Source organism: Mustelus asterias, chromosome 7, assembly GCF_964213995.1.
Source record: "Mustelus asterias chromosome 7, sMusAst1.hap1.1, whole genome shotgun sequence".
Classification (NCBI taxonomy): Eukaryota; Metazoa; Chordata; class Chondrichthyes; order Carcharhiniformes; family Triakidae; genus Mustelus; species Mustelus asterias.
The window spans coordinates 135,366,133-135,438,221 of record NC_135807.1 but is presented as its reverse complement, the minus strand read 5'-3'; the positions used below and the strand labels follow the sequence as shown (position 1 = coordinate 135,438,221).

At 44.5% G+C, this 72,089-nt stretch overlaps 1 protein-coding gene and 1 non-coding gene across 2 annotated transcripts; both read left to right on the top strand.

The window, feature by feature from the left end:
- Window positions 1-18,648: 18,648 nt before the first annotated feature.
- Window positions 18,649-71,071, top strand: fam91a1 (family with sequence similarity 91 member A1). The gene is made up of 24 exons (XM_078216868.1): window positions 18,649-18,934; window positions 25,927-26,011; window positions 26,998-27,149; window positions 30,300-30,357; window positions 32,141-32,208; window positions 33,528-33,641; window positions 35,284-35,374; window positions 37,195-37,257; window positions 40,664-40,770; window positions 42,547-42,585; window positions 45,123-45,235; window positions 47,724-47,839; window positions 49,571-49,683; window positions 50,943-51,029; window positions 53,187-53,310; window positions 55,107-55,255; window positions 57,572-57,706; window positions 59,791-59,904; window positions 60,667-60,739; window positions 60,914-61,066; window positions 63,177-63,284; window positions 65,377-65,500; window positions 67,020-67,089; window positions 68,425-71,071. Exons 1-24 carry the CDS (start codon window positions 18,863-18,865, stop codon window positions 68,602-68,604), a joined length of 2,508 nt encoding a protein of 835 aa, XP_078072994.1. The 5' UTR covers window positions 18,649-18,862; the 3' UTR covers window positions 68,605-71,071.
- Window positions 62,458-62,656, top strand: LOC144496199 (U2 spliceosomal RNA). Its single transcript, XR_013498386.1, has one exon. It is a non-coding gene; the product is annotated as a U2 spliceosomal RNA (small nuclear RNA).
- Window positions 71,072-72,089: the final 1,018 nt, after the last annotated feature.

Here is a 72,089-nt window from a genome sequence, read left to right as displayed (position 1 = left end):
GGTTTATTTGGTAGCAAATACCATTAGCTTTCGGAGCAATGCTCCTTCGTCAGATGGAGTGGTCTCTGTTCTCAAACAGGGCACAGACACAGAAATCAAATTACAGAATACTGATTAGAATGCAAATCTCTACAGCCAGCCAGGTCTTAAATGTACAGACAATGTAAATGTAAGACCTGGCTGGCTGTAGAGATTTGCATTCTAATCAGTATTCTGTAATTTGATTTCTGTGTCTGTGCCCTGTTTGAGAACAGAGACCACTCCATCTGACGAAGGAGCATTGCTCCGAAAGCTTATGGTATTTGCTACCAAATAAACCTGTTGGACTTTAACCTGGTGTTGTGAGACTTCTTACTGTGCTTACCCCAGTCCAACGCCGGCATCTCCACATCATGACTAATCAAGTGATACCAGGAAGCCTTCTTAGCCTCAAAAGACTTCCTGAGATCAGCCAAACACCCATTGATAAACCCATCGGACAGAAACAATTACCATACCTAAACATTGTTACTGTACTTAAAACATCAAACAGAATGGTCAGAGTCAAATACTGTAAACAAAACATTAACATTTGAATCATACGACGTGTCAAAGTTCGAGTATAACTGTAGCCCATTGCAGCAGGCTTTCAGAGTGCTTTCGGGACAGTGCTGTTTGTATGTCCTGATTGCATCTCCGTCGACGTTAATAAAGCTGTACCGCTGTTGAACTTGACTCTGAGTCCGAAGTGGTCGTGTTCGCCCACTCGCACTAACACCCATCATGGCCTTGAGCCCCACTATCTCTGCCATGCCTTTTGGCTGCAGACCCCTCCAAGATCCCTGCGCTCTTCTAATTCTAGCCTCTTGAGCATTCCTGATTTCCATCGCTCCACTATTGGCAGCTGTGCCTTCAGCTCTTTAGGTGCTAATCTCTGGAATTCCTTCTCTAAACCTGATGTGGAGATGCCGGCGGGGTGGACACGATTAGATGTCTCACAACACCAGGTTAAATTCCAACAGGTTTATTTGGAATCATGAGCTTTCGGAGCACTGCTCCTTCATCACTTGATGTGCTCCACTCACCTGATAAAGGAGCAGCGCTCTGAAAGCTCATGATACCAAATAAACCTGTTGGACTTTAACCTGGTGTTGTGAGACTTCTTACCGTTTTCTAAACCTCAGCTCCTTTCTGCCTCTACCTCCTCATTTAAAGTTTAAAGTTTATTTATTAGTTACAAGTAAGGCTTACATTAACACTGCAATGAAGTTACTGTGAAATTCCCCTAGTCGCCACAGTTTGGCGCCTGTTCGGGTCAGTGTATCTAACCAGCATGTCTTTCAGACTGTGGGAGGAAACCAGAGCACCCGGAGGAAACCCATGCAGACACGGGGAGAATGTGCAAACTCCACACAGACAGTGACCCAAGCCGGGAATCGAACCCGGGTCCCTGGCGCTGTGAAACAGCAGTGCTAACCACCGTGCTATGGTGCCACCCACTCTCCTTAAAACTCTCCTTAAAAACTCTCCTTAAAACCTACCTCTTTGACCAAGTGTTCAGTCACCAGTCATCCCAATATCCCTTTATGTGGCTCAGTGCTAAATTATGCTTGTCAACTCTCCAGGATCATTTTACCATGTGAAAGCTGCAATATAAATGCTGATTTTGTTTCCATTGGCAATGGTATGTTACTGCACTCGTAATTCTGAGACCTGGACTAAAACTCAAAGGAATGTGAGTTCAAATCTCACCACGGCAGGTTGGGAGTTTTAATTCAGTTTAAAAAAATACAAATCCATGAAGTTATCAGGTTGTCATGAAGCACATCTGGATCACTAATGGGATAGAAACCTTCTGTTCTTCATCCTCTCTGACCTCTATGTGACTCCAATCCCACTCCAATGTGGTTGACGTTTAACTGCCGCTCTGAAGAGGTCTAAGCAAGCCACTCATTTGCATCAAAAAATAGTTCACCATCGCTATCCCAAGGGCAACAAGGGATGTTCAATAAATGCCAACTCTTGCCAGCAACGCCTACATCCCAAAAATGAAGAAGAGAGAAATACTGATTTGAAGACTACATCGACTAAGCTATTACTTCATGTAATTAACTTCAGGGAAGGAAGGATTTTAACTCCTGCTGCCGTACAAAACTGAGGTGGTGATAAAGTGGTCAGTTTGCCACCATGTTCCCAACCGGTCACCATCTTTCTTCTGATCTCTCACTGGACAGGAACCTTGTTAATCTATGAAAATCAGGTCCAATGATGCCACTTAGAATCTCAAAGCAATTTAATTGCTGACAGTGCCAGTCAGCAGGCTGTTGCCTCTGAGTTCAATGGTTGTGGCTTCAAATCCCACTTTGGAGACCCACAGCTGGAATTTTATGCCCCGCCATCCTGGGAGCATGGTGGGAGAAGGTGTAGGTTGGGGAGGGTGGGGGGTTGTCGGAAAAGTGGCAGGGATGGTAGGGGTGCCAATTAAGGGCCTCTTCTCACCACCACTGTTAAAATACCAGGGGTGGGCACTTTGGCATGTGGGGAGGCTGGACTGCCAGGGAGACTCTGCTGACCCCTGTGTGGATTCAGTGAGGGGTTGTGGGTGGGGGGGTGGTGTAGGTGGGGAATGTCTCTCCTGATTGCCCATCCTGTGGCCTGCAAATGCTGGAAGACATCGCTGCCTGCCCTTGCAACCAAACCCCTCCCTCCCCCGCTTGGGTCTAGTTGGCCCTGTCAACCCCTGAACCCACTTGCCTTGGGGACAGCTGCAGTCCCAGCGTCAGCCATGTCTCCCAGTGGCGCTACTGGGACAGAAGAGCTGCTGGCCTGCTGATTGGCTGGCAGCTCTTGGGAATGGGGCATCCTGCCTCAGAGGGGTGGAAGCCGTGTCTGCAGGGAATAGTTTCCTGGCCAGTGGACAGGGCTACAGCTCTATGTAAAACCCCAGCCTTGATCACAAAACCTGGACCAACCCTCTCGGTGCAGCACCGAGGGAATGCGGCACTGTCAGAGGTGCCAGCTTTCAAATGAGATGTTAAACCGAGGCCCTTTCTGCTCTCTCAGGTGGACATAATAGTTCCTGGCACACTATTGAAAGAAGGTCAGGGGAGTTTTCTCTAGCCAATATGTAACCCTGAAGATACATTACTAAAACAGATCATCTAATCATTATCACATTGCTTTGTGGGATCTTGCTGTGTGCAAATTTGCTGCTGTACTTCCAACATCACAACAGTGACTACACTTTTTGAAATTAATTTCTGTCAGAGGCTACAGAAGGATATAGATAGGCTGGAAATTTGGGCAAGGAAATGGCAGATGGAGTTCAATCCTGATAAATGCGAAGTGATGCATTTTGGTGGGAATAATGTAGGGAGGAGCTACACGATAAATGGAAGAACCATAAAGGGCGTAGAGACGCAGAGGGACCTGGGTGTGCAAGTCCACAGATCTTTGAAGGTGACGTCACAGGTGGAGAAGGTGGTGAAGAAGGCATATGGCATGCTTGCCTTTATAGGACGGGGCATAGAGTATAAAAGTTGGGGTCTGATGTTGCAGATGTATAGAACGTTGGTTCGGCCGCATTTGGAATACTGCGTCCAGTTCTGGTCGCCACACTACCAGAAGGACGTGGAGGCTTTGGAGAGAGTACAGAGGAGGTTTACCAGGATGTTGCCTGGTATGGAGGGGCTTGGTTATGAGGAGAGATTGGGGAAACTGGGGTTGTTCTCTGTGGAAAGACGGAGGATGAGGGGAGACTTAATAGAGGTGTATAAAATTATGAAAGGCATAGATAGGGTGAACGGTGGGAAGCTTTTCCCCGGGTCGGTGGTGACATTCACGAGGGGTCATAGGTTCAAGGTGAAGGGGGGGAGGTTTAACACAGATATCAGAAGGACATATTTCACACAGAGGGTCGTGGGGGCCTGGAATGTGTTGCCGGGCAAGGTGGTGGAGGCGGACACACTGGGAACGTTTAAGACTTATCTAGACAGCTATATGAACGGAGTGGGAATGGAGGGATACAAAAGAGTGGTCTAGTTTGGACCAGGGAGCGGCGCGGGCTAATTGTTCCTGGTTTCTCGTTTCAAGGCTTCATTCTATGATCATCTTGCTGGTGCCAGTACAGAGCGAGACTGCGGATAGTTGGGAACCTGTCTCGGGGGCTGGGAATTCATATGGTGTTCGTGGAAGTGGAAATGACTAGGGTTGGGAAGCATTTTCTGATCAGGGCCATTGGGATCTCCTGGACTCGTTTCGATCGCCTCAGGGGGTCGGAGAGGAATTTCCCAGATTTTTTTTCCCCCATATTGGCCCTGGGGTTTTTCACTCTGGGTTTTCGCCTCTCCCTGGAGATCACATGGTCTGGAATGGGGGGGTGGGAGTGAGTTAATAGGTTGTAATGAACAAAGCATCGTAGCTGTGAGGGACAGCTCGGTGGATAGGATATTGGTATGTAGATAGGCTGGAAAATTGGGCGGGGATCCTGGATTCAGGATTCAATCCTGGACCGGGGAGCGGCGTGGGCTTGGAGGGCCGAAGGGCCTGTTCCTGTGCTGTATTGTTCTTTGTTCTTTGTTCTTTGTAATTCATGGGATGTGGGCATTATTGGCCAGGCCACAATTTATTGCCTGCCCCTAATTGCCCTTGAGAAGGGCAAGAAGTACTTCATTGCCTATAATGCACTTTGGATGTCCTGAAATCATGAGACATGCTAAATAAATACAAGTTCTTCTTCTCTGTTTCTCATGGGTCTCTGATTTGCATGTGTCTAAGGAGCCTACTTTCTGTGTGTTCTGTAGATTCCTGTGCATTGACATATACAAGGGGGTCAGCTGGAAGGCCGGTTCATGATGCAGCATGACGCCAATAGCGCAGGTTCAATTCCCGTACTGGCTGAGATTATTCATGAAGGCCTCGCCTTCTCAACCTTGCCCCTCGCCTAAGGGGTGGCGACCCTAAGGTTAAATCACCACCACTCAGCTCTCCCTCAAAGGAGAGAGGAGCCCCTGGGACTGTGGAGGTAGTCATTTTTCACGCATGCAAGCTTTCTCATGTTTCTAACTGTCCACCACAGAACCTCCCCAGCTCTCTGTGGCAGAGTAATCCACAGACCAACCAACCACCGAGACAAGAAATTCCTCCTCATTTCCATTTCAAGTGGGTGACCCCTTAATCTGAAACTGTGACCCCTAATTCTAGATCCCCACACAAGGGGAAATATCCTCTCAGGATCAGTCAAACCCCCTCAGAATCTTACATTAGGCGGCACGGTGGCGCAGTGGTTAGTACTACTGCCTCACAGCCTCAGGGACCCGTGTTTGATTCCCGGCTTGGGTCACTGTCTGTGTAGTGTTTGCACATTCTCCCCGTGTCTGCGTGGGTTTCCTCTGGGTGCTCCGGTTTCCTCCCACAGTCTGAAAGACGTGCTGGTTAGGTACATTGACCCGAACAGGCACCGGAGGGTGGCGATTAGGGGAATTTCACAGTAACTTCATGGCAGCATTCATGTAAGCCTTACTTGTGACTAATAAATAAACTTTAATAACAGCATCTCTGCTATTCATCACAATCACTCCCTGTGGTAGTGAGTTCCACATTCCAACCAGTTTAAATATAAAGTTTACTGTATAAACTTATTTAAACACAGTGGATGAAAAAAGTATACTAAGAAATGATAATTCTTTGCACTAACAATGAAGCTACCACTTGTAGAAAGGTGAGTCACATTTGACCTCGCATTACATCTCTTAAATCATAACATTACTTAACAAATCAATATTTTCTTCAATACGTGCACCCATTGTCCACTTGCTCTTGTAGTCAAAGTGCTGCGACTTGAGTTAGTCATTAAAGTTTCACTCGTAGCAATATGAATAATAGATAAGATGAACAAAGATTCTTAGGGACATGCATGAGTGAACAGTACACATTGAAAGGGGCGTTGCCACAATATTGGGGTGTTTCCAGTTAGGTGTGGCTCCAGAAATAACGAAAGAAACCTGTTCCATAAAATGCACACCGACACTACTATGCTGTTAGCCAGGAAGCGGTGGAGTTTGTACCATGTTCTGTGCTCTGGCCGATATTTATCCTTCAATTGACATCATGAAAACAGATAAAAAGACATTGCCGTTTGTGGGACATTGCTATGTACAAATTGTACATTTGTACCTGGCATGGTGGCACAGTGGTTAGCACTGCTGCCTCATAACGCCAGGGACCTGGGTTCAATTCCTGTCTTGAGTCACTGTCTGTGTAGAGTTTGCATGTTCTCCTCGTGTCTGCGTGGGTTTCCTCCGGGTGCTCCACAGTCCGAAAGACGTGCTGGTTAGGCGCATTGGCAATGCTAAATTCTCCCTCAGTGTACCCGAACAGGCGCCGGAGGGTGGCTAAGCAGAGATTTTCACAGTGACTTCACTGCAGTGTTAATGTAAGCCTACTTGTGACACTAATAAATAAGCTTTAAACTTGACTGCAGTATTTCCTACATTCCAACAGTGACGGCATTTTAAAAATACCTAAGCAGCTTTGCAAACATCGAATCCTCACAGTGCAGAAGGAGGCCATTCAGCCCATCGAGCCTGCACCGACAACAATCCCATCCAGGCCTTATTCCCTTAATCCCACATATTTACCCTACTAATCCCTCTGGCGTTAAGGGACAATTTAGCACGGCCAATCAGCCTAACCCGCGCATCTTTTGAGTGTGGGAGGAAACAGGAAACTTTCCAAAGTAGCTCTTTGGGACATCCTGTGCATGTGAAAGGCGCTATATAAATTCAAGTTCTTTCTTTTCAATCAATGATCACACAGAATTGAAGCACTGGTCACAAGGTTAGGTAGCCTCCTCCGATGTCAGCTGAAATCAATATCTTTTGCAGTGGCAATCCAGGTCAGTTCAGTCGCTGCTCCCTTAATCCTACATTCTCTAACACTGAAAACATTCAGCTAACTTTTACATCAGTGGTTGCTGACAAGGCAAACTCTTTAATTGCTTTACAAAGAAACTTAAGGCCCAAATACCAAAAGCAATGAAGGTTTTAACCTGTGACACACACCTAATCAATTACATCAAATGATTGATCGTACAAATGTCACACTACTGTGTCTTAGTTGCTTAAGAGCTCACATTTGTCTCGGAACTTTCACACCCTCAGAAAGTCCCAAAATGCTTTATGGACAATCATGCATCTTTTGATGTGTTATCATTGTTGCAGCATCAGAAACATGTTTGCCAAATTGTGCACAGCGATCTCCCACAGACAGCAATGTGATAAATGGCCAGGTAGTTTGTTCTTAGTGAAGCTGTGCATGGGATGAGTATTGGTCAGGATGCCGGGGGTGAACTGCCCGCCTCTTCTTCAAAATAGTTTCAAAATATAAGATTATAAAATGATTGTTTATAAGATAAGGCACTGTGATGTATTCGATGGGTGTGCTGAGTTTTGAACCTATGTAAACTTGCTTGGAAACTACATAATTAGCACGCAAAGTTTAATGGCCCCAACAGATTACAGGTATACTTTATAATGCACCTAGTGATTGACAGAAATAGATAGTTTGCAACGAAACAATGCATATGCTGGAAATCAAACCAAGAGCAGAAATGGCTGAAAGCACATTGCTTTAGCCTAAATGAATGTCAGAACAGGCTCGAGGGGCTGAATGGCCTTCTTTTGTTTCAGTGTCTGTGGAGAGAAAATATGTTAAACTGACAGATCCGGATCCAACAGAACTGAAACATGGCAAGACATTTTAACAGTGTCAGGAAGACTATTGCCGAGTGGCATTGTCGCTAGACTCTTGATCCAGAAACTCAGCTAACGTTCTGGGGACTCGGGTTCGAATCCCGCCACGGCAGATAGTGGAATGTGAATTCAATAAAAAATACCTGGAATTAAAAATCTACTGATGACCATGAAACCACTGTTGATTGTCAGAAAAACCCATCTCATCCACTAATGCTCTTTAGGGAAGGAAATCTGCCGTCCTCACCTGGTCTGGCCTACATGTGACTCCAGAGCCACAGAAATGTGGTCGACTCGCAACTGCCCTCCAAGGACAACTAGGGATGGGCAATAAATTCTGGCCAGCCAGCGACACCCATGTCCCACGAATGAATTTTAAAAAAGGAAGAGGCGGCATGGTGGCACGGTGGTTAGCACCACTGCCTCACAGCACCAGGGAGCCGGATTCAATTCCCGGCTTGGGTCACTGTCTGTGTGGAGTCTGCACGTTCCCCCCGTGTCTGTGTGGGTTTCCTCCGGGTGCTCCGGTTTCCTCCCACAGTCCAAAAATGTGCGGGTTAGGTTGATTGGCCAATCTAAATTGCCTCTTAATGTCTGGGGGATTAGTAGGATAAAATGTGGGGTTACGGGGATAGGGCCTGGGTAGGATTGTTGTCGGCGCAGGCTCGATGGGCCGAATGGCTTCCTTCTGTACTGTAGGTATTCTTCTATTCTATGGAGAGAGTAGGAGGATAATTTTTATATATTTTGTACATTAAAATAACAGATGAACTCTGATCCAAGAGTGAAATGATGTAGATCATCATACAAGATATTACACAGAGCTTAAAGCACAGAAACAGGCCATTCGGTCCATGTTGGTGTTTATGTTCCAGATGAACCTCTTCCCACCTCTCTTTACCTCACCCTATCTGCATATCCTTCCATTTATTTCTCCCTCCTGTTTATTGAGCCTAAATGTACCAGTGTCATTCACCTCAACTGCTCTTCGCCCTCATTCCACATTCTCACCACTCTCGTGGCAAAGAAGTTTCCCCTAAATTCACTATTGGATTTATTACCGATTTGTTACTGACTACCTTATATTTATAGCACCCGAGTTCTGGTGTTCACCTTAAGTGGGGATATCCACTCCACCTCTACCCTGTTAAACTCTATCATAACCTTAAAGAGTTTGATATGATTGCCCCTCAGCCTTCTGGGGAAAAGAGCTCCAGTCTGCCCAGTCTTTCCCGATGACTATATGCTCTCAGTTGCGCCATGTAAAAGCAGTTCCTGTACGTGACCCTTGCCACCGGAGATAAGCTAGTAAATAATTAAAAACATTACAAAACATTGGCTCTCTGAAATCCTAGCACTCTGTATAGTGTGCAATGGCAATCTTTAGCATGGGACCATTACACTTAAAGACCAGTAAAAGATCATAAAATAATACAGTGGTTTTAGAGTTTAAAACTTGCAAGTCAAAAGGTAATGCAAAGCATTTGTCACTTATAAGGTAACTGAATGTTTTTACACTATCAGGAGAAATTATGCCATAAAGCATCTTGTACCAATACTCAACATGTCAGCTTCAAGCACCCTAACAAACAGATATGATAATATTCACTTGATGCACCCAATTCACAATAAGGGTTTCTACGAATTCATCGATAGTTTGCTGAGTCAATGGACTGAATTTTCTGGCTCATTCTGCTGGCAGAATCCCGCCGATGCTGATCCCCGCCCTCCACCATGGTGGTTTCCACAGCAGGACGGCATGCGAAGAACGTAATAAGCCATAGACATCAGCAGGACCGAAAAATTCCACCACTGGCCAATGGCGATCCGCTTCCGCTGTGGAGAACATGTAGTGGGGAGGAGGAAAATACCGTTCAATGTTCCACCAAATATCAGCACAGTAGAATCATTGAATGGCTACAGCCCAAAGGGAGGCCATTCAGCCCAATATAAGGAGAAACTATTTCTACTGGCAGTGGTGGTGGGTAACCTTTGGACACCAATTTAATATGAATAGCAAAGGAATAAGACGGAAGATGAAGAGAATTTTTTTTATACAGTGAGTAGCATACGAATTAGGAGCAGGAGTGGCATGGGCAGCACGATGGCACAATGATTAGCAGTGCCATCTCACAGCGCCAGGAACCCGGGTTCAATTCCCGGCTTGGGGGGTCACTGTCTGTGTGGAGTTTGCACGTTCTCCGTGTCTGCGTGGTTTTCCTCCCACAGTCCAAAGATGTGCGGGTTAGGTGGATTGGCTATGCTAAATTGCCCCTTAGTGTCAGGGGTACTCGCTAGGTTAAATGCATGGGGTTATGGGGATGGGGCCTGGGTGGCATTGTGGTTGGTGCCGACTCGATGGACCGAATGGCCTCCTTTTGCATTGTCGGAATCTATGATTCGATGAATTGGTCATTTGGGATTTGAACCCATAACCCCAGAGCATTTGCTTGTGGCCTCTGGCATACGGGCCCACTGGCATTGCCACTGTTCCACGGTGTCTCTGGGAGAGCAGTGGGACCTCTGCCGAGGGCTGGACTGCTGGCACCGCAGGGAGAAATTGGAAGCCACCTTTCGTATCTGTTGAGCGGATTCAAGGTTCACTGCATCTGGCCATCAGAGACACACAAATCCAGGATTTCCTCACTCAATAGTAAGGCTGTGAGATGGGCAGACAGCAGCCTTGCCATTGCTGCTGATGAGCTCTTCAACGTAGGGAGAGAGAGAGTTCCGAAGAAGGGTAAAAATGGACATTAATTTCATTTCTCTCTCCACAGATACCGCCAGACCTGCTGAATTTTTTTCCAGCAGTTTCTGTTTTTGTTTCAGACTGATAGCCAAGTTCCACACACATGAGGACGGCCTAAACCGGGATGTTGGATTTATGTCACATTATCAGTAACCCCCACAGCTTTGCTACCAAATAAACCTGTTGGACTTGAACCCGGTGTTGTTAAAACTCTCACTTTGTTTCAGATTTCCAGCAGCTGCAGTATTGTGCTTCTATGAAAAGTAAAGAGGCTTTGACCTGCTGCTGTGAGGCCACCTCTATTGTAATATGGGTACTTTAGATGGGTCAAATATCAGATCTTGAGATTTGTAAATCTAAACATGAGCCGTTTATTATTAGTATTTAACTATTTACAGATCACAGGGTACTGTCAATGCACAGTGCTGCTTAGCTGCAGGTAGGTTGCATGTGGAGTGTTCTATCTCATAGAAACATACATAGAAATTGGAAGCAGGCCATTTACAACACAAAAACAGGACCAACTGGTCTGTGCCTGTGTTTAAGCTCAACGTGAGCCTCCTTAATTCATTGCACACTATCACACATCCTACCATTCCTTCCTCCCTCATGTATTTATTGGGTTTCCCTTTCTAAACACTATTTGCCTCAGCTACACCCGGTGGAAATGAGTTTGGCATTCTAACCACTCCTTGGGTAAACAAATTTCTCCTGGATTCCCGAAGGGATTTCATAGAATCCCTACAGTGCAGACGGAGGCCATTCGGCCCATCCAGCCTGCACCGACAACAATCCCACCCTGGCCCTTTCCCCGTAGCCCCATGTATTTACCCTGCTAATCCCCCTGACATCTCCCTAACACCAAGGTTCAAGTTAGCATGGCAAATCAACCTAACCCGCACATTTTTGGACTGAGGGAAGAAACCGGAGCACCCGGAGGAAACCCACGCAGACACGGGGAGAACGTGCAAACTCCATACAGACAGTTACCCAAGCTGGGAATTGAACCCAGGTTCCTGGCGCTGTGAGGCAGGAGTGCTAACCACTGTGTCACTATTTATCAGAGACTGTCTTATATTCATGGCACAGGTTTTTTTTTAATGTAAATAATAAAAAGTAAACATGTTAATAAATAATAAGGGTAACAATAAGTAAAGGAAAGTTATATACATTTATACTAATGGATCTCTTGAGTGCTGTTTGTGGGTGGTGTTTGCAGTACGGTTGTAGTATTTAATTTCTAATGTTTCAATGATTGGTTAAATAATCCCTGTGGGTTTTAAGTCTATTGGATCAACCTGAAACTGCCAGGGCCAATTCAGAGTTCCCACTCATGTTTAAATAACACCAGCTTACAAGTATGGAATTCCACTGATTATCCGCAGGTTAAAAATGAACTAAAGATCTACGGACACAATTCCTGCTGAGTTTTTTCCGGCTTCCTCTGTTCCTGTTTCAATTTTGGACTTAATGGGTGGGATTTTCTGGAAAAGCCTGCCCAAGGCCAATGGACCTTTGCATGGTCCGTGTCCCGCCGCTACGATTCCCATGGTGGGCAGGAGGGAAAATTCCACCTAATTTATTTTGCCACTCCTGCTCCGTTCTCTGTGGCAAGTCACTCAGCGAACACTTACATTGGGACATAAATGGATGCTAACTCTGATTCAAGGGGCTCAATTTTTTTAAAGTGCATATATTAGTCACAAGTAGGCTTATATTAACACTGTAATGAAGTTACTGTGAAAATCCCCTAGTCACCTGTTCAGGTACACTGAGGGAGAATTTAGCATGGCCAATGCACCTAACAAGCACCTCTTTTGGACTGTGGGAGGAAACCGGAGCACCCAGGGGAAACCCACGCAGACACAGGGAGAACGTGCAAACTCGACACAGACAGCGACCCAAGCTGGGAATCGAACCCGGGTCCCTGGCGTTGTGGGACAGCACTGCTAACCACTGTGCGACCCATTACAGTTGTCAATTAGGCAGTCCGTTTCCCCCCCCACCCCCACCATCCACAAACCCCCTCCCCTCCCCGCTTCGAGCGAATGTAAAATAGAGTGTGATGGTGTAGGAGTCAGCAGTATGATATCACCAGCCCAGTCTTAGGAATGACGGAAGGTGAGCGGGCGTGGAAATGCCATTCTGAAATCATGAAGAAGCTATTACACTTGTTAACAACCCAATCGTCTGCAAGGATGGGCCTAGGTAGGATGTTCTTTTGGAGAGTTGGTGCAGACTCGATGGCCCAAACGGCATTCTTCTGCATGTAGGGAATCAAAGAACATAGAACAGTACAGCACAGTAACAGGCCCTTCAGCCCACATTGATTTGTCAAACACGTTGCCAAATTAAACTAATCCCTTCTGCCTGCCCTTGGTCCATATCCCTCTATTCCTTGCACAATCAGTAAAGATAGGTAACAACACCTCCTCCACGATCATCCTCAACACCAGTGTCCCACAAGGCTGTGTTCTCAGCCCCCTACTATACTCCTTATACATCTGTGTGGCCAAATTCCCCCCCAACTTGATTTTCAAGTTTGCTGATGACACCACCGTAATGGGTCAGATCTCTAACAATGACGAGACAGAGTTCAGGAACGAGATAGAGAATCTGGTGAACTGGTGCGGCAACAATAATCTCTCCCTCAATGTCAACAAAATGAAGGAGATTGCCATCGACTTCAGGAAGCATAGAGGAGAACATGCCCCTGTCTACATCAATGGGGATGAAGTAGAAATGATCGAGAGCTTCAGGTTTTTAGGTATCCAGATCACCAACCACCTATCCTGGTACCCCCATGCTGACACCATAGTTAAGAAAGCCCACCAACGCCTCTACTTTCTCAGAAGACTAAGGAAATTGGGCATGTCAGCTATGACTCTCGCAAACTTTTACAGATGCACCACAGAAAGTATTCTCTCTGGTTGTATCACAGCTTGGTATGGCTCCTGCTCTGCCCAAGACTGCAAGAAACTACAAAAGGTCGTGAATACCCCCCAATCCATCACGCAAACCAGCCTCCCAATCATTGACTCTGTCGACACTTCCTGCTGCATTGGCAAAACAGCCATCATAATTAAGGACCCCACACACCCCAGGCATTTTCCCTTCCACCTTCTTCCGTCGGGAAAAAGATACAAAAGACACGTACCAACCGACTCAAGAACAGCTTCTTCCCTGCTGCCATCAGACTTTTGAATGGACCTACCTCGCATTAAGTTGATCTTTCTCTACAACCCAGCTTTGACTGCAACACTACATTCTGCACCCTCTCCTTTCCTTCTCTATGAATGGTATGCTATATCTGTACAGCGCACAAAAAACAATACTTTTCACTATATACTAATACATGTGACAATAATAAATCAAATCAAATCAAATCTTATTTATGTGCTTATCTAAAAGCCCCTTAAATTAGATTACATGGGGAACCTCTTATTTTGAAATTGTGCCCCTGGTTCTAGATTACCGCACGAAAGGTAATGTGCTCTCAGCATGTACCCCTCGGAATCTTATGTTTCAATAAAATCCCCTCTCATTCCTTTAACTCATAGACCCACAACCTGTTCAACCTTCCCTTGTCACCTCTCAACCCAGGAGCTGACCGAGTGAACTTTCTCTGAACTGCTTCCAAAGTACCTGCCTTCATGAGTGGATTTAACAGATCCTATGGCACTACATGGAAACAGAGCAGGGGGGGTTCTCCCTACTGCCTGGGTCAATGTTAGGCCCTCAACCAAATTAGAAACAGGTTAGCTGGTCACGATCTTTTTGCTGCTTGTGGGAGTTTGCTGTGCGTGAACTAGCTGACACATTTCCTACATTTCAATAGTATTTCATTGACTGTAAGGCCTTTCCGGATGGCCAGTGGCTGTGTGAATCTCTGGAAGTCACCACCACAGAAAGTAGTTGAGGCCAAAACATTGTGTGATTTCAAGAAGGAATTAGATGTGGCTCTTGGGGCTAAAGGGATCAAGGGATATGGGGGGAAAGGCAGGATCAGGATATTGAATTTGATGATCAGCCATAATCAGAATGAATGGCAGAGCAGGCTTGAAGGGCCAAATGGCCTCCTCCTGCTTCTAGTTTCTATCAAAAGCAAGGTCTTTCTTGCATGGCCATTTTTGTCGAGTGGTCTCCATATTCCTAAATAGTTAAATTGTGTGTTCGCGAACATGCTTAATTTGACAGGGAGTGCATCAACAATTTACATGGTTCACCCTTTCTTAGCGAAAAAGAAACAATAATTTCTAGCCTATAATTATTTCACTTATTCATTTTGTAACTTTATTAAGCGTCTCGAATTAAAGGATGACTGAGCAAGAAATTGCAGGAGCAATGTTGAATGTAGCTAATTACATCTTGCAGGGAACTTAAAAATGGCAATAATTGTCAATTTTAATAAGAAATTCAAATGGCAGGGTTCTGGGTCAAGAAACAACAATTTGCATTTATATGGCACCTTCACGTCGGTAAAAGCATTATCAAATAAAATTTGAACCTGAGCCACAACAGGACATTGGAACAGGTGACCAAAAGCATAGGTCAAAGAGATCCATTTTAAGGAACGGATTAAAGAGGAAATGTAGCAATGCAGAGAGGTTTAGAATGAGAATTAAGGAAGCTATGAAATAAGGAGCTGTGGTTATATTTTCCAGCTGTGATCTCTGTTGTTCTCTGAAACTGGTGATCCAGTTACCAGACTGAATGTATTTCAGAGCCTGCTGTGATGGAGTTCTGCTTTGAGAGCTACTATTTCTGCTGTTCAGACTACACCGCAGGTCAGGATAATAAATAACAGATAATCACCATCATCCATATCTCTAAAAAATATTCACCCTCAGACCATTTACAAACCTCCTGATTGTCACTGCAGCACTCCAATAAGGTGTCTGCAGCGGCTCAATATGTAGCACTCTGATCGCTAAGTCAGAAGGTTGTGGGTTCAAATTCCACTCCTGGACTGGAGTGCAAAAAAAAATCAAAGCTGACACTCCCACACAGTACTGAGGGAGTGCTGAATTGTGGGAGGTGCTGTTCCTCTGATGAGATTTTTAAAATTCATTTGTGGGACATGGGTGTCGTTGGCTGGCCAGCATTTATTGCCCATCCCTAGTTGCCTGAGGACAGTTGAGAGTCAACCACATTGCTGCGTCTCTGGAGTCACATGGAGGCCAGACTGGGTAACGATGGCAGATTTCCTTCCCTAAAGGACATTAGGGAATCAGATGAGTTTTTCCAACAATCAACAATGGTTTCATGGCCATCAGTAGATTCTTAATTCCAGATATTTTTATTGAATTCAAACTCCACCATCTGCCGTGGCGGGACTCGAACCCGGGTCCCCAGCATATTAGCTGAATTTCTAGATTAATAGTCTAGTGATAATCTCAGCCATTGCCTCCTTTTGATATTAAATGTATATTAAAATATATTCAAACAAAGCCCTGTCTGCCTTCTCAAGTAGATGTAAAAGAACATATGGCTACTATTTCAAATTAAAAGACTGATTTTTAACAACATTGCCAAAACAGGGTCTGCTGGTTATTGTGTAAATTGGTGTCTATCGGAGCTTGCTGTGTCACTATCATTAATCACTACAAACTCCAATCCCTTTGATGCCTATGATTCACAAAAGGCCTTAAGCATACTGGCAGATAATGCATGCTCCTTTTCCAGGGTCACTTGGGCATGATCAATGTGGAAGGAATCAGTTAGACAGCCAGAGGCAACCACCCCACTGATCACGTACAACCTGGATATTTGTATGGCCACCTGGTCCAGGTCCAGGAGAAAACCCAGGCTTGTGGAGGGTCTCCAATGTCCACCCCGACACCACACTGGATAGCCGGAAACTGGGGTGCTGTTAGAATTTAAATAGCAGCCCCTTCAATGATTTCGAGTGACATGGAAGTTATTAAACCAGCCAAAGTTCTTATTGGAAGGTGCTGTTCCATGCATAGTGCTCCAATTTAGATCCAAATATTGCAGAGGAGATTTACCAGAATGGTAACAAAAATGAGGAGCTTCAGTTGGGATAGAATTGTAGGATGACACAATGCAGAAGGTGACCATTCAGTCTATATCACCTCCTTTGAATATTCCACTCCCTTTCTTGTTACCCTTAGTCCTGCAAATTTCTCCTTTTCACAAATCTATTCAGTTCTCTTTTTCATGTTCCTGCTGTATCTGCTTGTCACCCTTTCAGACAGCATAGCCGGAGTTTTACCGCCTTGCCCACCACAATTCCGGCTCACAGAACAGAAATCTCTGTTGGCCTCGGCTGGGATTTTACAATCTCACCTGGGCGAGGTTGTAAAATCCCGCAACATATTCCGGCTCACTGCAGCACCTGTTCGGGTACACTGAGGGAGAATTTAGCATGGCCAATGCACCCAACCAGCATGTCTTTCAAACTGTGGGAGGAAACTGGAGCACCCGAAGGAAACACACAGGGAGAACGTGCAGACTATGCACATTCAGTGACCCGAAACCGGGAATCGAACCCGGGTCCCTGGCGCTGTGAGGCAGCAATGCTAACCACTGTGCCACCGTGCCGAATCTCACACCACCAGCATAAATGTCCATAATCAAGTTTAATGTAACCGAGCGAGACTGTCTGAAACAGTTTACATATCTATATCAATACATGTGTCATGGAAATCATTAACTGGTGCAACTGTGTGTTGGTACCGACTGTTCACCACTGATAGCAGAATTGACTTATTATGGAGATTGCAACATTAGTTCACGGTTGTCAAACAGTCCTGGTATCTGTGCCCATTGATGGAAGTCAATAAGTTGGTTTTACCTCAGTTACACATTTACTAATGCCGGTACGTTTGTGGTTTCAGAATGCAAAAAAACAGTGCAAATATAGCAAGTAAGCAAAATATAAAAAGGAAGGTAGTCTTATTCTCTTCCCTTTAATGCTGGAAGTGCTAAAGAAAACAAAAACATGCATTTGAATAGCACTTTTCCCAGCACCCCAAAGCTTTTTACAGTCAATGAAATACCTTCACAATGCAGACATTGTTGTATAATGATTAATGGTAATAAAATTATTATTTAAGTTTACTAAATTCCTTTTTCTACAGAATCGCTAGAGTGCAGAATGAGGCCATTTGGCCCATCGAGTCTGCATGGACTCTCCAGAAGAGCATCCAACCCAATAACCTGTTTCCATACTACCAGGTGTTGTGATGGTAAGACTAATTGGATCATTATTTTAAAGGGTCAAAACTGATACAATAGGCCGAATGACCCACAGAATACAATCACAAAACAGATGCAGCACAGGAGGCCATTTGGTCTATCATGCCAGTGCTACCTCTCTGCAAGAGCAATTGCATACAGTCCCAGTTCCTTGCCCTTTTCCATAACCCTTCAAATGATTTTATCCTCAGCTGTTGATCCAATTCTCTTTTGAAAGCCATGATTGGCTCTACACCCAATTGAATGTCAGCCTTCTGATGTTAAGGCTTGCATTTCTATAGCACCTTACACATGCCCCAAAGGACCTTTGAAGTGTTATCATCACGTGGAGGAGTGATGACAGCCAATTTTACAGACAGTAAGCACCCACAAACTCTGTCTCGTGCAGTCCACATTCACTTCCCCAATCAGCACCACCAAAGGAGCTGCCCCTTTAAAAGTTATGCGCTTGCGCGACTTGCGGAGAAACGCATGCGCAGAAAGCAAGCAACGGGATCAGCTGGCGGGCATGCGCACATCCTCTCGTCACGGACGGAAGGGGAGTTTGAGTGCAAATCCCCAGGTCCAGCGGGCGGTTAGGGTGCATGCGCAAACCCTGTCGCGATCGGGTGTGGCGCATGCGCAGGCATTCCGGTAACCCATTGCGTAAATTAGGCTAACATTAATGCGCATGCGCGAACTTGAAACCCTCCGTCAGGGCAGAGGGTTTAGGGCGCATGCGCAATCAATTTTGCCCCGCAGGGTGTACGCGCATGCGCAGACATTCTGAGTGGCCATCCTGAACTAAGCTAACGTTAATGCGCATGCGCGGATCTGCGTACCCCCATCTTGGCCAGAGTTTAGGGCGCATGCGCCAACCCTGCAGTGGGGCGCCAGACCCAGAGCCAGTTTGGCTTGGGACGCATGCGTTTGATTTCCGTGCGCCCGTTCGGACGCATGCGCAGCATCAGGCACGAGTACGTATGAGGCCCAGGTGCCGGCGGCGCGCACGCACAGGGGCACCGGTGAAGCCGGGGCCGCGGAGATTGGGCTCGGCCCGTGTTGTGAGGGTGCAGCCCGGCAGCACCGGCCTCCTTCCCCCTCTTCACTCACTGCTCCTCAACATGGACTAGCAGCAGCCGATCACACGCACTGACCGCGGGCGCCGGGCCCAGCCCTCACCATGAACATCGACGTGGAGTTTCACATCCGCCAGAACTACCCGTGGGTCAAACTGCCCGGAAATGTCCGCCAGGTGAGCCCGAGGCCCCGGGGAGGGAGTGCGACAACAACACTGCCTCAGGACTCACCGCAATCTGCCGCTGCCAGCTTCAAATTCCTCCCGCGCCTGGTTATTTACAATGCAGTGCTGAGGGAGTGCCGCACTGTCAGAGGGTCAGTACTGAGGGAGTGCCGCACTGTCAGAGGGTCAGTACTGAGGGAGTGCTGCACTGTCAGAGGGTCAGTGCTGAGGGAGTGCTGCACTGTCAGAGGGTCAGTGCTGAGGGAGTGCTGCACTGTCAGAGGGTCAGTGCTGAGGGAGTGCCACACTGTCAGAGGGTCAGTGCTGAGGGAGTGCCGCACTGTCAGAGGGTCAGTACTGAGGGAGTGCGGCACTGTCAGAGGGTCAGTACTGAGGGAGTGCTGCACTGTCAGAGGGTCAGTACTGAGGGAGTGCGGCACTGTCAGAGGGTCAGTACTGAGGGAGTGCTGCACTGTCAGAGGGTCAGTACTGAGGGAGTGCTGCACTGTCAGAGGGTCAGTACTGAGGGAGTGCTGCACTGTCAGAGGGTCAGTACTGAGGGAGTGCTGCACTGTCAGAGGGTCAGTGCTGAGGGAGTGCGGCACTGTCAGAGGGTCAGTACTGAGGGAGTGCCGCACTGTCAGAGGGTCAGTACTGAGGGAGTGCGGCACTGTCAGAGGGTCAGTACTGAGGGAGTGCTGCACTGTCAGAGGGTCAGTACTGAGGGAGTGCGGCACTGTCAGAGGGTCAGTACTGAGGGAGTGCTGCACTGTCAGAGGGTCAGTACTGAGGGAGTGCTGCACTGTCAGAGGGTCAGTACTGAGGGAGTGCTGCACTGTCAGAGGGTCAGTACTGAGGGAGTGCTGCACTGTCAGAGGGTCAGTGCTGAGGGAGTGCGGCACTGTCAGAGGGTCAGTACTGAGGGAGTGCCGCACTGTCAGAGGGTCAGTACTGAGGGAGTGCGGCACTGTCAGAGGGTCAGTACTGAGGGAGTGCCGCACTGTCAGAGGGTCAGTGCTGAGGGAGTGCCGCACTGTCAGAGGGTCAGTACTGAGGGAGTGCCGCACTGTCAGAGGGTCAGTGCTGAGGGAGTGCTGCACTGTCAGTGTGTCAGTGCTGAGGGAGTGCGGCACTGTCAGAGGGTCAGTACTGAGGGAGTGCCGCACTGTCAGAGGGTCAGTGCTGAGGGAGTGCTGCACTGTCAGGGGGTCAGTGCTGAGGGAGTGCTGCACTGTCAGGGGGTCAGTGCTGAGGGAGTGCTGCACTGTCAGGGGGGTCAGTGCTGAGGGAGTGCTGCACTGTCAGGGGGTCAGTGCTGAGGGAGTGCTGCACTGTCAGGGGGTCAGTGCTGAGGGAGTGCTGCACTGTCAGGGGGTCAGTGCTGAGGGAGTGCTGCACTGTCAGGGGGTCAGTGCTGAGGGAGTGCTGCACTGTCAGGGGGTCAGTGCTGAGGGAGTGCTGCACTGTCAGGGGGTCAGTGCTGAGGGAGTGCTGCACTGTCAGGGGGTCAGTGCGGAGGGAGTGCTGCACTGTCAGGGGGTCAGTGCTGAGGGAGTGCTGCACTGTCACAGGGTCAGTGCTGAGGGAGTGCTGCACTGTCAGGGGGTCAGTGCTGAGGGAGTGCTGCACTGTCAGGGGGTCAGTGCTGAGGGAGTGCTGCACTGTCAGGGGGTCAGTGCTGAGGGAGTGCTGCACTGTCACAGGGTCAGTACTGAGGGAGTGCCGCACTGTCAGAGGGTCAGTACTGAGGGAGTGCTGCACTGTCAGGGGGTCAGTACTGAGGGAGTGCCGCACTGTCAGAGGGTCAGTGCTGAGGGAGTGCCGCACTGTCAGAGGGTCAGTGCTGAGGGAGCACCCGCACTGTCAGCGGATCAGTGCTGAGGGAGCGCCGCACTGTCATCGGGTCAGTGCTGAGGGAGTGCCGCACTGTCAGCTTTACATCAGTTTTACTTGCAACTTGGGAGTGCAAGATATACCTGAGTTTAATCTGTGGCTGAATGAATGTGAGAGGAGTGTGAGAGTGTTGCATGCAGTAAACATTGTTGGGCTGCAATTAATGAAACATGGAAATCTGATGCAGCAATGAGAAAAACCTGCTAGATAAGACAGCAACTGAGCTACACAGAGAGCAATTGCTGGCATTTGGAGATGCTGCCTTCTGTTCGTTGCAAAGTTGAGGGGCGATGTTGTAGAATAAATATGGCTCCAGGGATGAGGCTTTTTAGCTGCAAGGTGAGGTTGGAGAACCTGGGGTTCTTCTCAGAACGAGATTTGGTAGAGATGTGCAAGATTGTGACAGGTTTGGATAAGGTAGACAAATCAACGTTGTTCCCATTAGTTGACAGTGCAAGAACGAGGGGACACCTATTTAAGGTTTTAGGCAAGAGACAGTAAGAAGTGTCACAACACCAGGTTAAAGTCCAACAGGTTATTTGGTAGCACGAGCTTTCGGAGCGCTGCACCTTCATCAGGTGAGTGGTGAAGGAGCAGCGTTCCGAAAGCTTGTGCTACCAAATAACCCGTTGGACTTTAACCTGGTGTTGTGACACTTCTCCCAGTCCAATGCTGGCATCTCCACATTTAGGCAAGAGATGCAGGAGGAAGAACATTTTTAACAGTGCGTGGTAATGACCTGGAACTCGCTGCCCATGAGGGTGGAGGAAGCAGAGACAATCGGTGATTTCATGATGAAATTGCTTTGACACTTGAGGGAAATAGATTTGCCGGGCTACGGAAAAGAGCGAGGGAATGGGACTGACTAGATTCCCGGACAAAACCAGCGTGGACTCAATGGGCCAAATGGCTTCCAGTGCCATTATGACTCTGATTCCATGTTTTCAGCTGTGTATCTTTTTGCAGAATAATATTTTGCCACTAGTAATGAGGATGCAATTGATATGTGCAAAATTTTGTCAGTACTTTGTACCAGCTTTGCATTCGGGTCCATCCACAAACATCCCCCTCTCCACCACCGAAGCACCGTGGCAGCAATGTGTACTATCTAAAAGATACGCTGCAGCAACTCGCCAAGGCTCCTTAGACAGCACCTTCCAAACCCACAACCTCTACAATCTAGAAGGACAAGGGAAGCAGATATCTGGGAACACCACCCTCCAAGACACAATCCATCCTGACTTGGAAATATATCACCGTTCCTTCACTGTTGTTGGGTCAAAATCATAGAACTTGCTCCGTAACAGCACAATGGGTCTACCTACACCACATGGACTACAGCGTTTCAAGAAGGCAGCTCATCACCACTCAAGGACAGTTAGGGATGGAGAATAAATACTGGCTGAGCCAATGATACCCACATCTCGTGAATGAAATAAGATTTAGGACTTATGTTGGTACAGTAGTTTAGTGGTTATATTATTGGAATAGTAACCCAGAGGCCTGGACTAAGAGTGTTGGATGCAATTGTAAAGTTTTTTAAAAAAGCAGATAGCCTAGCTATTTGCCGTGACTGCTTAATATGGCCGATGAATGAATATCAGAAAATGCTGGAAATGTTCAGCTGGTCAGACAGCCTCTGTGGAAAGAGAAACAGAATCCCTATATCAGATGGATGACTGTCTGCCTAATTCCGTTAGGCAAGGGTATTGAGGGTTGGGTAGTTGGTGATCGGGCATTAGAGGGGAGTGCAAAAATGATTAATGAGAATGATTCCAAGGGTGAGGAACTCAGTTACGTGGATAGATTGGAGAAGTTGGGACTGTTCCCCTTTAGAAATGAGAAAATTGAGAGGAGATTTTATCAAGCTATTCAAAATCATGAGGAGGCTGGACAGAGTAGATAGGGAGAAACTATATCCACTGGTGGAAGAATTGAGAATGAGATGGCACAGATGTAAGGTAATTGGCAAAAGAAGCAATGAAGACATGAGAATCTTTTTCAAGCAGCGAGTGGTTAAGATCTGGCAGGCACTTCCTGAGTGTGGTGGAGGCAGGCTCAATCAAGGTATTCAAGAGGAAATTGATTCTTATCTAAAAAGGAATAATGTGGAGGCATAGCACTCAGTGCATTGCTCATTCAATAGAACTGGCACAGACATGATGGGCTGAATGGCCTACTGTGCTGTTCAGTGATTAATTGAATATTGGAGGGGCTGAATGTCCCACCCTGTATATCCCTATCTCGGAGATATTCAGCAATACTCGAGCTCTGTACTACCAAGCAAGTATTGGTGTGTGTCTGATATTGAAAAGTTTGTGCACGGCATGCACTTCCTGTCCACAAAACATACTTCCCATTCTCTCTTCTCTTGCTCACACTTTAGTGGCGATATTTACAATGTAAAAAAGAGACCTGTAGCATTTCTAATACATCTTTGGTATGTCAATCATGTTGAAATGGTGTGATATCTGGAAGTCTCTGTACCTCTTGCTCTCCTATAAGACACTCCTTAAAACCTTCCATCATGCTTTTGGACATCTGTCTTACTCTCTTATGTGGCCTCAAGTGTCGAATTTTGTTTGTTAATCTGCAATGGGGCATGTTATCATGCTGAAGTTGCCATCTAAGTGTGTTTTAATGTTTACAGATGGTACCATGTGGATAAAGTAACTGAAATCTGACCCATTTCAAAAGGAATTTCCTCTACCCCCGGTGCTCCCCGTATCTTTCTTCCTGCTAACCAAATGAATAAGTCTCATCTTCACCCAATAAATGGGCACCTTGCCTTCCATGTGCTTTTGCTAATTGTACTTTGCCATCCACAGGCCTGTTTTGGACAGTGGTTGGTATTGGACTTTGGGTTGGCTGGCCCATTCTATTGACTGATTATCTGATGAAGTCACTCACCTTGACCTTCTCAGCTTGCTGATTGCACCCAATAAATTGCAAAATGAAAGCTGTAGCTGCTTGGCCCCTCTACAATCTTCCTTGCCCTGGAATTGACTGGGCCCTTATCCTGCATTAATTCTCCTTCGTTAACTTATTATTCTGTTGCCCTGACCATTACATAGTTATTTGATTCTTGTTTGCTTTATGAATTTACTAATTCAGTGTTGTTCCATTATTCTATTGATTTGATGTGCCTGTCTCTCTCACCAATTCAATGTTTGGTGTGTCCACAGTACCATTATCTGGCTTTGTACTCACTGTTCCAATGATTTATTGAGACATTGCCATGCTCTCTGCTCTGTGGATCTGTTGGCTCACTGCTACCTGCTGCTGTATTAATTTACCTACTTTTTCTCTGGTCTGCCCACTACTTAATTAACTGATTTATTCCAATTACATTTATACATCTCAGTGGTCCATCTCTTTGTTTAATTTATCGATTCATTGACATGGTTAGTGTATTATGAATTTATTGATCCATTGGTGCCAGATCTGCCAGATTGCAGCTTTGGCATTTTCTGCTGCCTACTTTTACTTTGTTCCCCAGTCTCTGCTGCTCTTTGTCACCAGTGTTCGGTAGTCGATATGTTAAGTGAGTACCTGCCCATCGACCTTACGCTGCAGTTTCATCTGTTATTTCATGATGTTGATTGAGGGCTAAATATTGGACAGGGTACTGAGGCGAACGTCCCAACTCTTCTAGAAGTAGTGCACCAGGCTCTTTTGAGTCCACCCGAGAGGGCAGATAGGGCCTCTATTTGCGCTCACAGCTGAAAGGGAACATCTATGACAATGCAGCATTTCCTCTCTATACCGCTGGGCATTCAAGTCTGAATTTTTTTGCTTAAGAGTCCCTGGAGTGGGACTTGAACCCACAACTTTCTGACTCCAAGGGCAAATTAACCTAATGCACTGCTTGTTTTTAGTAAAGGAGACAATTTGGGTGTTAGCAGTTTCCATAGCAAATAAAACTTGTGCAAATGATTAGATCAAGGGGTCTGGGGCGAATGTAGGAGTGTGGTGTTGAGATAGAGGATCAGCCATGATCATGCTGAATGATGGAGCAGGCTTGCAGGGCCGAATGGCCTACTCCTCTTATTTTCTATGAAGTATTACATAAAGCTTTCAACCTTAACCACAATTTTGCATACAAGAATGAAATTGTATTTACATGCAGTAATCAAATGGGGGCAGTATGGTGGCACAGTTGTTAGCATTGCTGCCTCACAGTGCCAGGGATCTGGGTTCGATTCCCGGCTTGGGTGACTGTGTGGAGTTTGCATGTTCTCCCCGTGTCTGTGTGGGTTTCCTCCGGATGCTCCGGTTTCCTCCCACAATCCAAAGATGTGTGGGTTAGGTGGATTGGCCGTGCTAAATTGCCCCTTAGTGTCGGGGGACTAGCTAGGGTAAATACATGGGGTTATGGGGATAGGGCCTGGGTGGGATTATGGTCAGTGCAGACTCAATGGGCCGAATGGCCTCATTCTGTCCTGTAGGGATTCTATGATTCTATGAAATCATGATCATAGTTTTAATTGTGGGGAAAGCCCTTGCTTCAAATGTTTTGAAATTTCAAAATGGAGCCATGTTTTTAATGCATCTTTTTGGTGTTGGGTTCTTTCAGTGCTCCAGCTGACTTGAGTCAGAATGTGGCCAGAAGAAGGGCTCACTAATGAGTAAAGTCACATGGAATAGGTGACAGAAAAAAAGGTGTCAACTGTGCATCACCCTCTTGCCTCTGAGTTTGAACGCTGTGGGTTCGAGCCCCACTCCAGGGGCCTGAATTAGGCTAACATTCTCCGTGCAGCCCTAAGGGATAGCTGCCATGTCTTAGGTGCTATCTTTCAGACAATGTGTTAAACCACAAAGCTAGCTGCCCTTTCAGGTGGATGCAGAAGATCTCGTGGTACTATTTTGCCAAAGAGCAGGAGGAATTATCCCTGGTGTCCCGGCCAGTATTTATTCCTCAGTCAACATCACTGAAAAACAAATTACCTTCTCATTATCTCATTTGTGTTAACTCAAGAAAGCACTCTTTTAATTGTGGTCTATTTTTGTAACTGTACATAGGATGTTGCTTTACTCGAGTCAATATTCTTATTGTGAATCTTTGACATTTAATAAGGAAGGTGATAACCGCCTACTGATGTCTTTTACAGAGTCTGGGAAACTCGCAGCGCGAGTATGAAAAGCAAGTTCTGCTTTACAGCATCCGCAATCAACTGCGGTACAGAAGTAACTTGGGTCAGTGGAAGTATAATGTTTTATCAGTGAAGCCTGATGTACAGTATTTTCAATTGTATTTACTTCATTCATCATGTCCCATCAGGTCATGTGGGGCTAAGTGCTAACTCCTACCCAGTGCCCCCAGTGTGTTGGAGTATGCAACTTGTATTAATGAAAGACACATTTCCCCAACCAGCCACTGGATTGAACATTCACTCCCTCTGTCACTAGCGCACCATGATTGCAGTTTGTACCATCTGTAAGATGCCTCCATCAACAGCCACCCTGAAGAATAAGAGCAGTAGCAGCAGGGCAGCACCATCACCTGCAGGTCCTCCAACAAGCCACACCATTCTAACTTAGAACTATATCATCGTTCTTTCATTAACCGCACTGAGTGTACCTTCACCACAAGAACTGCAGCGGTTCAAGAAAGTAGCTCACCACCACCTTCTCAAGGGCAATTAGAGATGAGTAATACATATTGGCCTTACCAGCAATGCCCATATCAGAGAATGAATACAAAATGATCCATGATCCCTTATTTCCATACCAACCCACATATGCCAGAAGTTAAACTGGAATCTTATCATTTTATGTCTGGGGTTTCTTTTATGAAACCTAAATTGGCTTGTTCCAAACTGTGCCACATTATCCAGTTTGAAAGATGGTCAGGGCCATTCCAGCCTATGCTCCTATGCATCGCTGATTTTAACAGCTCCACCATTGGTGACCGTGCTTTTAGTTGCTTAGCTCCTAAGCACTGGGATTTCCTTCTTAAACCCACGCCTCTCTACCTCCTTCTTTAAGATGCTCCTTAAAACCAAACTCTTTGACTAAGATTTTGGTCACTCGTCTTATGAGGTGGTGTCAGATTCTGACTGCTAATCCCCCTGTGAAATGCCTTTGCTACATTAAGGGTGCAATATAAATGCAAGTTATTGTTGTTGGAATTCTACTACATTACTGACTGTTTTCTCTTTGCATTACCCCCCTCCCCCCAGTGAGATACATCAAGAAAGATGAACGCAAGTATTATGAAGAGCTGTTTAAATATAGCAGAGAGCATCTCATGCTGTATCCATATCATTTATCTGACATTATGGTGAAAGGACTACGGGTTACACCTTTTTCCTATTATATAGGAATTATGGAGGTGAGTTTCAGTATTCAGGGACTTTAAATTGTCAAATAAGTTTTAAAATTGTGCATCTCTTGTGGACAACTTTGAATCCATATAGTGCAGCAGGAGGCCATTCGGGCCATCGATTCTGCACCGACCCTCCAAAAGAACATCCCACCCAGGCCCTCACCCCTGCCCAATCCCCTTAATCGTGCACATTCATCATGACCAATTCACCCAACCTACACATTTTTGGACTGTAGGAGGAAACCGGAGCACCCGGAGGAAACCCACGGATATACGGGGAGAATGTGCAAACTCCACACAGATAGTCACCCAAGGCCGGAATTGAACCCGGGTCCCTGGCGCTGTGAGGCAGCAGTGCTAACCACTGTGTGCTAACCACTGTGTGCCACCTTGAACTTGCTGATGTAAACCTGTATTCATTGGGAATTTGATGACAGCTACCAAAAGTATTTCAGTTGTAGTCAGTATTGTTTCCATTCATTGGAGTCCAGATTACTTACAGCAACACATCAAATCCCATTTGCTTTTTAGATGTTTCTGTTATCAAATCAAACTGGCCCACTGAGGATAACTAGTTCAAGTGCGTTTGGAATTCGCTCCTCTTTAAAGGGAATCCAGTGTTGTTGAATGAAAGCTTCTGGTTCACCCTTGGATTATTAAATGGGAAATATCCCCATACCATCAATTCACCTTCCCTTAACTCAAAAAAAAAATGATAGTAGTTGATTGGAACCCCGTACTCCACCGTAAACATTTGCTGCTTCCACCAACAGCGCACAGTGGCTGTCGTGTCTACCACCTACAGAATGCTTCCTTCAACAACACCTTCTAAATCTGTCACTTCAACCACCATGAAAACCCAGGCCAACCGGCACGTGGGCACACCACCAATTTCTCCTCTGAGGCATGTACCATCCTGACTTGGAAATATGTTTCGGCATTCCTTCACTGTCACTGGGTCCAAGTCCCAGAACTCCTTTCCTAGCAGCACTCATCAGACACGCTGCAGCAATTAAAGGAGGTGGCTCACCGTAATCTTCTCGCGGCAATTCCATGAATGAATTTAACAAAACAATTAGCCGGTTTGCAGGGACCTTTCGATTTGCTGGATCCTGCTTCATGCTATATGTAGCGTTAATTAAAATTTGTTAAATAAAACTGAAAGCAAACGGTAAAATGAGCGCTTGTTGATGAGTGAACCTTGATTATTGTGATATGAAATTTATTAACTGTTCAGTTCAGAAGTACGTTATTGATGGTGAACTGCATTATGATGTCTGGTGGCTGTGAAATGCGTTATATAAATACAAGCTTTTTAAAAAAATTATGAATGTTTTTATGAATCCATTGACTGAAGTTGTTTCTGTTGTGGTCAGAAATTCTGTACTTTTAGTTTCATTTATTGGAGTCCGGATTTTTAACAGTGCTACGCCTAAATGGGATGAATTGGATGGTCCAACCAAAGAGCTAACAAAGGGTGACACAGTGGTTGGCAATGTTGCCTCAGAGACCTGGGTTCAATTACAGCCTTGAGTGTCTGTCTGTGTGGAGTTTGTACGTTCTCCCTGTATCTGCGTGGGTTTCCTCCGGGTGCTCCAGTTTCCTCCCACAGACCAAAGGTGTATAGGTGAGGTGGATTGGCCATGCTAAATTGTCCCTTGGTGCCCAAGTTGTAGGTTAGATGGATTAGCCATGATAAATGTGTGGGTTTATTGGGATAGGGTGGAGGAAAGGGCCTGAGTAAGATATCCTGTCAGAGAGTCAATGCAGACTCGATGGGCCGAATGGCCTCCTTCTGCATCGTAGGGATTCAGTGATTCTATATAGAGGCAACATAGCATAAACAACCTGAAAGTACCATATCACTCTGTAATTCTAACCATGGAACTGGACGGCTATTAGTTTTGTTAATGCAGTACAAGATTTTTCACCATATGGGAAAGAAAATTGTGATGGAGAATTGCCATTGGACACTGATTTCTGATTCAGAGCAGTATTTGTTGAGGTTTCCAACAGACTCCTGCTGCTTTTTTGCCCACCATTAATGTGTGACTTAAGAATCAAAATAACCTTTCACATTTGCCATCTTCAGCAAGTCAACTGAAATGAAGTCTTAAGTCAATCAAGAATGGTTTCCTTTAGGTTACCTGTCTTTATCTAAGTTAAAGTCCAACAGATTTATTTGGAATCACGAGCTTTTGGAGCACTGCTCCTTCATCAGGTGAATGGAGAGGCTCTCCACTCTCCTGATGAAGGAGCAGCGCTCCAAAAGCTCATGATTCCAAATAAACCTGTTGGACTTTAACCTGGTGTTGTGAAACTTCTTACTATACTCATCCCAGTCCAATGCTGGCATCTCCATCATATCTTTCTCTAGACCATTGCACGTTGTGCCACTGCATTGATATCATAGCACCATGAAGCTGCTAATGATTAAACATTACAGCGTTACGTCTAACTTGAACGTTTTCAGGGCTGTGGTACTGGGATTAATTGGTAGCTCTGATAAAGGGCTGGCACAGGTACAATGAGCTGAATGACCACCTATGTTGTATAATCCTATGATTCCACATAGCTTTTATGGCACAGAAATGCGCCATATAGACTGACAGCCCATGCTGAGTGTCCATGCTCCGCATGAGCCTCCCTTCACCCTTCTTTACTTCATCCCACAGCATCATCTCCTAAATTCCATGTTCATTGGCCCCCATTAGTTAATGTTTCTCCAAGTGCTTGATGCCTTTGTCTCATCCTGTACAGAATTGCAGGCAAAGGAACTCTGGAACTAACACGTTTCACTCTTCCTTAGTTCTGGCTGTTGGGGAGATTGACAATAGGAGTCAAAAGCCAGAGCTGCTGAAAGAACAGTCAAGAGTTTTAACTGTTGTGTGACACCAGCTGGAGCACATTCAAACCCTTGCTGCTGCTTTTAAAACTGATGAATGCAAACTGAGAAGTTGCCAGCTGTGTCAGTGCCTGTCGGTGAGCTGCCTAATTGCAGCCTGTGGATGGATTGAAGACCTATGTAGGGATAGCATTACAAGTTCAACAACAGCAATATCTCTGCAATTTTGGACTCCGGTGGAGCTATCATTTATTTTGTATAACCAAGTTTTTTTTTAAATGAAACATTATCTTTTGTTCCCCTTTCTTTAGGATATTATGAACAGTGAAAAAAGTTACGATTCGTTACCTAACTTCACAGCTGCTGATTGTAAGTCTTTTGTACGGTTTTGCTGTCTGAATAAAATTGATCTTTTATGTGAATGCTCTTCAGCCCTATCTCTGAAGAGCACTCGCTGCCTACTGAATTCCCAAGTACCTGTATTTGCAGACCACCTTTATGTAGTAAAACACCTCAGAGTGCTATTATCAAACAAAATTTGACCCCCCCCACCACCTAAAGAGAACATGGAGCAGCTGATTAAAGGATTGGTCATAGACGTAGGATGGGATTGGAGACAATAAACTCAAAAACAATTTCTCCAAGCTGATTGAAGATCTGGAAACGAGGTTTCTGACCTATCATGGATACTGCAGTTGTCAGGGACCTTGGAACAGGTTCCTCACACACCAGTGAGGTCAGGAATCAGATCACATGTCCACCCAGGGCAATGTCATTTTGTGTCTATAGACCTGTTTTCTTCTTTTGAGAGAGAATGTCTCAGAAAAAAATAACTGAAATCAGTGAAAATGAAATGATTTGAGCTTCCAGAACTTTCTTTTTGCCTTCTGAAAAAAGCATTATTTCAAAGAACTGGAAGGAATGGCGTCCCATCAAGAATTGGCTAAGTTGATGTTGATTTCTTTAAGAACTAGCCTGTCGGAAATGCATATTTATTTTGTGAACATTTCCCCAGACCCATTATCCTCTGAGATCTCTGCACCTGCCCTGCTCGGGCCTCCTGCAAATCCCCAATTCTCATGGCTGCATCAGGAGCGACTCTGCCTTCAATTGCCTGGACCCCAAACTCTAGAGTTCCCTCCCTAAGCTTCTCTGATTTTCTCCCCTCCTTTGAAATCTACCTCTTTTGATCAAACCTTTGTCGTGTATCGTAATATCTCCTAATGCAGCTTGGTTTTGACACTCCTGAGAAGTGGTTTGGGACATGTGACTGCATTAAAAAGAAAGTCCTGCGTTTCTATAACACTTTCCATGAGTTCAGGGTGTCCCAAAGTGCTTTACAACCAGTGAAGTACTTTTCGAAGTGCAGTCACTGTTGTAGTTTAGGAAATATGGTAGCCAATTTGCATGTAGCCATGTCCCACAAATCTCGATGTGATAATGACCAGGTAATCGGATTTTAGCATGTTGATAGGAGGATGAATATTGGGTGGAACAGTGGGAATATTTCCCGGCTCCTCTTTGAGTTGGTGCCTTGGGTCCTTTAACATCCACCAGAGGGGGAAGATAGGGCCTCATTTTAATGCCTCATCTTGAAAGACGGCATCTCAGAGTGCAGCACTGTCCCAGTACTGCAATGGCAGTATCAGTCTAGATTTTTGTCTCGAGTTTCTACAAACGGTGTGAAGTCCCTTGTCTTCTGGCTCAGAGGTGACCCTCTGGGCCGCAACTGACACTATAAAAATGCACGTTGTTTGAGTTTTGGAATGTGGTGGAATTTTTGCAACTATTTTAATGATAAAGCGACGGCAACTTGAGTTATCAGAGCTGGCTTAAATGGAAGACAGTAAGAAGTCTCTCAACACCGGGTTAAAGTCCAACAGGTTTATTTGGAATCGCAAGCTTTTGGAGCACTGCCCCCTCATCAGGTGAGTCACCTGATGAAGGAGCAGTGCGCCGAAAGCTGATACCAAATAAACCTGGTGGACTTGAACCTGGTGTTGTGAAACTTCTTACTGTGTCCACCCCCAGTCCAACGCCGGCACCTCCACATCTTAAATAGAAGAGAGTACAGATTACCTGTTGGGGAATAGCTGTAAAATGTTTGTAATGAAGCTTTTCTTGAGTGTGATCTTATTTTTTTTATACAAAGGTCTGAGACTTTTAGGCATTGGAAGGAACCAGTACATTGACCTCATGAACCAATGTAGATCATCAAAAGTGAGTCCCATTGTTTTGTTTTTGTCATTGCAGGAATATGTAGTTGTTCATGAATTGAAGTGTGATTTTTGTATTGGAAAATTGGGCACCTCCACTCAGTATTGTGTATCCTTGGGTATAAGGTGACCAGATACAGAATATAAATAACCTTGTTGTACCTTCACTATATTCCTTAACAAGAATGAGTTGCTGTTTAATATTTACTTTGGGTTGCTGTGGGTAACCCATTTTTAAACAGTCCTGTTTAGATTTAATTTACATGCATGGGTTCCACTATAAACCTAATACCTCCAGGTCCAATATAAACAAATCTGGGAAAATAAATTGTAAATTGTCCCATTTGGAACCACAGCATGCTGTAAAATTATAAAGAAGATTAGAAAGATGGCACAGTGGTTAGCAGTGGTGCCTCATCTCGTCAGAGACCTGGGTTCAATTCCTGGCTTGGGTCACAGTTTGTGCGGAGTCTGCACGTTCACCCCATGTCTGCATGGGTTTCCTCCCACAGTCCGAAAGACGTGCTGGTTAGGTGCATTGGCCAAGCTAAATTCTCCCTCAGTGTACCTGATCAGGCGCCGGGATGTAGCGACATGGGGATTTTCACAGTAACTTCATTGCAGTGTTAATGTAAGCCTGCTTGTGACACTAATAAAAAAAACTTGAAGCATAAGTTCACAATTCATTCAACGAAGTACACATTTTGCATATTGCCATCCAAATGAGATGATGCTGATAATGGAAGTTGTAAATTGGATAGTGTTCCATCACACACTGACATTGTTCACCTTAACAAGGACACAGTATATCAAACGCAACTCTATGTATGATGTAGAATAATAAATGTCTCTTGGGCCCCATTGAGGAGATAATATCTTCTCATAGAAGAATCATAGAAACCCTACAGTGCAGAAAAAGGCCATTTGGCCCATCGAGTCTGCATGGACCACAATCCCACCTAGACCCTACCCCCATATCCGTACATATTTTACCCACTAATTCACGCATCTCAAGACACTCAGGAGCAATTTTAGCATGGCCAATCAGCCTAACCCGCACATCTTTGGACTGTGGGAGGAAACCGGAGCACCTGGAGGAAACCCACGCAGACACGAGGAGAATGTGCAAACTCCACACAGACAGTGACCCAAGCCGGGACTCGAACCCAGGTCCCTGGAACTGTGAAGCAGCAGTGCTAACCACTGTGCTACCGTACCGTGTTTATACTTAATCCCCAAAGTAGTTACTATGTGTGATGTTGGCTTTTCTTAACTGCAGAGAAAACTGTATTCACTAATTGTGCAAAATAATCATTATTCCAGAAATTTTTCAGGCGGAAAACGGCTCGTGATCTGCTACCGGTGAAGCCTGTGGAGATTACTATTGAGCCCTGGTGGGTGGTGCAGTCTGGTTTCATCACAGAGGATGATATCAAGGTAACGTTAAAATGAACAGAACAAAGTAACATTTATTGTGTAATATGAGCTCTAGTGCTCTACCTGTTGTGGTTAATTGAGTCTCATTAAGACCTGAGCACAAAACCCAGACTGACATTCTCGAGCATTGCTGAGGAAAGAGTAAGAGCAGTTTGGTGAGACTGGAATAGGCTGAATCATTTGGTTTGTCAGGGCTGTCCAACTTGACTCTCAAGGAGGAGGTAGAAATGAGCTGAGAGAGTTTGGTTGACTGGAGTTTGGTGACTGGGGTTGGCGTGGGCGCAGACAGAGATTTCCAAGAGAAGATTAGGTCAATAACAGTCTAGGAAATGACGGAATAATGTTGAGTAGTAGTGTCTTGGAGCCGGGATAATCAGAATTACTGGAGAATTGCCATTCAGCAGTGACGAGCTCTTTTCCCTCTATGCGACATAGAACCATAGAATCCCTACAGTGCAGAAGGAGGCCATTTGGCCTGTCACATCTGCACCAACTTTGAAAGAGCGTCTCACGCAGGCCCGGCCCCTCTGCCCTCCCCCAATAACCTCCCATATTTACCATGGTTAATCCTCTTTGTTGGTGGGTTTGTGAACATGCCAGGAATGGACTGAAGAGAATAGAAAGGTGTAGCTTTGGAGGAAGATCGTTTTGGAGTATATGAAGGAGATGAGAGATTGACACTGTTAATCTCAAGGGTTTAAAAATCAAAATCAAAACGGTAGGTGATTGGAGTGAGGGCGGAGGGTCCCGGTGGATCAAGGAAACTGAAGACAGTGGAAAGGCGAAGATCTTTTGGCTTTAAATCTTTTTTAAAAAAAGGCATGGAGGGAAAGAGAGACCCTGTGCATCGCATTGAATGCAGAAATTGTTGAGGTGGAGGTGAAGGACAGATGATGCTGAGTGAGGAACATTCTGGGGTCAGAGGGCACAAGTTCAGAAGGCGTAGTGAAAGTATGACCAGGCATCCAATGGGAAGGTTGGCTGAAAGTGAAGAAGGGGCCGGGAGTTAGGCTGGCGTTCAAAAGCTGTTGAAGATTGTATTGCTGTCTGACAGAAAGGTGAATGTTTTTATGTTAGAAGTGCCCGGTGAGACAGAGGATGATGTGCCATTGAAAACCTGGTCAGGGCTGCTTATCGACAGTCTGCTGGAGAGGGTGGACTTGACCAGTCAGTGAGAATAGTTGCTTGAAAGAACGGCGAATATCACAGAGATATCAGTGATGATGGGTTGATCTATAATGGGAAATCTAAGCTGGAATTTATGTGGAGTGAATTTGAACTGAAGGCGGGTACGAAGGAAAGAGCTGAGGAGATATAAATGGCTCTGGGTACACAACAGGACCCGCAGATACTGTGTGATACTGCCACCACCCCCCCCCCCGAAATTTCAAAGAGTCTTAATAACATTCGGAATAGCTCAGTCCTGATAATGCTAGTTCTGAATTACCTGTCCATAATGCAAGACTGTAGATGGATCCTGTTTCCACATCCGAAAATATGTCCTTATGGTATCCAAGAATGCCGCCACCTGACAACTTAGGACATTAGAACTGATGCCTTTGTAGTGTTGTAAATATTTTTTCTGTTTGAACCTATTGTTCAGCGGAGATCATTTTGAGAACAGCTGACTTCTTGCCCCTAGATTTGTTCAGGACCCGAGAAGAGTTCTATTGATAAAATCATTGATTCGGGACCTCAGCTGGCTGGAATATTGGAGCACAACGTGGTTCTTGGTGAGTATTTAAAAATGACATTACAGTAAAACCTGTCTTGCTTAACCCTGAAACTTAAATGGCCTACTCATCCGCAAGCTGGACAAAACTGGGCCAAATAGATTTCAGTGCAGCCAAGTGTGTTGCCATCCGTTGTGGACTAACTAAAGAGGTGAGTGAGTTAACGTATTCTTTTCCGATGGCAAAAAGCTGGCAACGGTGGTGGTTCAAGGAGATTTAGGTCTCCATGTTCACAGATAATTAAAATGTAATGGTCAGGTATAAAACTGAAATTGGCATTGTTAGAATCATCACCTCGTGGCATCAGGAAATTCCTACAAAGCCCATCCTCCCAGACAGCAGTTCAATGCACCTTGCAGATTGAAACTCACGAGTATCATCCCACCCTTCTCTTCCACTTCTCACTTCAAATTGTTGGTACCACTCCAGCCTTCAGCGCAATGTGTCCTGCAAATGTCCCAAGAAAGAATGCAAGCAGTCAGCTGATGTCATTTCCCTTTCATGCAACTCTCAATTATGTTGAGCGAAATTCAGTGTAAAAGATTGCAATTTACTACAGCAGTTTTCAACAATGTTCTTTGAACCATCCTCACCAAAACTTTCAAAGCTGCTCTGACCCAGTATCTAGGCTGTTAATCACTGCCAGCAAGAATAAGGCTGAGAGCTCTTGCCAGGCAGATACAGCATTTAGCAGTTCAGTTTGCTTTGTCCAATTTGCAGACAGTTGTCAAGAGTTACACTAGGTGGAAGTGGTTGGCGGTTGTAAGTGGATATATTTAAAGGAGACCCGGCACTTTCCAATTCAGATATCTCTGAACAGCCCTCTGAAATAAGCTAGCAAGTGACTCAGTTCAAGGGTATTCAGGGACGGACGACAAATGCTGGCCTTGCCAGTGAGGCCAGCATGCCATGAAAGAATAAAGAAAAGGATGTCACTGCTGCAAGTCAGATGGTCTACGCCGCAAAATCTTTTCCATAACTTTGAACAATTTGCGCAGAACTATGGGGTGTTTTCTGTCATGAACTTACATCCATTATGTACTGGGGTGACTCTCACTGTACACTGGACTCTTGCATTTAGCTTGCATTGCAAGGAAACTGTTCCCCAGCACAAAGCTTGCCTGGTGTCTACCTGAGTTGGATTTTTGTGTTGTTTAACCATGCTGTAGACTAATGGTCTTGTCTACTTGTTGGCTGTGGGAATCCTACGAGAAGTTAACTTGGTGTTTTCAGCTGAATTACAAAGTGTTTCCAGCACAGATACTGGCCATTTGGCTTAACATGATCATACCAGCATTTATGCTCCACACCACCCTCTTCCTATCGTCCTTCATCTAACCCTAACCACATAGCCTTCTATTCCTTCCTCACTCGTGCACTTCTGGCACAGGCACAATGGGCCAAATGGCCTCTTTCTGTGGTGTTAATGTTTTAATTTTCTGTGTTTGGCTTCACGGTGAGCGTGTGCTGATAGAGTAAAGATGTCCCTCCTTTAGCAGGGATTGATATTGGGTTGACCTTTTATCAAAGTCAGAAGGTAACTGATGGAGATGGAACATTGTCACAATGATGCCGGAAAGGGTGCTATTCTGAAATTGGGGTGAAATGAGATTGTTGGGGAAGAGCAGAGAGTGCGCTGCTGTGTGTCGAACCAGGGTATACCTAATTGAAATGCTCAAAGTTGGAGGTCCGTTCAGTTTCTCGGGGATAAAAGTCCTTGCTGTTTTTGTAAATAAATTGTGTGCGTGGTTTTTTCCAAGCTGGTCAATTCATACTTTTTGTTTGTTCTTCGTTGATTTGTTTTGCCTCTTGCATTGCAGGTTTGTATAACAAAGGCTTCATTTACCTTGATGTCCCAATATCAGATGACAGCTGCATAGCAGGTGAGCAGTTTCTTTGAAGTTAGATTTGGCCGTCCTAATATGATTAAATTTACCAACATGTATGATCTGAGTGGATGTATGAATTAATTAGTTTAAGTTTATTTACTAGTATCACAAGTAGGCTTACATTAACACTGCAATTAAGTTACTTTGAAAACCCCCTTGTCGCCAGACTCCGGTGCCTGTTCGGATACACTGATGCGGATGCTGGAATTTGAAACAAAAACAGAAAATGCTGGAAAATCTCAGCAGGTCTGACAGCATCTGTGGGGGGGAGAATAGAGCCAACAGGTCGCCCTGGCTCCGTTCTCCCTCCACAGATGCTGTCCAGACCTGCTGAAATTTTCCAGCATTTTCCGTTTTCAATCCTAGGATTTATTTTCTTTTGGAATCTTCTCAATACCAACTTGAGTTCCTATTTTGACATATTGTTAGGGTGCTGGACCAGAACCCCAAGTTACAGAAGGAAGCCAGACTAGACCCCAAAAATGTTACTATTTTTGGTCTAAATGTGAGGAAAGGATACTTCTTCCAGGAATGATTCCACTGATAAAGTAGGGATCATTTATAGTAAAACAAACTTTATTTAATAACACATTTAAATATAACGCTAACAAATGAAGCAGCTTAACTATTAACAATTGAAACATTGAAAAAAATGAAAAGGCAACAACTCTAATTTGTAACTTGCCACTTTTTCAGATCCAAATAAACAACATTCTTCTTATGGACTCGAATGCCACTTTAACTACAGTTAGCAACCATAAATATATTTGCTATAATGAGTGTCTTGAAACTTTGAGAGAGAGTTCTAGAGCCTGCAAAATCCTTCTAACTTCAACCAGGATGGCACGGTGGCACAGTGGTTAGCGCTGCTGTCTCACATGGCCAGGGACCCGGGTTCGATTCACGGCTTGGGTTACTGTCTGTACATTCTCCCCATGTCTGTGTGGGCTTCCTTCGGGTGCTCCAGTCTCCTCCCACAATCCAGAGATGTGCTCATTAGGTGGATTGGCCATGCTAAATTGCCCCTCAATGTACCTGAACAGGCGCTGAAGTGTGGCGACTAGGGGATTTTCACAGTAGCTTCATTGCAGTGTTAATGTTAGCCCACTTGTGACGCTAATAAATAAACTTTAAAACAGGCTCCAGCTGCAAACTAAACTGTCTTTTGCAAAAGCTTTTTATCTCTTCACAAAAAACACCATCACATGACCCTGTCAATCACTCTAATCAGAAATTCCAGAGGGACTTGAGTAAATAAAAGTCCATTACCTCTACTTAACATAGCCATTTACAAGGTTGAAATGGTAATTATCTTGCTCTTCCAAACTCTGAGCATTCCCTCCAAACATACTGACTGCCTGTAAAATAAAGCTGAATTTCCCCTCAAACGTAATATATATATATATTTATTCATATCAATTGCACTATTATCATAGAATCCCTACATTGCAGAAGGAGGCCATTCAGCCCATCGAGTCTGCACCAACCACAATCCCACCCAGGCTCTAACCCAATAGCCCCATGCAATTGCCCTACTAGTCCCCGTGACACTCACTAGCAATTTAGCATGACCAATCTACCTAACCTGCACATCTTTGGAGTGTGGGAGGAAACTGGAGCACCCGGAGGAAACCCACGCAGACATGGGGCGAATGTGCAAACTGCACACAGACAGTGACCCAAGTCAGGAATCAAACCTGGATCCTTGGTGCTGTGAGGCAGCGGTGCTGACCACTGTGCCACCGTGCCGTCCTCATTACAATATCAGATCACAATATTATTTTTAAAATAAACCCTGTTAAGCATATACATTACTTGTATTCCATAAAAGGGTTTGGTAGCAAGGTCTTTACTTGATCTAAAGTGTCAGCTTGGTTCATTTGCAACAATCTCACCTCGTGAGTCAGAAGGCTGCTGGTTCAGATCTCATTTGTCGTATGTGAACCCGTAATCAGAGCTTGCGCGGCAGTGCAGTACTGAAGTGTTGCAGTGTTTTAGGCTGGGTGGAGGGTGAAGTGTGGGCACCAGGTCCCTCGTTCGATCCAGTGCTAAACAGAGTTCCTGTCTAAATGTTCAAGTGGCACTGTTTAAAGAGGAGCCGAAGATTGCAGTCTAGTGGTTGAGATTTATTCCTCCAATGAGCACCACCAAAAACAGATTGTTGATTGTCTTATTAAAAACAGAAAATGCTGGAAAACATTCTGCAGGTCTGGAAACATCAGTGCGTGAGAGAGAGAAAACAGTTATGTTTCAGGTCGATGGGCTAAGCCTCAATGTTAGAGGTGAATGGTTTTTTACTGCAAGACAGAAAGGAGTTGGTAATGAGACAAGTAAAGAGCCAAAAGATGGGACCAGATGCAGAGCAATCTGTTCACAGAAGAAATGTATCAGAGAAATATAGATTGATACCTTGGAATATTGGCTGTGTTGGTGGGAGATCCCCATTCCTCCTTCATTCCTGGTGGTACTGGCGCACCCACCCAGCCATGCTGCACATGTAGCACCTGCCCGTTCATCTACCCACCCCACCCACCCACTGGAACCTTTCTCATTCTTTCCAGGTGAAATGATGATTTACTTGGTGGTACTTCTTTTATAATAAAGTGCATTTTCTGCTCACAATGTGATCTCCTCCACACAAAAACACAGATGGGGTGATTGCTTTGTTGAGCACCTTCAAGCAGTCTGCAAGCAAGACAGTGGACTTTAATAGTTTAAAGTTCTCAGACTGTGGAGAAATATTTGTACTTGGAATATTGGTGAATGCTTTTCCAGAGGAACTGGTAGCAGCAGAAACTGTTGCATCCTTTATGGGAAGATTAGGTAAATATTTTTGGCATGGAATACTACAGGAGAAAAAGGGTAAAGAATTCATTGCAATAGAAAATTGGTTACTTATTGCACATTCTCCCGTGATGTTGCTGTGGATAGAGAGGGATGATTAAGAAAGCCCCTTCACTTTGAGGGGACACCTGATCCTTTTTGTAATTGCTAATTTCAAATTTAGTATTTCAGCTATCTAAGCTTTGCTGGGAAAAGAAGAGACATGCTATTGAAGCTTTTTGTCTTGCACTCGTCAGGATGGATACAGGAATGCCAAACTTCAAAGGGAGCAACAATTTATACTAAATGAGAAAAGGGTGCTGTCTGGTTCATTCGTTGACTGTGATTGAGGAGCTGCCTTGGAGAATGAACCAGGGAACTATGCACTATAAATTGTTGCTGTCTGAGATTTGATACTCTTGCACCTGTCCTGATGAGTGCAAGACTGAAAGCTTTGACAGCATGTCTCTCTTCTTTTTTCCAGCAAAAACTCAAGTTCTGTACAACCAAGTGACCATTTGAGTTTTGTATAAGTGCTGGAAAATTCATCTTGAAATTTTTTTCCTTTTATGTTTAGTTCCACCATTAGAGGGTTTTGTGATGAACCGGGTCCAAGGTGATTACTTTGAAACGCTTCTCTACAAGATTTTTGTTTCTATCGATGAGCATACCAATGTTGCAGAGGTAGGGGGGACAAACAAAAGATATTTTGTTCTATGTACTTTCTGAACCAATGCAAACAAGCAGTCACTGGAGTTTCTTTTTCAAAAACACGCAGGCAGGTTTCATTCCTGAAAGAATGCTGCACTGTCAGGGTTGTCATCTTTAGTGAGACGTTAAACTGAGGCCTTTTCTGCCCCATCTGATGGACGTACAATATCTCCCACAGTCCTATTCAAAAGAAGAGCAAGGGAGAGTGTGCATGTGTCCTTGAGAATATTTATCCCTTCACGAACATTCTCTCTTCCACCTTCTTCCATTGGGAAAAAGATACAAAAGTCTGAGGTCACGTACCAACTGATTCGAGAACAGCTTCTTCCCTGCTGCCATCAGACTTTCGAATGGACCTATCGTATATTAAGTTAATCTTTCTCTACACCCTAGCGATGACTGTAACACTACATTTTGCACTCTCTCCTTTCCTTCTCTATGAACGGTGTGTTTTGCTTGTGTGGCATGCAAAAAATGATACTTTTCACTGTACGTTAATACATGTGACAAATCAAATCAATAACATCACTTCAGAAGCAACAGATAACCTGGTCTTCTCATTGCCGTTTGAGGGATCTTGCTGTACTGAAATTGGTATTTCCTCCACTACAGCTATGACTAAGCTTCAAAACTGCTTAATTGACTGAAACATTTTGGGATGTCCTGAAGTTGTAAAAGGCCCTTTATGCATCGTTTCTTTCCTGCTTTCTTTCCTGAAGTGTTCACATCACTTGAATTGTTTCCTTTGTGTTACGAGCAGCTTTTTCCTTTGAAGTCCTACACTAGAAAATTAAATACACTTGTGACATTTGAAAGAGAGAAAATAGAGCAATTCAACACAAGTTTGAAACCAGACCATGTATTTTTGGTTTAATTAAAGAAAATTAGGGAGCACAAGAGTTAAGAAAATTTGGAAAATTATTTTTTTAAAGTTTATTTATTTGTCACAAGTAGCCTTACATTGACACTGCAATGAAGTTACTGTGAAATCCCCTAGTCACCACATCCCGGTGCCTGTTCGGGTACACTGAGCGAGAATTTAGCACAGCCAATGCATCTAACCAACACGTCTTTTGGACTGTGGGAGGAAACCGGAGCACCTGGAGGAAAGTCACACAGAGACTAAGAACATGCAGACTCCACACAGACAGTGACCCAAGCCGGGAATCAAACCTGGGTCCCTGGCACTGTGAGGCAGCAGTGCTGACCACTGTGCCACCATGCTGCCTAGTTGTTGTAATTTGTGTAGTTTTGTGTTGCTTTATCGAAGGAACATTAAGTGTTATAGTTGGTGAACAGCGCAGATTTAACTCGGGTAATGGCAGAGATGAGAAATTCTCGTTCTGACTTGAAAAGAGACTTGAGACTATTTCTTCTGGAGCAGCAAAAATGAAGAGGTTTAATGGAGGTTTCTTTAATAACATTATAAAGGACTAGGCATTTAGGATTTAGGAAGTGCAATTGTAAGTGACTTGGAGAGTTTTCTCCAAGGGCAGATACATTCGGAACTGAGTTTGGAAAGGGTTTGAATTGGGAAGGGATGGATACAAGGAAAGGGTGGGTTTTGGCCTTCTCTGAAAGATCTTGGGAACAGAGTGGCGATGGGTGATGACAAGCTGGAGGAATGGCCATCAGTATGGGTGGGAACAAGCTTTTCAAAAAATCAGGGGCCTATGTTTTATTGATTTTTGGTGTTCATAGAAAGTGCATCTCTCTGAAGATTATAATGAATTGTTTAATGTTTTGCAGTTGGCGAATGTGCTGGAAATAGATCTGTCCCTTGTGAAGGTACGCATGATGCTTTACAAATTTGCATGGAAAAGTTGAGTGTATCCTAAACCTTTTTTATGCATGTCCCCACTTTTGGCTTATGATGTTTTATGTTGTTGCATTATTTTTCCAGCAGCATGACTTGAGATTTCAAAATGCTATAAGGAGCAAAAGTGTAGACGCAAGAAAATTTGATTAATCTCATTATATTGCGTCTTTGTGTTTTCCACTGAACAACGGACGTAAGTTGTGAAACTGAATTTCCAAAAATCCAGTAAAATTCCATAATATCATGCAATTGAATGAAATGTCGCTGATCCACTTGGAGTCAGTGACCCTGATGTTCCTCACTGCATCAAAATACAGACACCTGTTTTATGATGAAGCATTGAATATTCTGACTCGCCCCAAGCAAAACCAGAGGCAATCTACTAGTAATATATTAAAAATCTTACAGCTGCAACATCTCCAGTCAACATTGATCAATATACATTCCCGAGCCACATTTATACCAGAAACTACGACCGCGATTCTCCCATCCCGACCCGCAACTTTTCTGTCGGATCGGGATGGGAGACATGCGTCGCCAGCCTTGTTCTGGGATTTGCGCATGCTCCGGGAACGCATGCGCATCTCCCAGAACCGGAGAACAGTCGCAGGCCAGACCACACTGGAAACTGGCAGGAAGGCAGGTAAGTAATTTGAATCTGTTTTTAATATGTTTTAAATATCTTTTACATTTCATTATCGGGAACTTAGCAGTCCCGATTGAATCTCTCACCCCACCAGGGGTACTTCATTCCGATGGGGTTTAGAGTAGCTCCCCACGTTCGGGGAACTAGCGGGAGACCCCGCCGGAATGAAAGGGGGGGCAATCGAGGCCCCCCATGGGGTCGGATGGTGGGGTGGTGGTGCCCCCTGGGCATGGGTACCCTGGCAATGTCAGCCGGTGTCCTCTGGCACTGCCCAAAGAGCATCTGGCAGTGGCAAGGGGGCAGGGCCTACTGTGGGCGGAGCCTAGGGGGTGAGGGTGGGGGGGGGGGGGTCCCGCTGCCACTCTGCGTGGCAATCGGTCTGGGATGGGGGGAGGGCAGCGATCGGGGTGGTCTGCTTGGGGGGGGTTTACACAGTAAGAAGTTTAACTTGTTAAACTTCTTACTGTGTTTACCCCAGTCCAACGCCGGCATCTCCACATCATGGGGGGGCTTTGCCAGGGTGAGGGAGGTGGTGGATTGCCATTGGTCAGGGGAGGAGGGGTGGGTTGGATATCGGGGGAGGGAGTCAGGGCTGGCCCAGGAATTGTTGTGGGGGCTGCGATCGGGCCATGGAGGAGGGGGGGAGGAGGGCTGGAGGGGCAGCACTGTGGGGGTCCCGGGCTGGCTAGCGATCGAGCTGGCCAGCTATCGGGGAGACTGATCGGGATCACTGCGCGTGTGCAGAGTTCCAGAACTGTCAGACTCTGGCATGTTAGAATAGGCCTCGCCCTCCTGGGTTTTTAATGAGATTCACGATTGGGACCTCTGCAGTGCACAGAGTGCAGAGATTGGGTGAGAAGTTGAACTAACAAAACAGTTGGGATCTAGAACAGTTTTCCCGCCAATTCAGCACTTTTGGGAGAATCACGGCCTACTTGTGTAGAACTTGTCAGGCGATAATTATACCAGTAGGTGACTGCAGTGCTGTCACTGGCAGGAGGATGTAATTGCAATGTGGCAAATCCACATTGGCACATTGGTTGTATCTAATGTATGACACTATGCCCTGGATTTTGCAGTTGTAGTGATGCTAAAATTGTCAATGTTTTCTGTCATTACTCTCTGAAACTAACAGGAGTTTCCAGCGGCCACAGACGCAGTAAAACTCAAAACTCCTGTCACTGATTCCTTGCTCCCCTAGAAGGTGTGCTGTTGAAAACCTCCCAGATGGAAATCATTGAGAAATCACTGAATTGACTAGGATTTCAACCTCTTACCATATATTATATCACTAACAACCCTTGAAACTTTTATTGAGGCATATCTAAGCTTTTAGCAGCATACTAGATCATAATTACCAGTGAAGAACCTCTCTCATCCTGAGAATCTGATTTCATATTTGTGGAATGCCAAATTTCTCCAGTTCATAAAAATTTCATGAACATCTGACATTTCAACTTTTTCTATAATCCTATGTGTATATTCTAATCTTTATTTCATTTCCTGAAAAATTATGGAGTGTATTTCCTGACTTGCTGTCGGTGAGAATTCTTCAATATGATTGGCTGCTTGATGGCATCACTGTTGCTGTATTCCAAAGACCCCCCCCCCCCCCCCCCCCCAATGGCTGGCACCTGATTTAAATTTGTGTCAGGAAAGATGAAGTCCATGTTGCAGGGCTTGTTAGATCTTTGTGGGCATCTTTCTGAGGGGTCAGATGTGAGTGCCATCACTTCATCGCTCACTGCAAATTTTGGACTCAGGTGGCTCTAATATGTCCTTTAGATATATTTGGTGATAATTCTGTGCAGCATCATTGCTTGAGGACTTCATTTTTTTTAGCTCATTCTGTCTCTTTAGAACGCAGTGTCGATGTATTGCCGACTGGGTTTTGCACACAGAAAGGGTCAAGTGATAAATGCAGAGCAGCTTCACCCAACATGGAGGAATGTTCCATCAGTCAACAGATTAAAGTAAGTGGAAACCTTCCCATTGTGGGTCATAGCAACAGGTTCTGAATTTTTTAAAACCTAATGAGTAAGAAAAAAAAACTCATTTTCGAGTATAATCTGGATATTTGAGACACGTTGATTCACTGAAAAAAAAAGTTGTTAACTAGTTACTAATTTAGAAACGTTTCCGTTGCACATTTTGGGCGGCACGGTAGCACAGTGGTTAGCACTGCTGCTTCACAGCTCCAGGGACCTGGGTTCGATTCCCGGCTCAGGTCACTGTCTGTGTGGAGTTTGCACATTCTCCTTGTGTCTGCGTGGGTTTCCTATGGGTGCTCCGGTTTCCTCCCACAGTCCAAAGATGTGCGGGTTGGGTTGATTGGCCATGCTAAAAATTGCCCTTAGTGTCCTGAGATGTGTAGGCTAGAGGGATTAGCGGGTAAATATATAGGCATATGGGGGTAGTGCCTGGGTGGGATTGTGGTCGGTGCAAACTCGATGGGCTGAATGGCCTCTTTCTGTACTGCAGGGTTTCTATGATTTCTATGAAAAATGCTAAGCTATAACACCACTACGGATTGCATTGAAGACTTAAGTGCTGCTCGTCAATGGAACTCCCATTGTAAAATTGGCAACTCTTACTTGCAGCACTTGTTATACCCGTGATTATCCATAGCAATATTAATGATCCTGATGCTAGTTGAGTGCTGCTATCTAACTTCATTTTAAACCATTGGACTGAAGACCGTGACCAGGGACCTGGGTTTGATTCCTGGCTTAGTCACTGTCTGTGTGGAGTTTGCACGTTCTCCCCGTGTCTGCATGGGTTTCCTCCGGGTGCTCCGGTTTCCTCCCACAGTCCGAAAGATGCACAGGTTAGGTGGATGTGCTGCTCATGTGGAAATAATTTGTCTACATCTAACCTATCTAATCACTTCATAATTTTAAAGACCTCTATCCGGTTACTCCTCAGCTGCCTTTTTCCGAGTGAAAGTAGCCCCAACCTGTGCACTCTTGAGTTTAAGTCTATTTATTAGTGTCACAAGTAGGCTTGCAATAACACTGCAATGAAGTTACTGTGAGAATCCGCCACACTCTGGCACCTGTTCGGGTACACTGAGGGAGAATTTAGCATGGCCAATGCACCTAACCAGCACGTCTTTCAGACTGTGGGACGAAACCGGAGCACCCATAGGAAACCCACACAGACACGGGGAGAACATGCAGACTCCACACAGACAGTGACCCAAGCCAGGAATCGAACCAGGATCCCTGGCGCTGAGAGGCAGCAGTGCTAACCACTGTGCCATCATACCGCCCCAACTCTTCAAATCTTGTCTATTAGTTATAAATCTAATCAGAAGAAAGTTGTACTAACATTTTGCAGAGCAAAAAGTTGGCCTTGTGTTGCACGTGCTGCAACATTACTTAATTAAAACGACTATCATCATACTTAAAAAAACTGACCAAGGAACATCTTAGCTTCTGAATTAAAAGCTGCAGCCTAGGCACACTTCCATCACTGACATGCAGATAGAATACACTTTACTGGTTGAGTGAAGGATGTTTCACATTAAATGTCTTATTGGTTTTTATTACCCTCATGAAGACGATGCTTGTCTGTATTGTTTTAAAATATGTTCCTACTTAATGCCTGAAGTTTATTCTGATGAAATTATTTTCCTTGCACAAATATGGACTTGACGAAGGAAAACCTGGTAAGAGCTGTTTTGGCATGTTCTGTTCACAGATCAGACTTTACGATATCTTTGCATTTTGATGAGCTGCTGAAACTCATAACCACTCATAACAAAGTGTTGTGTGCGTTTGATATAACATTTCATATATATATTATATCAGCTAATGTTTTCCCCAAGTCTGGACGAATAATGTGTTGCTGTTGGAACCCAGTTCATAGTGCTTTTTGGTATGTTTTGTACACAAGTGTTCAGAGTACTTAAGGTTCTTCATTTTCCAGCCCTGGTCATTTAAAAAGAAATTCCAACTCTTTTTCTGTTGGCTGGGGTCTTTCCTGTTCCTTTGTTCCCATTGCCTTGTTCCTGTTCTCTTCCTATTCTGCTCTTCACAGCTTTGTAAATTTTCTACACATCTTTGTTAGGATATAGTCTGTTTTGTACCTCCCAGTCATACACTTGGAGCATGAAGTGCAGCACACATGAATAACTCATTAATTGATGTTAATTGTTATTAATGTCATACGTACATACATGTAACATGTTATTAATATGTAATGTTATTTGTTATTAATATGTAATATGTTATTAGTTGATATGTTTCTAACCAGTGCTTAGCTCTTATAGTCAGTGGAAGAGAGATGCAAAAAGCAAGAGGATTAATCTAAGGGCATGATTTCTAATAATCTATCCTGAATTTGCTTCAATTAAATAAACGTTCTTCAAAGTTGTACGTGCAACAAATTTCAAATGTGCAATTTTGCAGTTGTTGAAAGAGAACACCACCCAATGCTGTGCTGTGTCGCTTCCTGCAGGTGTGCGATGGACCCACAGAAGATGCTGCTCTCGTGGGATGGGACTGAAAACCGGAGTCCTGTGCACGATACAACCTCAATGACAGACACTGATGCAGCTAGTCAGGATGATGTAGGTTAGTGCATGACTCTGGACTTGGTCTTAGCAAGTTTACAAAGTTTTGGTACTGAATAATGTTTATACATTTAGGTAACTTCTGTGATCAGTGTCAAAAAATGTATGGAGTGACTTGATCTTAAAAAAAAAGACTTCTGCAATTCAAAACAAAGGACAATGCACTGTAAATACGTAGGCCTACCTACACCACTACAGCAATTCAAGAAGGTAGCTCACTGCCGCCACCTCCAGGGCAATTGGAAATGGGCAATAAATGCTGGCCTAGCGATACCCACATCCCTCAGATGATTTGTTTTTAAAATGTCTTTCTAATTTTCTGGGTTTATCAAGCTTCTGTTAGGGTGGTTATGTTACTGGACTAATGATCTGGAGACACCGCAACAGCTGTGGAGAATTTAAATTCAGTTAAAGATCTGGAAATTTTTAAAAAAGCATCAGTAAGTTGGGGCGGCACGGTAGCACAGTGGTTAGCACTGCTGCTTCACAGCTCCAGGGTCCCGGGTTCGATTCCCGGCTCGGCTCACTGTCTGTGTGGAGTTTGCACATTCTCCTCGTGTCTGCGTGGGTTTCCTCCGGGTGCTCCGGTTTCCTCCCACAGTCCAAAGATGTGCGGGTTAGGTTGATTGGCCATGTTAAATTGCCTCTTAGTGTCCTGGGATGCGTAGGTTAGAGGGATTAGCGGGTAAATATGTGGGGGTAGGGCCTGGGTGGGATTGTGGTCGGTGCAGACTCGATGGGCCGAATGGCCTCCTTCTGCACTGTAGGGTTTCTATGTTTCTATGTTTCTATGTAGTAATGATGATTGCGTAACCGTGGATTGTCGTTTTTTAAAAAATCTGCTAATTAATGGTATGATAGCTTTGTTGTTAAGATACACAAGTGAAGGGCATTATTCAATTAAGCACCTAGATGCTCAGACACTGGATTAGTCTTAACTAGGTTAACTGCCTTAACTAGTCTTAACTGGGTTAGTCTGGGTTAGTGTTTTTTTCCAAGATGGCGCCGGAGGTAGGCGACTTCTTGCAAGCTGTGCCCAGCATACCTTCTAATACATTTTTACTCTCGTTCTTTGCTTGTAAAACTTCATTCTAACTCTTTTAAACTCTCTTAACAATGCTCAAATTCTTCCACTACACCCTAGCTATGACTGTAACACTACATTCTGCGCACTCTCATTTCCTTTTCTGTGAACGGTATGCTTTGTCTGTATAGCGCGCAAGAAACAATACTTTTCACTGTATACTAATATGTGACAATAAATAGATGGTCGCTAGGAGGCAGACATACATTATGCTGCAATCTGAATAAATCCAGTATCAAGAAAAGTACGAGTGTCTAGTTTCATGTTTCACCGACCGGCTTGGGATCACGATAACATGATTCACACGTGTTTTTCGGAGAGAGAAATTTGCCATCCTTACCCGGTCTGACCTGCAGGTGACTCCAGATCCACTTCAATATGGTTGACTCTTATCGACCCTATGGAATGGCCTAGCAAGCCACTTGGTTGTCAAGAAAGCTACTCATCTCCCACCTTCTTGAGGGCAATTGGGGATGGACAATAATTGCTGCTTTTGCCAGCAACACCCATGTTTTGTGAATGAATTTTTTTTTAAAACGAAGCACCATAGGTGCAGGCCAGTGAGCCATTCAAGTATGTTGCTTCCTTTTTTGTTTGTTTATAATCTTCATTTCAGATATAAGGGATCACTGTTATCTTGATTTTTAGCTGACTCTGCCAGTGTGAACAGTCTGAGCATGCCCAGTGGACACACTAAGCGAATCGCCTTCCTGTTTGATTCAACCCTTACTGCATTCCTAATGATGGGAAACCTTTCACCGGTAAGGACTTCTAAAATCTTTCTTTCGTGGTGCACAGTGATTAGTACTATTGTATATAAGAAAGACAATGGACAACTCCAAAATGTTTTACAGCTAGCAGGATACTTTTGAAGTATAGTTCCTGTTGTAATGTGGGAAATGTGGCAGTCAATTTACAAACAGCAAGCTCCCACAAACAGTAGTTGCAGGCATGGGGGCATAGTGGTTAGCACTGCTGCCTTAAAGCGCCAGGGACCCGAGTTTGATTCCCGACTTGGGTCACTGTCTGTGTGGAGTTTGCACGTTCTCCTCATGTCTGGGTGGGTTTCCTCCCACAGTCCAAAGATCTGCGGGTTAGGCTGATTGGCCATGCTAAATTGATCCTTCGTGTCAGGGGGATTAGCAGGGTAAATGTGTGGGGTTACTGGAATAGGGCCTGGGTAGGATTGTGGTTGGTACAGACTCGATGGGCCAAATGGCGGCCTCCTGTACTGCAGGGGTTCTCTGGCTTCTATGGAGTAGTGTGGATAATGAACAGAGAATTCTACTTTAATGATGTTGATTGAGGGATAAATATTGGCTAGGGCACTGCGGGGAGATATCTCCTGCTCTTGTTTGAAATAGTGCCATGTCTCTTTGAGAAGAATAGGGACTTGATATGGTATAACCATCTAATGTGTAAAATTTCAAACCTAAGGAAATGGTAAGAAAAGATAACCAAGTGTCACAGTTCAACAAGGATATATTTGTTGTACACTGCTATCGTTAGGTATGTGAAAGTTTGCATCACAATCATCAAATTCCCTACGGTGCAGGAAACAACATTTGGCCCATCGAGTCTGCACTGACTGTCTGACAGAATCTCTTACCTAGGGCCTATCCCTGTAACCCCACACATTTCCCATGGTTAATGGGACACTAATGGGCAATTTAGCATGGCCAATCCACCTAGCCTACACATCTTTCGGACCGTGAAAGGAAACCAGAGCACCCAGAGGAAACCCACGCAGACACGGGGAGAATGTGCAAACTCCACACAGACAATCACCCAAGGCCAGAATTGAACCCGGGTCCCTGGCGCTGTGAGGCAGCAGTGCTAACCACTGTGCCACCGTGTTGGAGTTGCTAAATTGCATGAATGAGTTTTAATGCAGCTTTAGGAAGGTGGAGTAAACTTTGGGCCAGTTTCTCTATAGCATCACTGCAGATGTTTGACTTTTTGATGTTAATTATTTGTCCCTGTTTTGTGTATTTCATGTTTCATTGTTATTTTTCTGCAGAATCTGAAGAGCCATGCTGTCACAATGTTTGAAGTTGGGAAGCTATCAGATGAGTCACTGGACAGCTTCCTTGTGGAACTTGAGAAGGTACATCACTAGGGTGAGGTTACTGTTGTTAGGGAGAGGTTGCTGCAGTTTGCTTTGAAGCGGTCACTGGGTATTCAAAATAATGAAATACATTAAAAGTTTGATAGAGCAAATAAGGTGAAAATGGTTCCCAAAGCAGACAACTCTAGTGAGGACATTGAATAGAAGAACCAGAGAATCTTTTATTCCATTCTAAGGACACTAATTTAAGGTAATTGACAAAAAAACCAGGAGGTAGGGGCAACATTTTTATGCCACGAGTTTAAATCTGGAATATGCTGTCTGAAAGTGTGGTGGAAGCAGTTTCAAAAGTAACTTGTATTAATCATAAGTTAACTGTTTAATTGAATTAATTATTGTGGGGATTGACTGGGTCTCCTACAAACTCAGATTAAAACTGAGTTTTCAAATTATGCCCTGGTCTCTTTACTGTGGTAAAACGTTAAGACGTAATTGCTATAGGTTTCATAGAAACATAAAAACTAGAAGCCGGAGTAGCCTTTTGGCCCTCCGAGCCTGTTCCGCCATTCATTTTGATCATGGCTGATCATCAAGTTCAATATCCTGATTCTTTTCCCCACCTATACCTTTTAATCCCTTTAGCTCCAAGAGCTGTATCTACTTGCTTCTCGAAATCAGACAACTTTTTGGCCTCACCTACATTCTGTGGGAGTGAATTCCACACATTCACCACCCTCTGGGTGAAGAAATTTCTCCTCACTTCAGTTCTAAAAGGTTTACCCCCTTATCCTCAAACTATGACCCCTAGCTCTGGACTCCCCCACCATCATTTTCCTTTGTCATTTCGAGAGGGTTAGGATTGAAAAGGTGTGGAATTCTTTGTAAAGTTAATCAGAAAATATCAAAATCCATTGTAGCATGCAGGCTGCAAACTGGCCGCAGTCTGTTGCTGTCGCATTACTGTGTCACTGTGCTCTTGGTGAAGGGCTGGTGATAGGACATTGCCAGAAATCAGTGGAGCTTTTACACTGGTCAACATAGTGGATTAAGTAATTCAGTTAATCACACTTTAAGGAGGTTCAGAAGCTTATTGAATTGCTTGAAATAGCTGGCATGTTTAAACAGGGCCTTTGCAATTAACTTCCTTGGTGATGAGAAATTGCTTTGCATAAGCAGTTGCCCAACTCTTGCACGGATAGTAAAAGTGGTAGTTGCACTTGCATTTCCCTGATGTGCTTCCATTTATTTTGTGACCAAGACCATTGGCTTTCAGTCTTTGAAAGAAAAGTAGACGGAATAATGATTTGCAACCCTCAAAAACATCCATTTAAAAATAAATCGTGAAATTTCCTGTCATAAAATTAGCACTTGATTTTATTGAAACCTGTAAGATTCTCAGGGGGTGTGACAGGATAAATACTGAGAGGATGTTTCCTCTCCTGGGGGATTCTAGAATTAAGCTGCAGAGTTCCAATTGTGGGGGGGGGAGTCTCCCATTTAAGACGAAGATGAGGAATTTCTTCTCTCTGAGGGTCTTTAGTGTTTGGAACGCTGTTCCCCAGGGAGCAGTGACAGCTGATTCATTGAATATAATCAAGGCAGAGTTAGATGTTTAATTGACAAGGGAGTCAAGTGTTACGGGGGGAAATCATAGAATCCCTACAGCACAGAAGGAGGCCATTCGGCCCATCAAGCCTGCACCGACAACAATTCCACCCAGGCCCTATCCCCCTAACCCCACGTATTTATCCTGCTAGACCCCCTGACAACAAGAGGAAATTTAGTCTGGCCATTCAACCTAACCCACACATCATTGGACTGTGGGAGGAAACCAGAACATCTGGAGGAAACCCACGCAGACACGAGGAGAATGTGCAAACTCTACACGCACAGTGACCTGAGGCCGGAATCAAACCAGGTCCCTGGCGCTGTGAGGCAGCAGTGCTAACCACTGTGCCACTGTGCTGACCCAGGCAGGAGAGTAGAATTGAGGCCATAATCAGATCAGCCATAATCTTATAAAATGGCATAGCAGGCTTGAAGGGCCGAATGGCCTCCTCCTGTTTCCTATTCCACTGCTGAAAACCAGGAGGTTCTGATTGTTACCATATTTATAAGTATAAGCATTTAGTTTTGAATGCTTTTGTTTCAATACAGTTTAGAATCACAAAGTAACCAAGGTGTTCAATATTAAAGGTTCAAAACACTGGTGAGGGGGAAGCCCAAAGGTACTTTGATCACGCACTAACTCTGAGAAACACTATACTCTTCCTGCGCCATAACAAGGAGCTGGTTACAGATGATGAACAACCAAACAATGGTAGGATTTATACTTCGTTGAAAGTAATTGTTCAAAGCTGGTATTTATTTTCAAATTATACCATGGTCACTTCACTGACACACAATTGTCATTTTCCTTGATGTGACTTTTTGTCATTTCTCGAGGGTTAGGATTTGAAAAGCCTTGTAATTCTTTATAAAGTTAATCAGCAACTATTGAAATCCATTGTAGCATGCTTTAAAATTGGGATAGGTGTGATTTATGCCAAGCAAGTATTGTAGGTTAAGTGATGATTTGTATTTAAGTAGCACTGCTTTGATTGGTAAGGTGCCAGTGCTTTACAGAGAGAAGAATGTGGGCATTGGATGGGGGAGAAAGAATGGGGCAGGTCAGGATTGTGAGGGTGGTTGAAGAATAAAGTCTTTTGAAAATAGGAAGGAGCTATGATGAGGAGGGGTTTGGTGTGAGTATTTAAGAGCAGGATTACAATGGCTCCTGGTAATGGAGGAAAGAAGATGGACAGGAGCTGTTTTATATTTATGTCTGAGATGTGGGCATCTCTGGCAATGCCAGCATTTGTTGGGAGTAAAGGTAAAGTCGCCATAGTCCCTGATGATCATAGGCTGCTCTCCCCTTTGAGGGGAAGAGCTGACTGGTGGTGTTTTAACCTGGGGATCATCACATCTTAGGCAAGGGGCAAGGTTGAGAAGGCAGAGCATTCATGGACGATCTCCACCAATACGGGAATTGAACCCATGCTGTTGGCATCGCTCTGCATCATAAACCAGCTGTCCCGCTCATCCAAGCAGTGCCCGAACAGAGACAAGACGCCTGGACCCTCAGATTAAAAGTCTGATGCTCGATTGACTGAGCCACCCAGGCCCTTGGGAGTAGTTAAGAGTCAACTACATTACTGTGGGTCTGAAGTCGCATGTAGGTCAGACCAGTTATGGGCAGCTCCCTTTTATAGTTTTGACAGTTTGTAATCACTTCAAGGTTACCATTACAGAGACTAACTTGAAATTCCAGGTATCTTTAATTGTGCTCTTGGTGGGATTTGAGCCCGTGTCCTCGGACTTTAGCTTGGGTTTCTGGATTACTCGCTCAGTGACATTACCACAATGCTACTATCTCCCCATCTGATGAGCAATGGGTGCAAGTGGGAGAGAACAGTGGGAGGTGGTCATTAGGATAGGAGGGATGAAGATGTGGTAGTATTGATGGTAAGATCAAAGATGTTGATGTTGATTCTTCAAGGCAAACCAAGCATTGGAACTTGACAAGGGGGAAGAGGTGAGGGGCTTTAGGAACAGGAATATGGACAACTGTATTTTGAATGAGGGGCAGTTTTATGGAGGATTCTAAGTGACTGAGCATTATTTCCACATTAATTAATGGTTTAATCGAACAACAGATTAATTAATATGATGAAGTCCCAGAGGAAATGGGTTTTTCTCAGCTAGCAGAAACGTGACCAATCAGTTTTATGCTGTTAACAAAAAAGCATTGTAATTAAAAAGTGATAATTGATTGAAGGAGTGTGTTAAAATGATTTGTTACTTTTTTAGACTGTCTAATTTTAATCGTTTAATTCCTCTCAGATCGAGGTTGGGAGCATTCAGCACTATTTCTTTGCTGGAAGTATCACTAGTCCTATAAGTATAAGCTATAGGCTTAATATACTGGAAAATCCTACTCAAGTTAAAATGACAACCAATGCTTTGGAAATGATCTTTTCTGGCATCAGTGGAGAATGTATAATGTATTTTTTTGTTTCTCCAAAGAATGGTTCTGTGAATGAGGTTTTATTTTCTGATGAGATTGTTCTGTATCAGGCTTTCCATTAGATCTGTTACGTTGCGAGAGCTTGTTGGGGTTAGATCCTGCAACCTGCAGCAGAGTCCTGAACAAGAATTATACTCTGTTGGTCTCCATGGCACCACTAAGCAATGAAATCCGGCCAATAAGCAGCTGTACACCACAGGTAAGCACAAGAATGATCTTCTGGTACAACCTTTTTTCACTTTGAGATCTTCTAGGAAGTGCTGATAATTGGATAGCTCTTTCAGAAGAGCCAGCACAGGCACGATGAACGGAATAGCCGCCTTGTGTGCTGCATCATTCCATGTTGTGTAGCTGAAATAGTGGAAGAAGAAGCTTGAATAGTAGCGTTCAAATGGGAATTGATCCATACTTCAAAAGTAAACTTCTGCAGGAGAAATGGCAGTGGAACTAATTGGATAACTCCTCCAGAGAGCTGGCACAGGCACGACAGGCTGAAGAGCCTCTGATGCTGCGTGGTTTTAGGATTCTCTCATTTAGCTGTACCTGCTGTTGGTCTAATTACTGAATAGTAATGTAACCATCTACAACTACTGCATGTTGGAGCTGTAGCCAGCTGCGAACCCATTGATTGCAGAGATGAGTGTCAATTCCAAACATCTGTTGGGAAAGCAGACACCAATAGGTGTCTGTGTGTAAGACAGCTTCACCGTGCATCATTTGGTGCCCTCGTACAGGCTGCAGACATTCAGCAACACACAATGCCACTATAGTCTCAATATTTTTGTTTTGTCCTGCTCCAGTAAAATATGCTATAATTACATCCCATAATACGAACTGAACATCACAGTAAAGCTAAATATCGAGAATCTCCCTCCACTTCTCTCTGCATCACTGCACATTCTTGACTGCTCTATGGGAGCTTCTGAATTTCAGAAAGGATGTAACCAGCTGCAATAAAATATTAATACAGTGGAGCCCTGTTGTAACGCGGTGGTTGGGGTCCATAAAATGTTATCGCGAATGTTATCGGGGTCGCGCTAAATCACTAAACCGGAAGGAGCAAAAAAAGGGTCCAATGATTCATCACGTCATATCTGATTTTGCGCTAAATCTGGGCGCGTTACAACGGGGCTCCCGTGTATATGAAAGACCAGAAATTAATAGTTAAGTGAGGGAGACTGGAAGATTTGTTCATTTCGTTCGTTCAATACATGCTTTAGGTACGAGTCATTTTACATGCACTATTTCTGAATGTGCAGTGAAACACTTTTTGATTTCATACTGATTTTAACTATGTCGCCACCAATTTCTAACCACCAGGTAAAAATGCCCTTGTGTAATATTGGCAATTAAGTAAAACCACACTGTTAACTAACACAATCTGTCTGATATCAGCACAATGACTGATTATCAGCTTTCTGTAGCTGTTATCACTTAACTTCTGCTAACCTTGCTTTGTTTTCTCTCTTTGATGCCATGCTGTGCCTAGAGCTATCAGCTGTGATAGGCTCGCAGTCTCTACTTGTCTGTTGATCAAAGGCAACTTAACCATTCTTATACTTTCCGACATTATATTTTTAAACATTTTATCAAATTTGAGAATTAATTTGGATTTTTCTAACCTACTTCCTGAAACACTCAAAGATTTGCTGAGCCTTAAGAAAACTAAAACCCACAAGTGCTTTCAGAGGTGTCAGTAAGCCACAGTATGTGGAAGATTAGAAATGAGATACCGTCACCTATCTTTTTTCGAAGGCCTTTGATTGCAGAGCTTATTATTCTCGATATTGTCTCTTTTAACAAAAATGCGGTCTTTTAAATACCTATCAATGCCAATGCCTTTACTGCGAATTCTTGACTAGTTACATTACCAGTTTGTTAGGTTTTATTCAGCTCTGTTTGTTTTTTTTTATACTTTTCCAATTCAATCAAATCAAATCCAATTCAGAGTCTCAACAAGTTGAGACATTTCAGATCCAGGCTGACAAGACAGGGCGAGCGACCAAATCACCCTGTCCTGGGCCCGATCTACATGAGCCAAGCTGATTGGAGAAGGGGGAGGTTCCTCCTCCAAGACTTGGGCTCATTTGCATCTTAGCCAAAAGGCCGAGATGCCACTTTTAAAAATTGCTTCATATGAAACATATGAAGCCTCAGTGTAACCTAATGACCTCAACCAAGTGCAGCATCCTCTCCATGCAACACTTGATCTTAGCCAAAAGGCCGAGAAGATTTTATTCAGCTCTGTTAATGGACTTGTCTAATTTAATCACAACTTTCTGGAGATGAAATGAATATAATGGCCCCTTTTAATATTTCATAAACCACATCTTGGTGTCTTGAGCTTAAAAACAAAAACTGTAATGTGAAATATTGCTGAAAATACAGTGTATGCTATTCAACTCCTGAAAGGAAAATAGATGTTAAGGATTTGTATGTGATTTATATTTTCTATGATGTGACTGAATCATTTAATATGCGTCATCTAACTAAGATTTTTTTTAAAACCAATTAGCACATAGGACCAGCCATCCCAGAAGTTAGTTCGATCTGGTTTAAGCTTTATATCTATCATATTACCGGACAAGGACCCCCATCATTGCTACTTTCAAAAGGATCAAGGCTCAGAAAACTTCCAGAAATCTTTCAGGTACTTGTGAAAATGATCTTTTAATAACTTTCTGGTTTAAATATGCAGAGTTTGTTTAAGAAGGCATGGGACGGCACGGTGGCACAATGGTTAGCACTGCTGCCTCACAGCGTCAGGGACCCAGGTTCAATTCCCGGCCTCGGGTCACTGTCTGTGTGGAGATTGCACATTCTCCCCATGTCCACGTGAATTTCCTCCGGGTGCTCCAGTTTCCTCCCACTGAAAGACGTGCTGGAATGTGGAGACTAGGGAAGTTTCATTGCAGTGTTAATATAAGCCTACTTGTGACAAATAAATAAACTTTAAATTTTAATCATGTTTGTCTTCATTGGTTGGGGCATTGAGTATAAAAATTGGTAGGTCATGCTGCAGCTGTACAGAACCTTAGTTAGGCCTCATTTGAAATATTGTGTACAATTCTGGTTGCCACACTACCAGAAGGATGTGGAGGTTTTGGAGAGGGTACAGAAGATGTTTACCAGGATGTTGCCTAGTCTGGAGGGCATTAGCTATGAGGAGACGTTAAATAAATTCTGTTGTCAGTGGGACGACGGACGTTGAGGGGTGACCTGATAGAGGTTTATAAGATTGAGTGGCATGGACAGAGTGGATAGTCAGATGCTCTTTCCTAGGGTAGAAAAGTCAAGTACTAGGGGACATAGAACATAGAACATAGAAAGCCACAGCACAAACAGGCCCTTCGGCCCACAAGTTGCGCCGATCATATCCCTACCTCTAGGCCTATCTATAGCCCTCAATCCCATTAAATCCCATGTACTCATCCAGAAGTCTCTTAAAAGACCCCAACGAGTTTACCTCCACCACCACCGACGTCAGCCGATTCCACTCACCCACCACCCTCTGAGTGAAAAACTTACCCCTGACATCTCCTCTGTACCTACCCCCCAGCACCTTAAACCTGTGTCCTCTCGTAGCAACCATTTCAGCCCTTGGAAATAGCCTCTGAGAGTCTACCCTATCCAGACCTCTCAACATCTTGTAAACCTCTATCAGGTCACCTCTCATCCTTCGTCTCTCCAGGGAGAAGAGACCAAGCTCCCTCAACCTATCCTCATAAGGCATGCCCCCCAATCCAGGCAACATCCTTGTAAATCTCCTCTGCACCCTTTCAATGGCTTCAACATCTTTCCTGTAATGAGGTGACCAGAACTGCGCGCAGTACTCCAAGTGGGGTCTAACCAGGGTCCTATAAAGCTGCAGCATTATCTCCCGACTCCTAAACTCAATCCCTCGATTAATGAAGGCTAGTACGCCGTACGCCTTCTTGACCGCATCCTCCACCTGCGAGGCCGATTTAAGAGTCCTATGGACCCCGGACCCCAAGGTCCTTCTGATCCTCTACACTGCTAAGAATGGTACCCTTCATATTATACTGCTGCTTCATCCCATTGGATCTGCCAAAATGGATCACTACACACTTATCCGGGTTGAAGTCCATCTGCCACTTCTCCGCCCAGTCTTGCATTCTATCTATGTCTCGCTGCAACTTCTGACATACCTCCAAACTATCCACAACACCACCTACCTTGGTGTCGTCAGCAAACTTACCAACCCATCCCTCCACTTCCTCATCCAGGTCATTTATGAAAATGACAAACAGCAAGGGTCCCAGAACAGATCCCTGGGGCACTCCACTGGTCACTGACCTCCATGCAGAGAAAGACCCCTCCACAGCCACTCTCTGCCTTCTGCAGGCAAGCCAGTTCTGGATCCACAAGGCAACAAAGGTTCAAGGTGCGTGGGGAGAGTTTAGAGATGTGAGGGGCAAGTTTTTTTTACACAGAGGATGGTGAATGTCTGGAAAGCACTGCCCAGGGAGGTGGTGGGAGCAGGTATGCTAGCGGCATTTAAGGGGCATCTAGACAAATACATGGGATGAGAATGGAAGGATACGGACTCTAAGTGCATGTGGTTTGAGTTTAGGCAGGCATCATGATCAGCGCAGGCTTGGAGGGGCGAAGGGCCTGCTCCTGTGCTGTACTGCTCTTTGTTCTTTATTTCAGTGCGCTGACAAAATTGATGATTAAAAATGCAATGTTGTTTTCTTCCTCTTATTTCCTCAGGGCTATGACCGATTGCTTATAACCTCCTGGGGACATGATCCTGGTGTTGTCCCCACTTCAAACGTGCTCAGTATGCTGAATGATGCACTGACGCATTCAGCTGTATTAATACAGGTGAAAGCATTTGACTCAATCTTCTGTTAATCAAACATCATGTCTGCTGACCTGTTAGAAAACTCATAATCCGACCCAGGGAAAGGTGCAGGATTTTTTTGATGTTCAGTTAATGAGAGCGCTGTGAGTAATCTAACAATGCTGATGTGTACTTGGAGTAAGCGTGTGACTTTATAGAGAGAGTTTTCCAAAAGGTTTCTGTCAATCCTGTGGATAGACATCAGTGTATGTCTTCAGAAGGCTTGGGAATGTTGGAGGAAAATTTTGGTACCTTGATTGTTGCGATACAAGTTTGTGATAACTTGGTAATTTAATTATGTACTTTTTTATTCCTCTGCAAGTAAATTTAAGGAATTACTTGATGTATTTTTGAAGTGCTGATCTTTTCTACAATCAGTGCTTTTTTCCCCCAAGCATCTTTAATAACTTCAGCAGGTCTGACAGCCTCAGTGGGAAGAGAATAGAGCCAACATTTCGAGTCTGGATGATGCTTCGTCAGAGCTCTGACGAAGAGTCATCCAGACTCGAAACGATGGCTCTATTCTCTCCCCACCGATGCTGTCAGACCTGCCGAGATTTTCCAGCATTTCCTGTTTTTGTTTCCGATTCCAGCATCCGCAGTAATTTGCTTTTAACTTTACAGAGGTGTTGAATCATACAAGTTATTAATGTTATTCAGTTTAACTCCCGTTGAGGGTGGTTTGCTGTGCTGCCAATACTGTATAATTTTAATAAACTGGGCTAATACGTGATTGTTTACAGGGTTACGGTATCCACGGCGATGGAGAAACTGCTTATGTTCCATTTCCCTTTGACGAAGCGGAGTTGAAAGGAGGTGAGTGTTTGTACTTGCCTCTCGTTATCAATTCTGATTAGCATGCATGGCTGGAAATTACCTGCAATATGCCTGGTCAACATTTCTTTTTCTCTTCAGCTCATCTTCTCCAGTGAACTTTCTGTTTTAAGATGCACTTTAAGCCGCTAATGTTTTATGTTGAATTTGCTGCAGAATTCTCCAGGAGTAACATGTGCGCTCACCCAGCTTTGAAAGCTTTGAGGACGAAAGTGGATCTGGACCATTTCTGTGGGTTTGTGAACATGCTGAACCCTCGTGTTCACCGCCCCAGTGGAAGACATCCCAGTGAAGACTTGGATGAGAAAGGTACACAAAAATTGCATTGGAAATGAACTTGTGCGCCAGCTTGTTCTAACTCAGAGAATACACTCAGATATTTTAATCCATTTAAAAATGTTTTGCGATATCGTTGGAAAATAGTGCATGAATAAAATGTTTTGGTGTGAATGTGGAACTTGGTACCACCTTTCATAGAATTTGCAGCAGAGAATCATACAATCCCTACAGTGCAGAAGGAGGTCATTTGGCCCATCGAGCCTGCGTTGACAACAGTCCTAACCAGGCACTGTCCCTGCAATCCCACATATTTTCCCTGCTAATCCCTCTAACCTACGCATCCTGGGACACTAAGGAGCAATTTAGCATAGCCAGTCAACCTAACCCACACATCTTTGGACTGTGGGAGGAAACTGGAGCACCTGGAGGAAACCCACGCAGACATGGGGAGAATGTGCAAACTCCACACAGACAGTGACCCAAACCGGGAATCGAACCCAGGTCCCTGGAGCTGTGAGGCAGCAGTGCTAACCATGCCGCCCAGAAACGGGCCATTCGACCTAATTGGACTATACGGAAGGGTCAACCTGACTCGCAACGTTAGCTCTATTCTCTCCCCACAGATGCTGTCAGACCTGCTGAGATTTTCCAGCGTTTTCTGTCTTGTTTCCGATTCCAGCATCCGCAGTGTTTTGCTTTTATGTTATGGACTATGTCTGTATTTGAACTCCGCATGAGCCACCTCCCTTCCTTCACCTAATCATATCTGCACCTTCTCCCCCTCAGGTGCTTAGCTTCCCCTTAAAGAAAGACATACGTTGCTTTAGGGTCATTCATGATCCCAAAATGTTTGGGGTGGCACAGTGGTTAGCACTGCTGTCTCACAGCGCCAGGAATCCAGGTTCAATCCCAGCCTTGGGTGACTGTGCGGAGTTTGCACGATCTCCCTTTGTCTGTGTGGGTTTCCTCCCACAGTCCCAAGATGTGAAGGTTAGGGGGATTGGCCATGCTAAATTGCCCCTTAGTGTCAGGGAAGTTAGTGGGATTGAAATCTGTTGTCTTGAATGTTGTCATGGCTCAATGGATAACTGTCAGCAATTGTTGTAAAAAAAAAACCCCATCTGGTTCACTTATGTCCTTTAGGGAAAGAAATCTGCTGCCCTTACCCGGCCTGGCCTACGTGTGACTCCAGAGCCACAGCAATGTGGTTGACTCTTAAAATACTCTCTGAAATGACTGAGCAAGCCACTCATTTCAAGGGCAATTAGGGATGGGTAACAAATGTTGACCTTGCCAGTGAAGCCCACGCTCATGAAAGAATAAAAAACTCTGAGGTGCTGAAGGCACTGTCAAGAGATGCCATCTTCCAGATGAAATGTTAAATCCTTGTTTGCCGCCTTGGTTGTAAAAGGCCCCATGGCTACGCTTCTCGGCCTTTTGGCTAAGATCAAGTGTGGTATTGACATGCTGTACTTGGTTGAAGTCATTAGGTTACATTTTAGCTTCATTTGAAGCAATTTTTAAAAGCGGCATCTCGGCCTTTTGGCTAAGATGCAAATGAGATCAAGCCTTGCAGGAGGTGCAATGCCTATTCCAATCAGCTTGGATCATGTAGATCAAGCCCAAGACAGGAGGTGAGAGCCCTGTCTTGTCAGCTTGGATCGGGAATGTCTCACTTGTTGAGACTCTGAATTGGACTTGATTTGATTGAATTGGATTTTTAAAAAAATTTTTTTAAAAAGAGGGGAATTCTCCCTCAACCAACATCACCAAAACAGATTAGCTGGTCATTATCATTAGCTGTTTGTGGGAGCTTGCTGTGTACAATTTAGCTGCTACATTTCCTAGTTCTTAACCCTTGGCTTTAAAGCACTCTAGGATCTCCTGAGAGGATGTGCAAGACGCTATATGAATGTTTTTCCCTCTTTAAATTAGATATTTTAGATGTTAAAATATTGATTTGCCTTATCCCACTTTGGGACCTCAAGATTATACCGCCCTACTCCATTGCTGCATGTTCCAATCTTCTGAAAACATATTTGCTTAGCAATTCTGTTTCCATTCGGGAGCTAAATTCAGTAGAAACCACCTTAAATATTGTTCCTGTCAAAAATACGGTGTGATTTGAAATATTTTGCAGAAGAATTTGAATCCCCGCCTGGATCTGATGCTCAAGGCAGTACAGAATCCTTTGAGTTGGTAACCGATGAGCCCATGGCTGACGTTGTGCCCAAAAGAATTGCTGAAGGTAAGGGCCATCCAGACTCGAAACGTTGGCTCTATTCTCTCCCCACAGGTGCTGTCAGACCTGCTGAGATTTTCCAGCATCTTCTGCTTTTGTTTCAGATTCCAGCATCTGTAGTATTTTGCTTTTATCTTGTGTAAATATAATTATTGTAAATGCGTGGCAGTACAGAAACTATTGCTGGAAGGAGAGACATGCTGTCAAAGCTTTTATGTTTGCTCTCATCAGGACAGACACAAGAATGCCAAATTTCAAAGGGAGGTACAATCTTGTGCACCTGTGAAATTTGCTGTTCTTGTGTCTGTCCTGATGGGTATGAGACAAAAAGTTTCAACAGCACTTTTTTTTTCAGCAGTAGACAATAATGTTAACTCTGTGCAAATAAGCTTGGGGGAATTGGCTCAAATGCTTGGGGGAATTAGCTCAAATGGTAGAGCGCTTGCTTCGCATGTGAGAGATAGTGGGATCGATGCCCACATTCTCCACTTTGCTTTTATGGGTAGCACGGTGGCACAGTGATTAGCACTGCTGCCTCACAGCTCCAGGGACCAGGGTTCGATTCCCGGCTTGGGTCACTGTCTGTGCGGAGTCTGCATGTTCTCCCCTGTGACTGCGTGGGTTTCCTCCGGGTGCACCGGTTTCCTCCCACAGTCCAAAGATGTGCGTGTCAGGTTGATTGCCCATGCTAAATTGCCCCTTGGTGTTCCGGTTAGAGGGATTAGCCAGTTAAATGTGTGGCGTTGTGGGGATAGGGCCTGGGGTGGGATTATTATCAGTGCAGACTCAATGGGCCGAATGGCCTCCTTCTGCACTTAGGGTTTCTATGATTTCTATGAATTAGGATACAGCAACTGACAAACCTGTGACCTTTGTCACCTGAAAGAACAAGAGCAGCCTAGGCACGGGAACACCTCCAGATTTCCCTCCAAATTCTGACTTGGATGTTTATCTGTGTCCAACCTTATGGAACTCCCACCTTATGGCACTGCCGGTGTACCTTCATCACATGGGCTGCAGTGGCTGAAGGAGGTGGCTCACCACCACTTCCTCCAGGGTAACTTAGATGGGCAATAAATGTGGGTCTTGCTGCTGACACCCACATCATGAAGATTTTTTAAAAAAATGAATTTGGGTTTCCTGTATATCCGTGAATCTGTGCATCCTGTGATTATCTTGAGGTGTACGATTCAAAATGTCTCACATCTTATCCCTGGTCTGTGCTGAACTAGCAGATCTCTATCTCTGAACCAGACTCTTCAGCTAGAGAGGGGAAGAATGAACTGCTCTCCTCTAATTTCTATCAGGTGACTAATGTCTCCCTCAATATACCTGTAACCTCCTCCAACCATACAGCCCTTTGCGATTTCTGCATGTCTCCAATACTGGTTTCTTGCGCATCCCCTATTGTAATTGCTCCACTGTTGATGTCAGCGATATAGACCCCATGATTTAAAATTCCCCCCTCAAATCTCTCCCTGTCTGCAACTCTTCCAATATGAAGATGCCCTTAAAAACTTAGAATCCCGACAGTGCAGAAGGAGGCCATTTGGCCCATCGAGTCTGCACTGACCACAATCCTACTGGGGGGGGAGGCGGCGGCCATCCCCATAACCCTAGCAAGTCCCCCTGACACTAAGGGTCAAGTTAGCACGGCCAATCTACCTAACCAGCACATCTTTGGACTGTGGGAGGAAACTGGAGTATCCGGAGGAAACGCACGCAGACACGGGGAGAACAAGCAAATTCCGCAGAGACAGTGACCCAAGCCGGGAATTGTACCTGGATCCCTGACGATGTGAGGCAGCAGTGCTAACCTCTGTGCCACCTTTTGACCACCTGTCCCAATATCTTAAGTAGTTGGGTGTTAAATTTATCCGATAATCTTTCCTGTGAGGCACCTTGGGATGTTTGAAGACATTGTAGGTGGGTACATGAGTCAACAGTGATGCCCCACAGGTCAAACAGCCCTTGTCGCCTATCGTCAGGACTGCTATGCAGCAAATTGGCCTACTTGGGCAAGACACCCACAGAATGAGGGAAAAAAGGCAACAGGAAGTTTGGGTGTGCTGGCTTTAAATTTTCTGTAATTTTCCAGCCTCCACAACAGAGCAGGACTGGATTCCTCTGGAGCTGTGCTTCGGGATCCCACTCTTCGTATCGGAGCTAAACAGGAGCGTCTGTCAGAAAATCGCCACACATCAATTATGTGGAAAGAAAAGGTAAGTTTTGTCTTGAGCTTTGCGCGATGAGTATCGTTTCCTTTGCAAGTACACAGCTCTTGCTGCTAGTTCATAAAATTATGGTGGCATGGTGGCACAGTGGTTAGCACTGCTGCCTCACAGCGCCAGGGACCCGGGTTCGATTCTGGCCTCGGGTCACTGTCTGTGTGGAGTTTGCACATTCTCCCCGTGTCTGCATGGGTTTCCTCCGGGTGCTCCAGTTTCCTACCATACTCCAAAGATGTGCGGGTTAGGTGGATTGGCCATGCTAAGTTGCCCATTGTGTCAAGGGGACTAGCTAGGGTAAATGCATGGTGTTACGGGGATAAGGCCTGGGTGGGATTGTGGTCGGTGCAGGCTCGATGGGCCGAAGGGTCGTCTCCTGCACTGAAAGATTCTATGATTCTATGATAAAATTATGTAGCATAGGGTGGGGCTATGAGGTCCATCATGTCTGCACTGGCTTCTGAAGACCCATCCATTAGTCCCACTTCATCCTCCTTTCTCCATTGCCCTTCTCAAGTTGAGATACAATTCCCTTTTGAAAGTTACTTGAATCCACTTTTCCCACCCTTTAGGCAGTGCATTCCCTGATCATCTGCGCATCAGTTGGTGGCATTTGGAATGTGCTGGCTTCAATTCCTGCTCTCGGGCCTGAGCACAAAATTTAAAATTGACACTGGAGTACTGAGTTGTCAGAGAGATCTATCTCACCTGATTTTCACCAATTTTAAATCAGTGTCCTCTAGTTGCAGACCCCCCTGCTAATGGAAACAGTTTCATAGAATAGAATCATAGAATCCCTACAGTGCAGAAGGAGGCCATTCGGCCCATCGAGTCTGCACCGACAACAATCCCACCCAGGCTCTATCCCCACAACCCCACGAATTTACCCTACTAGTCCCCCTGACACTAAGGGGCAATTTAGCATAGCCAATCAACCTAACCCGCACATCTTTGGACTGTGGGAAGAAACCGGAGCACCCGGAGGAAACCCACGCAGACACGGGGGAGAATGTGCAAACTCAACACAGAGTGACCCAAGCCGGGAATCGAATCTGGGTCGCTGGCGCTGTGAGGCAGCAGTGCTAACCACTGTGCCACACCTCTGCACTACCTCACCTGCACACCTTTGGACTGTGGGAGGAAGCCCATGCAGAAACGGGGAGAATGTGCAAACTCCACACGTGGCTGTCATCCAAGGCCAGAATCCAACTTGGGTCCCTGGCACTGAGGCAGCAATGCTAACCACTGTGCCACTGTGCCGCCCCCGTTAGTAACTATTTGTGATATTTTACAGTATTGTTTTACTCTGCGCATTGGTAGAAACCTGTCCGAAGCATTTAACATCATTAAATCCCACAAAAAATTTCAAAATGCTCTGAATTTGTTTGGCTACTTTGTCACTGTAAACACAGCATTGCACTATTGCATTTCCTTCCATGTTGATCTTTCTGTGCAATTGGGTAGTGAATGTGTTGCAGAGTATTAAATCCACTGTGTTCTGTTCTCTCTACAGCCTTCAGAAACTTTTGCATTCCAGTAGGAAACTATCTCTGCAAGTCCTCAGCTTTGTACAGTCATTCCAGGTAGAAACTGCCCAAAACACTTCAATGTTGTGTGAAGATGAAAATGATTTTAAACAAATATGATTGGGATAAGAGGGATAAGGCACTACCCCTGCAGGGCTCAAATTCAGGATGAAAATCTAACCTGTTGGCTTCAACTATCTTAAATCACTTGAGTTTGACAGTTTAAATTCAGCTCCTGACTTCCTTTATTGGTGCAAACTGAGTCATAATTGGTACTAAACTGGTAAAATGTTAAAGAATGGCAGTGGGAAATTGGGGTTGAGACATACTGAGTTAGAGTATCGGGAACTTTATTCGGCATCTAATTGCGATGAACTGGTCTGAGAGTGTGACACCAGGTGCCTGAAATTAAGTTGAGTTCCATTGTCCAGCCTGAATGTTCCTCACCTCAATATCTACAAAATCCATCGTACTTTGTCCTACCTGTGTTAGTTCTCGTGTTACCATTCAGCCCAACTGGTCCATGTTGGTGTTTATGCTCCTCTCACCCTCTCAGCATATCTCTCCATTTCTTTATCCCTCATATACTTCGCCAACTTAACCTAAAATGCAAATATGTTATTTGCCATAACCATTTCTTGTGATTTGATTTGACTTATTATTGTTAGAGTAAAAAAATATTGTTTCTTGCACGTTATCCAGACAAAGCATACCGTACATAGAGATGGAAAAGAGAAGGACAGAATGTAGTGTTACAGTCATAGCTAGGGTGTAGAGAAAGGTCAACTTTCAAAAGCCTGACAGCAGCAGGGAAGGAGCTGTTCTTGAGTCGGTTGGTACGTGACCTCAGACTTTTGTATCTTTTTCCCGACGGAAGAAGGTGGAAGAGAGAATGTCCGGGGTGTGTGGGGTCCTTAATTATGCTGGCTGCTTTTCCCGAGGCAGCGGGAACTGTAGACGGTGTAAGTTCCACATTCGCACCACTTTTTGGATGAAGAAATTTCTCCTGAATTCTCTACCGGATTTATTGGTCTCTATTTATATTTATACCTCTTAGTTTTGGCTTCTTCTACAAGTGAAAACATCTCTTTGTCTACCTCCTTGAAGGCCTTTGTGATTTTTAAAGATCTCTTTCAGGAGAAAAGAGCTCCAGGTTGTTTTATAATGCTCTCTTATTAAAGTCACTGTATAAATAGAGGTTGATGCTGTGTGTTGGTGTTGCTGGCCGTGCATTACAGTAAATGTTGGTGTCGATCAGGTACCAAGCCTTGAAACAAGTTAGAATATTAAGAAAATATGGATAAGGAAACATCGACTATAATTGATATGTTGCTGGAAAACCTTTTTTTAAACAAAGCTTGCTTCTCATAACTACTGTTCTCTTGTGTTCAGGAAACTGGCAACTCGGATACTAGTATTACAACTTTATTTACTCAATCATCGTCCGTTGATGTAGGAGTTCCACTTCCAGCCAAGAATCTGATCTTCAAAGATGGTGTTTTGTGTGAATGGATTGGATGCTCTCCTTCATCTCTACATATTGCAAGATTGCACAAGGACCAAACTAATTAAACCCATTTGTCTTGTTAAAATACTGCACATCTCAAGCAAGTGTCAGAATCTCTCTCCTTGCCTTTTTTGTCTTTCTCCCCCTTTGTCTTTCTCTCTCCATCTCTCCCTCCCCTAGCCTTTCTCTTCCCCTCCCCATCACTCTTTGCAGGTAGATTTCCTCTTTCCTCTGCTGCCCCTTTTTTTTCTCTCTCTCTCACACATGCACTCTTCTCTTTTCTCCCCACTCCCTCCCACTATTACCCTTCCCCTTCCTCTCCCACCCCTTGCCTGTCTCTCTCAGCCACTCGTCTTCCTCTCACTCAGCCCTTGCCTTTCTCTCGCACTCTTTCTCTCTCTCACTCCCAGTTCCTACAGGACAGCCACATTTTACACACTGATCCAAACTGATGTGGTTATATAGCACCTTAATAATGTTTTAATAAAAAAAACTAAGGAGTCTTGTGTGATTTAAATTTCTTGAGAAATCTGCTGAAGGAGATGATGTTTTGGATTAACTGTAAACAGACTAGTTGTTTGTTTTGGTTTTGAAGAATTTCTTGGTGATTTCCCCTTTACTTCCACAGATTGGAAATTGAACAGATTTAGCTTATTTTAATTCCAGTTAGCACAACCACTTGACCCCGAAACCAAAATATGAATACAGTGAGGAGATGAGCTGTAATATTCACTGCAACCCCACGGAATGTTGGCCACGCTGTCGGTGCAATAATTGTGCTCAGTTTTCTGCTTTCCTCCGTGCCCGAGGGATGGTTGGAATCGGTGTTTAGTAGTCCAGTTACAAACTGGTGACTGGTTAGTCAGGCATCAATGTTAGCTGTTATCAGGACCATGCGGATGGAATGGTAGATTCTTCATTATAACCTGTTCACCCTTGGAATGGCTGAGTGTCGGCTGTCTCAGGGTGGGGGGGGGGCAAAAATGTACGTTGGCCTACCTCCAAATCCCCGAGTCAAATTGAAAACTAGTTGACTAAGTTGACAAACTGACGCAGGCGACTGAAGGATAATGTTGATGTGCATTTCGGGCACCGCTTTAAACTTGTGACTGTTGCGCACGAGTGCAGTTTGAGAGCAAGGACTCATGATTATGAATGTCGGAACGTTCTTGTGTTGGCTGCTGTATAATGTGCTGCATATGTTGTCTATCTCATGATGTCATAAAAATGCAGTTGAAGGGGGAACCAATGTTTGTGTGTTTTATGCTGGCTTAGTTGAGAACCAATTCATTGACTTGAGCCAATAGGCGAGTCATTCAACGGCCACATCACCTAGTTTCATTAATCGATGTGTCTGCCCACGATCTTGCGAATGCAGAAAGATAATGTGCTGTACTCTGATATCAAGTATGTTTGTGCAACATATCACTATTCAGACCCATGTACAATTGTGTGAAAATATTTGGAGAAAGGTTTGAATTAAGTTAAATGTACCTTTTTTAATAGTAGAAATTCTGTCTAATGTAAGGGTCTATTTTTGCATAAACAGTAAATAGTTTTTAACTATCAGTCTGTTGTAACTCTGGCTTCAGTAACAATTGCATTGATTATTTTGTACTTATTATTTTTTCAGGATCCCAAAGTTGATTTGGAGGGATTCTGAATTTAACAGTTTCCACTTTTAAGTTTTGCTCATTTTTTTTTTAAATTGGGGAAATGGTTTGAACAGTTAAGTGACCAATAAAGACTTTCTTGCAATCTACAAAAAAACATGATTTGCAAACGACAGATCTTTTTCTTTTCAAATCCATAGCAAAGCTGCTTTTCCTCATGCAGTTTTAAAGCTGCTACTTAAAAATCAATTTCACTTTAATGAAAGTATTAAGGTATCTGGCAAGTGCGATTGGCAGGTTCATTGTGCCAAGTGTCATTGGCTCTTCCACTCTATAGTGCCCTCATCCATCTTGGTTACAGCTGTCCGCATCCCAGGTTATGGATGGTATTTCCATGGTGACGCCTTTTGGTGGTCTGTTCTGGGAGCAACGATGCTGCACAGATGCTGAATGGTAGTGAATCAGTTAAGTCACCGCGTACTCTGTGTACTTGTCTTTTGTAATCCATATGCTAGCAAAATTTCAGGAGTATGCCTTGTCTCATTTCCATTCTACGTTGCCCTTCAGCCTTGAGGTGCAATGGATGTGAGTTATCTTCACAAAAAGATTTATGAGGTGTAAGAAGATTATATATACAAATATAGGCATCGAATGTATATGTTCATTGATGCCATTAGTGGACCGTAACATTAGACAATGACCATTTGTCTTTTTCTTACACTACGTACTCCTGCGGGTGTTCATCTTGTTTTACAAAAGAAAAAGTTAAGTTACTTCAGTCGGTGAAATTTGACCTCTTAAATATGACACCTTTTTCAATGGTGAGACTGTTGATTAATGTTAAAGGGTAATATCTTTGGACATTTATTATGCGTATTATCTTGGAAGAATATAGCCAATAAATGTTAACAAGATCTTCACGTTTTTCCACCTTTCATTCATTTTCATGTTGTGTGTACCAGTAAGCGGTCCACAGAACTGCACTGATCTGTCACATTCTCTGGTTACGTATTATTGTGGCTGGGTTACTGTTTTGCAAGTACAGTTTTGTTGTTATCTTAGTGTTCCACCTACACTCTCATCGTTGTCCACTTTTAATGCATTTAATTTGTACCTTGATATGAAGGTGTTGCGACAGGGAGACCATTCAGCCCTTCGAGCTGGCTCTGCCTTTCCAGGTAATCATGGTTAATCTGGTTATGGTCTCAACTCCACTTTCCTGTCTGACTGCCCCCACCACCCTCCATAATCCTCAACTCCCTTGTCTACCAAAAATATGTCCAGAGAATTCCAAAGAGTAACAACCCTCTTGAGTAAAACCTTGTCTCAGTCTTAAAAGGGAGACCCTTTATTCTTTAAGCTGAGTTACTTATCATAGAAATCATAGAAACCCTACAGTGCAGAAGGAGGCCATTCGGCCCATCGAGTCTGCACCGACCACAATCCCACCCAGGCCCTACCCCCACATATTTACCCGCTAATCCCTCTAACCTACGCATCCCAGGACTTTATAAGGGGCAATTTTTAACCTGGCCAATCAACCTAACCCGCACATCTTTGGACTGTGGGAGGAAACCGGAGCACCCGGAGTAAACCCACGCAGACACGAGGAGAATGTGCAAACTCCACACAGACAGTGACCCGAGTTCTAGTATCTCCCCCACCCCCGCCAACGAGTGGAAACTCCACCTTGTGGAGGGCAGCACAGTGGTTAGCATTGCTGCCTTACAGTGCCAGTGATCCGAACTTGGGTCACTGTCTGTGTGGAGATTGCATCTTCTCCCCGTGTCTGTGTGCTTTTCCTCCGGGTGCTCTGGTTTCCTCCCACAGTCCAAAGATGTGCGTGTTAGGTTAATTGGCCATGCTAAATTGTCCCTAGTGTCAGGGGGACTAGCTAGGGTAAATATGTGGGATTACGGGAATGGGGCCTGGGTGGG

Excerpts from the sequence above, each read along its gene's own strand:
- fam91a1 (XM_078216868.1), top strand. The coding sequence starts at position 18,863 with ATGAACATCGACGTGGAGTTTCACATCCGCCAGAACTACCCGTGGGTC. Across the intron at positions 33,642-35,283 it reads TCACAGAGGATGATATCAAG|ATTTGTTCAGGACCCGAGAA; the intron begins GTAACGTTAAAA and ends TCTTGCCCCTAG. Across the intron at positions 59,905-60,666 it reads ATTCAGCTGTATTAATACAG|GGTTACGGTATCCACGGCGA; the intron begins GTGAAAGCATTT and ends GATTGTTTACAG.